Source organism: Lissotriton helveticus, chromosome 10 (genome assembly GCF_964261635.1).
Source record: "Lissotriton helveticus chromosome 10, aLisHel1.1, whole genome shotgun sequence".
NCBI classification, from domain to species: domain Eukaryota; kingdom Metazoa; phylum Chordata; class Amphibia; order Caudata; family Salamandridae; genus Lissotriton; species Lissotriton helveticus.
The window spans coordinates 485453002-485525090 of NC_136071.1; positions in this window are offsets into that span (position 1 = coordinate 485453002).

Sequence of the window (72089 nt, forward strand, 5' to 3'; positions counted from 1 at the left end):
GTTTTATTGCAGGACACAGTTTAGTGCCTGAGAGAGGGTAAACAGGGGAAATTCACAGACATTATTGCTATATCTGTAGGGGAGGATGCTGAAAAGTGGATTTTAGGTAGGGCGTACCTAATGGGGTGGAAGCACATGCACGAGGAAATTGACATTGACATTGGTCAGGGATACCCTAAAAAAGTACAGTTTAACAAAAGAAATCGGGCCCTTGAAAAGAGCAATACACAGGCAGGAAGCAGGGAAAAGAAAACCACAATTTAAACAAAAAATATCCTCCGTAGTAAATAATTAAAGCAAGATATCTCATCAATAATTTTAAAGTCGTCAAGTAATTTAGTACAGGCAAAAAACAAATCTCAAAGCTAATTTTTACACAAAAAAATAATCATTATATTTATTTGAAAAATTTAATATTTCTTATGACATATTCACATTAGTATATAAAATATCTTTTCAAATACCAATACAACTATTACAACACTATTAACATTATATATTCACCTGGAGAGACCCAAACTCAAACCCCTCAACAAGACAATCAGACTGTCAAACACACAGCATACCTACCATTCAAATCACATATATCAATCATCTATAAACATACATCAAAAGTTCAATTAAGTCAAAAAAGATTTTATATGTATGAAGCAACAATGACCAAAATCAAGATCCCTTCATCTGTATACGAATAGACACTTCTCAAATCCATGTTACACTGAAACCATGAATTCTAAATTACATGAAGGATAGCTAGATTCCTAAATGATTGTATTTAATGATTGTAATCAAATGTTCTTGTGTTCCAATCCAAGGTGGGCGTCTTGGATTGGAACACAAGAACCAGAACATTTGTAGTGTGATTGTGTTGGCTTTTGAAAAGATATTGAATATGCTTAACTTTTGTGAATATGCCATAAGAAATATTGAATATTTCATATAAATATGATGTTTATATTTGTGTGTAAAAAATTCCTTTCAGATTTGTTTTTTGTCTGTACTGAATTACTTGGATTGATTGCGACTTATTGCACTTTAACCTTATTGATGAGATATCTTGCTTTAGTTAATTTTCTAGGCAGGTAAATTTTTGTTTAAATTATGGTCCAGTACAGCATCACAGAGTTGGAAGGTGCGGAATACTGTTAAACAAAAGAAACATTCTCGAAATGTTTTCCAGGTGTCAATAGGAAAACAACACAGTAGGAGTGGGAAGCACTGCATATCTCTTAGCACTACATTCAGAGGGAATGCATTGAATTAAGGTCTATATCAAAGGTGATTTTACTGTTTTGGGAAAGGATTGCCAGGGCCTAGCAATGCTGGTGGAGATTTGCAATGTTATGTATCTGAAAGATGATGATACACAAGGGATCTAAGTGAGATTAAAAATGTCTGCAAGTTGTTGGGTACATGCAATGGACATAAATCATGACAGCACAACTCACAGTCGTAAGTTAATGTATCTGTCCTAGCCCTTTCTATATTTCCCCCCTTGAATTGTTTGCTCAAGCGGGAAGCAGCGTTACATTGCAACGACCGCATTGTTACAACACTAACCAATACAAAGCAAGTCATTTCTACGACTTGCTGTAGGAGGCGCTCTAAACTAAGGAATAGTATAATTTACTATTCCAACACCTTCCCTACTGTTGTGCACCCTAGAGCTGGAAGAGTAAATTATACTATTCCTAAGTCCAGTGCGCCCCTTACAGCAAGTCGTAGAAACTGCATGCAATGTAACATCGCATATTCGCTCAAGCATCTTATAAACATCATGTGGACCTGGTGCAGTCTCATGTCCACGCTACACCATGCCAGCTCCCACACCGTTTATTCCTGGAGTTGTGAGCAATCATCTTCTGCTACTGCATCTCCCCCTCTAGTCCTTCTGATCCCCATGCCATTTGCTGTGTATGCAGTAGATAAGGTTGCAGGCCTATGGTATTCACTACTCATTTGGTCATCAATCCACCCACAATGCATATTACAGCCTCAACCTCACCTTCTCCCACATCTCTAAGCATAGTACAAACAATTCCGTGTTACTCTACTGTTGTGATCATACCTTCAGTACGAAGGACACCTCCAGAGTTTGCAAGGGAATTACTGTCTAGTCTTTAATCTAGCAATGCCTCTAAAGCTCTTCTTAAAGTGCTACCAACCATAAAACTCTTTGAATGTGTTTTTTCTGACCATGTTTGGATTATGAAACTTTAGGATGGCAACAGCACTGGTCACAAGCGAAACTCAAGGTGTCACACCCACCTCTGTGGTTAGCAATAGACCCACTACCCAATAAGAGAGTTTCAACTCCTCACATCAGAGAATGCACCATGACCAAAAAGACCTCTGAGTCTACCATGAAGAGTAGACTACCTTTAAATCTATCCCACGCTGTTTCCATCTGACAACTTGTGATGGCCTAATGCCTTTCTTTCATGACAAGAGGAATATAATTCAAGCTAAGATCATGACCACTCACTCGTCACAGCTGAGGAGAACATGGCTGTTTACAACGTATGTAAATACATCGCATGCCATCACAACACAGTCATTACAATGACCGCGTCATTAGAACGAATAACATTACATAGCAAGTCATTACAATGACTTGCTGTATGGGGCGCGCTGGACTTAAAAATAGTAGTATTTACTATTCCTACTCCAGTTTGTGCAACGACAGGGAAGGTGTTGGATTTTAAATCCTATACCAGTACGCACCCTACAGCAAGTCATTGTAATGGCTTGCGATATAATGGTATGCATGGTAACAACGAGGTCGTTGTAAGGACCACATTATAATGGTACCACTTTTTGGAGAAAGCCTTGTAAATGCTGATTCCCAGCTGAGGACCTAGCGTAACAAAATCATTACTGCTTCAATGCCACTCTGTGTTGCTCTGTGTGGGTGAACTTTGAACAAGAGAGAAAGATCCCCCCAGTAGGCAGATGCAGTGAGTGACTGCACCTGCTTAGAGCGGGATGTCTGTCGAGTCCATTGTACGGGCTTCTAGAGGGCTGCCCACAGGAGGCACACTGGTAGTGTGCCACCTTTTTTGTGATGCCTGTCATCTCTTCTCCTAAGAGCATGTTTGCATCTGTCCTGTGTTCATAATACAGGGCAGGCAAAGAGTCAAAATGATTTCTTCATTTGTATGGGATCACACCCCCATACGAATGAGGGAACGCCATATGAAGTTAAAGTTGAGGCTGTATATGCACCACCAGTATCAGTTTTATAGAAAGAGCCACACAAGTACTAGGAATCTACTTGATTACTATCCAAATGTGCTAAGAACCTACCTCATTACTATCCATTAGGGAGTCGCAAATTGAGACTCACTTCATTTAGATGCCATCGCAGGTATGGTCGTCTGTTGGGGTCAGCAAAATGCCATGCCTTTGATCACATTTAAACAACGGATTTTTCTAACTGCATTCCATTCTTCTTGAAGAAAATGGGCCTGCATTAAAGAAAAAAAATATATATTTTTAAAAACTACAAAATAACCTTTTGTTTACATTCACAAAGTGAAAAGGGTCCTTAACAATGGACTGCTATCGAAATTGAAGTTGCAAACCATTAAGACATAGCATTTTAAATCCCAATTTGGAAAGGACGCTCTAAACGTGTCCCTTGCAACTTGCAATTAGGAATGCTTTTTTAAACCCATTTTGTGATTCTCTAACCACTTACTGAATTATAAAAATGGGTATAAAAATACTAAAAAGCTATTTAGCTATCAAAAATCATAGGATTTAGTGAATCTCTGGCATTGCAACCACTAAATGGGTTCGTACATTTGGTCGCTACTGAAAAAAACTGATGAAGACTTTTCTGACTGCTAGATGATCTTAGGCATCTTGTGCATAGCAACTACACTTGTAGTGTTCCTCAACTGAAATCTTTTCACAGAACAGGACAACCTCATTGACTTTCATTGAGACTCCATCCTTAGTGGGCAACCAAGTCCACACCCATGAACCTGGGACAATTGTTCACATTTTAAGGCTCTGCCCAAGCATGCTCTGATCCTCCTCAGTCTTCCAGAAGGTTCTGACACTATTGGTGGTGAAACAGCATGCAACTTTCACTCAACATCATGCAGAATTGAGGGAATTATCCTTGTGTATCTTATGTGTATGCAACAAGATGTACCATGTCAACTTGTTTTACTTTTTACTCGTCAACCACACTTAAAGCAACTGCACATTTTCTCAAGGGTTCACATTGTCATGGGCTCTCTTCAACAACGACATAATACCTCTTGCAAACAGCCTCAATGCCTACAACCTAACCTGGGCTTTTGTATGCATTCCAGTGATATCCATAGTCAAAACCTATTACCTAAAAAAACAGGGGAATGATCAGCTACCAATTGAATTAATTGCAGTTATAAACTCATTAAAACTAGCTCTGTCTCAAACATGAAGTTTCAGTTTCTGATTACAGGAGAGCTCATCAGTTGTCCTGACTACCCCTGTTCCATATGCCTTCCTCTGACTTCATCCCAAAAGGTACTCAATTTGGAAGTCACTTTCAGGATTAATCTCTGCCTCATTTCATCTCAATAATGTCACAAAACAACTTTCTTCCATCATTTTTCTTCAGTGCCATCTATTTTAATACTGCCGCAATGTATAGACCTAATCCTTCATACAATCTTCTCTTGCATTTACTACTGAAATGGCATCTACAGAAACCGCGCCTTGCCAAAATGCTAGTGAAACTCCACCCCGAAAACAAAATCACATTGCTTGCCTTATCATTGGTCGGAAATGCAAGTTTTAGATCTCTGCAGACCCTATATTGCTTTCCTCAACCATGGTCAGGCAAATAGTTAGTTTAAAAATCCTCCGTTTAGTATGCAAGTTCTTACATAGCGGAGTGTTATTATTATTATTATTATTATTATTATTATTATTGCAATTGTTACGCGCAACAGCTACCCACAAAGGGTTTCTCGGCGCGAGATTTGTAGAAATGTCTGAGTCAAAAGGATGAAGAGGGCCTAGATGTTAAATAGCCAGGTTTTTAAGATTTTGCGGAATTTGAAATAATTATCTTTGTTGCGTACTGAGAAAGGCAAGGAGTTCCATAGCACGGGCCCTTGATAGCAGAAACATTTGCCTCCCATACGTGCAGCTTTTCCTAGATTTTAGGAATAACAAACTGTCTTTGTGTGGAGAAGCGCAGGGATCGATATGGGCGATAAGGGAGGGCAAGCGACAGAAGGTATTTTGGGGCTTTAGCAGAGTTAATTTTATGCATAAAGCATAATGCTTTGAATTTGATTCGGTTTTCAACCTTCAACCAGTGAAGGTCCCGAAGATATTGGGTAGTAGGGGTGTATCTAGGAATGTTGCATATTAGCCTGGCTGCTGAATTTTGAATTACCTGTAGTTTACGGATGGTTGCTTTATTTGAGCCTAAATACAGGACATTCCCGTAGTCAATCCTTGAAGTGATCAAGGCATTGACCACGGTTTTCCGTGTTGGCTCAGGCAGCATCCAACATATCTTTTTCAACCATTTTAAAATGGCAAAGCACGTAATTACAGTTTTTTCAGCTTGTTTATGCATCTTAAGAGAGTCATCAATGATGACACCTAGATTATGCTCTTGTGGTACTGGGACAGGAAGCATGCCCATCTCAGTTGGCCAATGTTGAGGGCCCCACAGGTTTTTGTTTTTACCTAAAATGATGACTTCCGTTTTTCCCCGTTTAGTTGGAGAAAGTTGTCCTGCATCCAGCCTGCTATTTTCACTAAGCCGTGTTTGAGGGTGGACGGGGCATCCATATTCTCAGATGTAAGGGAGAAAATTAGCTGTCCCACTGCTGTTTCAATTTGATGGTACTTTGCAAGCTGACCAGCCACCTAAAGATGGCCACACTAAACAGAAATCCATCCACTCAGTACAATCCAATTATTTCGGGCAGAATTCTGCATATATAAAGATAAACACTGTATAACAATGTACAATTATATGTTTGCTACTCGTGAATACCTTTTGTGAATTCTGAAAATCGTAAAGTTAGACTTTCATCTCTGTTTACCTTTGTGAATCAGGCTCATAATTTGGCCAATGTGAAAGGAGCGCTGGGGCAATTCATAATTTTTTGTTATTGGGTATTCTGTAGTTTGGGTCAACCTTTGACACATAATCCTCATTGTCTATCAGATATTGGCTGTCAAAGTTCACAGTATGATCATACTTCCACTTGTGCAAGGTCAACTGTTAATATATTCCCATAAACAACAACAAATATGTGGAACTGTCAACGTGAAAGGCCAAGGCTGTATCCTAGGTTTATAGCCAGTGTGTAGCTTACTGTGAGTGTTGCTCTAAGTAAGGCTAGGGTGAGTTTTGGTCTGGCCTAGAGACAGCTTTATGTCTCTCACCAGCTTTATGTTATAGAAAATCATTAATAGAAATACATACACATACACCTATATAGAGGTGCTTTGGGTGAGCCCCCCTCATTCATTTGGCATTCACATTTTGAGTCCACTCACCGTATTGTACATAATGGAGCAATGGTCCAGCCTACTTTAGCCATTGGTTCACTTGCACTGTGAGCTGTTATATTTTACTTGATCGCATTTGCGTATTTACTTAAAAAGAGAGCACTTCAGTGCCAGCAGTATCTCTGGTCACATATACATAAACACCTAAAACCTAAAAGAGAGCTCTTCAGTGCCAGGACCAATGGGCCTATACTTTATTTTGCCAATGATTTTTCTTTCCCTTGTATTCTTGTTCTTCCTATACTAATGTTTATGTGATTAGAGCTCAGAGTATGATTTTGTGCCAATAACAATGATTATTATCTTAACCAACAAACGGTTTCCATACCTGTTCTAAGGATACCTTACTCAAGAAAGCACCCTTAGGGCCATATGTATCAAGCCTTATTCCCATTTACAAATGGGCAGATTCTCAGAATTGGCCCATTTGCGAATTGGAAAAAGTCTTTTGGGATGTATCATCCCAAAAGGCAATTGCAAAATAGAGAATTGCAAAATTTGCGATGATCTATTTTGCGAATGCAATTAAGGAATTGCAAATTGCGATTCCTTAAATGCAATTCTGGAAGCACCAGAAATTTGCTATTTGGCCTTAAGAAATTGGATATTACCACCAACTTCAAGTTGGTGATAATTTGTAATTTTCTTTAAAAAAACACTTTTTTGATTTTTTAAAAGTGCCGTATGTCGCACATACATTCCCTTAGGGAATGTATGTGCGCTAGGGAATGTATGTGCGCTAAATGTGCACACATGCATATTTCAGGGGTGCAACAGGGTATCCTTTTGGCACCCTTGCAACATTGAAATTGCATCCTCAATTTGCAATTCTCTAATTGGTAATGGCAAATTGAGAATGTCTTCCCATTCAATCCTATATGCCTCCTATCCCATAGGAATGAATGGGAAGCTTTCCTTAATTGTGAATCTCAATTTGCGATTCGCAAATAAGGAATATGTAGGATTCGCTAAATATTTAGCACATCCTACATACATTGCATTGTGCGATTCTCTAATTGCAATCTGCTAAAAATCGCAAATTGAGAATCGCAAAACTCTTTTTTTGATACATATGTTCTATTAACATTGCATGCAGTCATTTAATAAAAAAAAAATATATCTTGCAACCACACAGCTGCTACATGTGGTAGCATATTTTCTTCTTTTTATTTCTGTCTTATATTTTTCCACCAAAAGATATTGATTTTCACGATTTTACCAAGGGAGACCTATTGCTTTTGTCAACTCTCAGTTCTTTTACAGACACTATTGTTTAGCATACCGTCATCGTCTCAGTACTGAATTTAGCTATGCAAAGTGATTTTTAAGCAAATCTAGGACACCACATATAACTGAGTTATGGTCTTGACTTAAATATTCAAACAGATGGCTGTGATGTTCTCGGGCCATTAAAATGAGGTGATTTAAAAGGGGACATCTCTTTAATGAGCTTTAAAAAGTACCTTGGTTAAGGTCTAGGGAATTTAGTACAATTATTTCTTCTTTCTCTTTAGATATATTTTAGAAGGGTGAAAGGCTGTAGCACTAAAACTCTGAGTGGCATGGGTCCAATGTTCAGAGGCAGCCAAATCTAGTGAGCGGCAGCAGCACATGAGGGCCCTGACTAAGAGTCAGACGGAACAGATTTAAAGGTAGGAGCTGTGCTCTGCCTGATCACGGCTGGCCTAGAGTTCCAGCACTTGGTTTTCTCCATTATAGGAAAATCAGACCCTATTTTGCCAGTTGATAAAATTGTATGAGGCTTTGTCCGCAACAGCAGCCAAGTCCTCAGTCCCTGACAAATATTTTTTTTAGCAAGAGGGCAGTGGCGGCACTCTGCTAAGGCAGAGGAGTGTCGCCCCACTGCTCTGTGAGCATGTCAAAAGGTAAAATACAATTTTTATAACACAATGCTATTATCCTTTTCGTTTTTACTTCTTGGCTCAACTGGTTAACACTGGGGTGGGGCTGGGCTCCGACAGGGACAGGGGGAGGAGTGGTGAGCAGGCTCAATGCGCATGACGGTTTGGCCGGTAGTCTTGGGCTGGCCAAACATTCATGCACACTTTGAATGTTCTCCACTGGCTGTACTGCACAGCCTGGATGGAGAATATTCACAGCGAAGAATATTCACAGCCTCTCACTCTCTCTCCTCTGAGAGCGGGGCCACAATGCTCAGACCAGTCACAAAGCTGCTGTAACTCCTGTGTGTTTTCTGCTCCTGGAGTTGATCGAACAGTTGAAGAGGACCAAGAGGCTTCAGCTGGCCTGCAGGTACGTATTTTAATTTTAATTTTTGAATGTACCCCCCTTATCCACCCACTCTGCCACCCCCATTAAGTAGCGACCGCCACTAAAGAGGGGTCATGCAATGTTCCCCCTTCGAAAACATTTCGTCCCTTTCCCTCCCCTACCGTTCCAGCCCCATTTCACCCAGAGGGAATGAAACCACTTCCCCCAATTTCATCAGAGCAGGTGGGAAATGGAAGTGTTATACACCTCAGAAAAGGGAATAATACTGTGTGAAACTGAAATAAAAGTGTAGTGAAGAAGCGCACCAGTGATACCAAAACACATTAGATGAACACCACCAATACCAAAACTCTAGAAAGCAGAATGATTTGGTGTAAATGTTGACGTGATCAAAAGAATGTGTGTAGTAGAGGCACCTGTTATCTAAGCTATGCTAACGTTGAATATTTAGCCATTAAAGAGAGGTCCTGTTGCAAGTGAATAACCATGAGTAACAAGTAGGAAACAGCCCACTATCAGGGGGTGGAGGGAAGAAAATGTCAGCTGATTCGAAAAGCTCTCAGGATCACTTAGAGCATTGTTGGCTCCTGCAGTTCACAGGTCTCTATGGTAGCAGCATTCTTGTATGTGGTACTGGGTAGAGCACATGCCATCATGGAATTTGGGCATCTGGTGTTTTTCCCTCTCTTTCATACCCAGGCAGCTTTGCGATAAAATGGTTGCCACCATGTAAATGGTTTCATAACATCCTCATTAAGAAGGTTTCTTCTCATACTAATCTTGGGTTCCAGAGTAGCTTGCTGCGTGCCAAAAAAAAGCTCTTCAATGCCACATCAGCGGTCGTAAGCGCCACATAAATTTTTTTGCAAATACAATTTTGAGCTTATTGAGGAACCAAAACAAAATAAACATTGATGAAGTCCTTGTAATTAATTTGGTTTTTAGGTAAGGTTAGAACTCTAACTGCTCTGCTTGAACCTTCTGCCATACTCCTTCGTGGACAAGAGAGCTCCGGCTCTGGAACAAGACTCTGGATGCAAGGGCATTGTGTCCAACATGGCGCCAGATGCAGCTGCAAAGTGCTGTCATAGACCCGCATCAGGAAAGTTTGTGAGAAGAAGGGTGGTACCTGTTGATCTTTTTCTGGCGGATCTGAGCTTCATCAAATCAATGCTTCACCAATATTTCTCGAAACGTGCTGGTGAGTCTTTAGTCAGTGAGTTCAAAAGGATAATATACAGTCATTTAACTTTTAAAATGAAACTGAACTAGATTTGAATGACTTGCATAATTGCAGGGATGTTTGAAGACACCTGGGGCCGTATTACGCATGCAACGTATTTTCCTGGTTAGTGCCGGGTGCACCTTTCAAAAGGTGTGCCCAGCACAATCCAGAAAAATGCACCACATTATGGTGAACGTATTGCCCCCAGGGCAGCTGCGAACTGGCGCTGCCCTGGGGGCAGCATTTTCAAGTGAAAAGAGGAGCGGCTGCTTTGAAGCTGCTCCGTGTTTCACAGTGCACACAACAACCCGCTTGCATCTCGAAGGGGGATTAGAGATCCCCTTGCAGGCGGATGCAGTGAGTAACTGAACCTGCCTGTAAGAGGTTGTCTGGGGGGTCCATGGAACCCCTTTTCTCTTTCCAGGGGGCTACCATCAGAGTGCACACTGACTGTGCTATGTTTTAGGTGGAACACTGTTAGTGCGTCTCCAGACAGCTTATTTGGCTCTGCACCCATGTCTGTATAATGGCGCGGGTGCAGAGACAAAGGAATTCCCTCATTTGCATGGGGTAGAACTAAAGAAGCCCACAGTGCTTGCCCATTACTCCTCCTTAACGACCTTCAAAATCCAGCCCTTTCTAGGGCTACCCATAGGAGATTATAGTAGATTACTGCTAACTCGTTTTCGTCTAGGAACCATATATAGAACAATTTCATTCGCAGAACAGAATGATTGGTCCAGAGATCTGTGCAAATGTCCTTGTGATGGCCTATCTAATCAGTCGACCATCCACGTATTATTTTTCTGTAGATTTTACTTGCGGGAACGAAAGACTTGGATTCTGCCCCTTTTAGGAAAATTGGTCTAAGGCAATGGTTCCTGCTTTTCTAGTCTTACAATTATTGGAAGATGAAATTACTATCACACCTGTTTTACTGTTTTTAAAGAATGTTTTTAAATGTAGGAAATCAATCTTGTCGTAGACCATGATACGATTTACTGAAATATCTTTTTTTTTAAGAGTGACAGATATCATGTATGTTATGATTCTTTTATGAGTTTTTCTATTGTGCTTTTATGATTATCATGTGCTATAATCGAATAAAGCGAGTTTTGATTTGATTTGACCTGGAATCAGTATTGGCTTCCCTGCTTGTCAAAACTGTGTGGTTCTATGTAGATATTTTAGCTTACATGGACTCCTTTAACTTTATTATCACATATGAGTCCATTTACTTGAGTTCTGAATGTGTGCTGTACAACCCCCTCTTATATTTGATTTAATAGATTGTAATGTTGCTCCATTGATAGTCAGAATCTAGGCCACCTTAGCAGTTTACATAATTATGGACTTGCCTCATAGGTCACCAATGGTATTGTAATTTGTGGGTGAGGCATGATTGTTTCTAAAAACTATCACTTTCAATAAATGTCTGCCTGTGCATTGAAATTATCCGATATGCTAAAGTGAAACTCCACTGCATGTTAAAGAAATGCACTTTTTTGATTTTTAAGAGATTGTATCATATTTTTATAATATGTTTATTCCATAATGTATGTGCTAAACATTGTCATGGCTAGGCTCGCGCACAGACTTCTGCAGCCAAGACAAACCCATCGTTCTTTTCTGGCTCATCCTTTTAATTTGCCTGCATACCCTCCTATATTTGTGATTCGGGCTTAGTATATGGGCCCGTAGTCACCTGATAAAATGATGACTGTGGACTAGAAACACAGAGCCCTGCCCACCGGTACATGTTTGACAACTCACCATCAAAGCTTCTTTTAGCAGAGTCAAACAGAAGTGCTTGCAGAGAAAATACTTTAAAAAGCATTTTAAAGTGACAGGGACTCTATGCCTTTGTGTTGTATATATGTATGTATTGGCATACTTGTATAGCGCTATGTCTGTCACCCAACGGGCATCCTGGCGCTTAGACTATGATCATCCATACAAGATGTAATCCGCTACTGTCCCACTTACTCTACTCTGGGAAAGAGGTGAGTTTTTTTTTTGTGTTGAAATTGTTTATTAAGAAAATTTCAAATAAGTCACAAATGCAGACACATATGCATAGGAAGTAATGAATCACAGTATGAATGAGGAAATCATTCATAAAATATAACAAAGGAGGTATAAAACAACACATCCTCTAGTATTCATAAGGCGAAATTCAGGGTAAAAAAGAAAAGAAAAGAAAGAGAAGAGAAAGAAAGGAAAAAAGGAAAAAGAAAGAAAAAGAAAAAGAAAGAGAAAGGAAGCCCCAGAGTAACAAACTAGTTGTGAAAAGAGATGGAAACAAGAAAAACGATAGGAAGCGGAAAAGAGAGAAGGAAGAGAAAGTAAGCATGTTACAAGGAAGGTGAATTTAAGAAGGAAGAGTAGTCGTAGAAGAAGAAGAAGTAGAGACAGAGTTATCATCCACTGTGGTCTCCAGGAATGGGGACCACACTTGCAGAAAAATGGAAGCTTGGTCCTGTAGACTGTAAATTATACGTTCATAAGAGGCAGTTTGTATCATTGCCACCAACCATTCCTCCTGAGAAGGAGGTAAGGGAGATTTCCAGTGACGCAATATACAAATTTTTGCCGTGGCTAAAGCAGTATGGAGGAGACGGGTCTGTGGTTTAGTAAACTTGGAAAGGCCACGAAAGTCATGTAGAATTATGTTTGCAGAGGTAAAGGGTAAGAGCAATGACATAGAATGAGCCAAGGTGTTGCGTACAAAAAGCCAAAATGATCTGGTACGAGGGCACTCACATATAATGTGCGTTATGTCACAGCCGGAAGCAGAACACCTCCAACACAAAGAATGTGAAAGTAACTTAGCATGATGTAATTTGACCGGAGACCAGTGCCACTCATGAAGAATTTTAAAAATACAAAATTTAAGGCGAGCTTCACGAACACCCTTATGTAATCCTTCCAAAATGAGATCCCATTGAGTATCTGAGCATGCCACCGAGAGGCGTGTTTGCCATTTCAATTGAAGAGCTTTCGAAAGGGGATTCGAAAATAAAGGGTGCAAAAAAGTCTTATAGAGACCAGAAGTAACACCCTTAAAAGTTCCCCATGAATTCAAGTAAGATAAAATAGGAGAAGCGGACAATAGTGCAGGTGGGAAACTTAGATGTTTTGTGATAGCTTGCTGAAGATGAGAATATTTACAGGATTGAGTGGGCGGTAAATGAAATTCCTCAGTTAGTTGGGAAAAGGATTTAAAATCTTCACCATGGAACAGTTGTTCCAGGGAATGAATACCAGCGTCCTGCCATAAAGGCCAGGATACAGTTCGACCTCGAACTCGAATAGCCGAATTAGACCATATAGGAGCATGAAAGTGAAGCCGCGAATTAGATTTAAGGAGACGGTGACTTCTTTGCCAAGACTTAAACATGGCGGATAGGATAGGATTTTTGGGGTCAAGAGAACTGGAACCCTTGCCATATAAAAGGGATAAACCAGGGCCAGAAGCCAATAAATGGCGTTCAAGTGGCACCCATTGAGGGATGTCCTTAGACTTAGGTAAAAAGAAAGAAAGATGAGAAAGATGAAGGGCAAGGGAATAGTGCTCGATAGAGGGAAGACCCAAACATCCCTGCAATTGGTGGGATTTTAATTTTGCTAAGGTGAGACGCGGTTTAACTGTACCCCATATAAAAAATTAAATTTTGGAATCAATGGACCGAAGAGTAGCCAAAGGAATAGTCAAAGGAAGCATACCCAGAACATAAAGAAAACGCAGTAAGGTGACCATCTTAATCGCCTGGACCCGTCCCCAAAGGGATAAACCCAGGGCTTTCCATTTCTCGAAGTCCCTTTGCATTTGCGCAATCAAGGGAGTTAAATTGTCCGTGACAACGTTATCCAATCCCCTATTGAGGAGTATTCTTAAATACTTAAGCCGAGAAGGTTGCCAGTGAAATGGAAAACCAGAGATTGCATCTTTGGTAGTACCAAGGGACATAGGTAAGGCTTCGCTTTTGTCCCAGTTTATCTTATAGCCAGAAAAAGAAGAAAAATCATCAATGACACGGAGGAGAGCAGGGAGAGATCGCGGAAGATTAGTAAGTGTAAGAAGAATATCGTCCGCATATAAATAAATTTTCGAATAACCAATTGGAAGAGGAACACCCACCACATCAGCCGATTGACGAATTGCAGCAGCCAGAGGTTCCATAGCCAAAAGGAAAAGAAGAGGGGAGAGTGGACAACCTTGACGGGTACCCCGCCGAATAGGAAATGGAGTAGAGAGAAAACCTCCACAGTTAACTTGGGCAGATGGGCTATCGTAAAGTAGTCGTACTTTGGCTATGAACTGATCACCTAATCCAAATTTTTGCATTATGGTAAAGAGATATTCCCACTCAATACGATCAAATGCTTTTTCAGCATCTAAAGAAAGAAGGAGGGCATCATCTGCAAAATTTTTTGCGGACCATAGGGCATGGGAGAGAGTACGTAAATGATTGCGGGAGGAACGACCGGGAACAAAACCTACTTGGGAATTATCAATTAAGGAAGGCAAAACCCTGCGGAGTCGTGATGCTAGGATGCTGGCAAGAATCTTAACATCAGAATTTAAAAGGGATATAGGGCGATAACTACTACATAATAGAGGATCCTTGCCAGGTTTTGGTAAGACTGCTATGATGGCTTTATTAGAGATAGAACCAAGAGAAGACTCCTCCACGGCTTCCTCAAAGGCAGCATGAAGGGTATCAAGCATACCCTGACCAGTCCATTTAAAAAATTCAGGAGGGAAACCATCATCTCCCGGAGCTTTATGGTACGGTAAGGAAGATATGGCTGAAGAAATTTCCTCCTTCGTGATAGTTCCCTCAAGTAGAGCCCTGCCATCATCGGAGAGCCGTGGAAGATGAACGTCATCCAGAAATTTAGACATCACTATCCTATCTACCTGAGTGCCTGGGGAGTATAGAGACCTATAAAATGAGGCGAATTCCTCAACTATTTCTTGTGGTCGAGTAAGAATATCCCCACCACTTGATCTTATTGCTGGAATCGCCATAGCGGCCTCTCTCTGGCGCAACTGCGCAGCCAATAACCGACCAGCTTTTTCTCCTTGTTCATAATGACGGCCCTTCATTTTTTGTAAGGCGTATTCCGCCTTAGAGGTAAAAAGAGTATTGAGAGACATACGCGCTTGTTCTAATAACTTTCGGTTTTGTAGAGATGGTTGCGAAATATATAATTGAGAGAGTCGGCGAATATCGTTTTCTAGTTCAGTCTGCTTGGCAGCGTTCTTTTTATTATTAAGAGCAGCGTCCCGCATAACTTGGCCTCTAATGGTTGCCTTAGCAGCTGCCCAAACCGTTCGTTTAGAGGAAACCGAGTCTGCATTATTGAGAAGGTAATCACGTAAGTGGGATTGCAAAAGAAGTTTACCCGCTGGTGTTTTATTTTTGTTGATATTCAAACGCCACGATTTGCACCCCGGATTCATAAGACCCAAATCTAGAGACAAAAGGACAGGAGAATGATCAGAAATAGCTGCTTCTAAAATCTTAGAATCAGTAACCAGTCGGACTGAATCTTGCGAAAGAAGAAAGTAATCAAGACGCGAAAACGTACCGTGGGTAGAAGAAAAAAACGTATATTCTTTATCCTGTGGATGACTTAGTCTCCAGTGGTCAACAAGACCAGTGTCAGCAAGGATGTCCCCTAAAATGGCTCTGTCAGAAGCGTTGATAGTGTCAATGCAACCTGTTCTGTCAAGAGCAGGATCCAGTGCTAAATTCCAATCACCACCAATGAGAAATTGAGAAGCATTGATTTCCGTAAGAAGACGATTTAGTCGAAGGAAAAATTGTTTTTTGGAACCAAGCGGAGCGTATACAGAACCAAGACAGAGGAAGGAATTACCAAGTTTCAACTTAACAAAAACATACCGACCTTCCGGATCCGACCATGTCTTTAAAATTGTGAAAGGAAGTGACTTCCGAAAAAGAATGGCGACTCCGCATTTACGAATAGGGTTAGGATTGGTGGGATCAGGTTTAGAGACTGAACTATGGATGACTTTACCCACCCAATCTCTGCTGAGCTTACTAGACTCAATATCATCCAAATGAGTCTCCTGCAATAGAGCCACATCCACATGCTTAGAATGTAAATAGGAAAGAACTTTCTTACGTTTTATGTAGTGGGTGAGGCCGTGAACATTCCAAGAAACCACAGACAACGGATGGATAGAAGGCATAATGATAGGATTAAGTTAACAATAAATGAGGAAAAGTAGAGAGAAAAAGGAGAAATGGTACTCTGGGAGGGAAAAAGAAGAAGAAAAGAAGGAAAAAGAAAAGGAAAATTAAGTAAGAACAGTAGGAGAGGAGAGAAGAGCAACCTGGACTGTTAACTACGGGTCTGGGTACACTTAGAGCAACGCCGGGGGGAACCAGACCCCCTCCAAGGAAAGAAGAATGGGGACCTATAGGATAAATTGTAACATGAAATACATAAAGCAGAAGAACGTCTCCACAGGAGTCTGTCACGGAATGTAATAAGAAGGATAACCAACACTTCAAAACCCCCAGGGTCCTAAAAATGACATGGGAAGGACATGAAAAGAGTGAAAAGAAGCAAGAAGGACAAAGCAAAGGGGAGATAAGATACAAACAGGAATGAGGGACATACCAACATTGTCATTAAAAAAGAGGGAAAGAGATAGAAAGTAGAGGAAAAGGAGGGAAAAACCCCCGGAAAGTCATACAACAGAGAAGAAACAAAGAAAAATGATCAAACACAATTTTAAACCAAGAAAACAGTAAAACAAAGAACATCAACCGAAATAATGAATACATGAAACAAATGATGAGAGGCGTAGCAAGAATAACAACACCATAGCTAGGGGAGTGAACAGGAGGAGAAAGATCTCTTGTGGGATGGGGAACAGTCTTATAGTATATAATAAGCAAAACCTGAAATAATTAAATCACATATTATTAGTAAATATAGAAGAACAATAAGGTACAGAATACCATATAGGACACTAAGGAGAGTGAATCTAATATACCATGCAGAAAGATCTGTAGCGAGTAGAAAATAACAATAGAGCATGAAGCAACATATAAGAACAACAACACCGTGCAGTAAAATCTCAGTGAGCTAAGCGAGCAACAAAAGCATTATGAACAATAAACACTGCTATAAACTTTTAAAAGAAGAAAAAGTAATAAAGCATTCCAACATTAAAAGAATTCAGTCAGCATCAAATGGCGTCTTAAGAGGCGATCTAGACCCATCATGCAGTGTTAGGGAGTGTCAGTGGACAAAGCATGAAGCAGAATAATATCAACAACATGGGCGGCCATCAACTCACGAAAAAAGAAAATCAGTAGAACACAAAAAGGAATTCAGTCGGCCTCAGAGGGATTTTTAAGAGTAAACCACATAGTAGTAGTAAATATAGAAGAACAATAGAGCACAGAGTACTATAAAGAATACTAAAGAGAATAAATCTTATTATACCATGCGTTAAAAGCTGGTTGAGCTAAATGAACAGTGAAAGCATTATGAATAATAAACAATGCTATAGACTTATAGGGTAAGAAAAAGCAATTAAACATTAAAGCATTGAGAAGAGTTCAGTCAGCATCAGAGGGTGTCTTAAGAGGCGATCTGGACTTGTCCCTTTGCTGTGTATTGGTGTGAGAAGAGACAGAACGTAGAGCTGAATCCTTGCCATCCTGAGAGCGAGACAGACGAGTGAAATCTCTGCCACGTTGTCTAGATTCAGAAGAGGTGTGTGATTGAGACGATAAAGGATTCAGAGATGAGGAGTTGGACTGAGAGGGTTGAGCATAAGAAGAAGACTGCGTTTCCATATCTTCGGACCTGATGTCATTCAGAAACTGTTGTAGAAGTGCAGGATCATAAAAGTCTTTGGATTCTCCATTCCTAGTAATACGAAAACGCGCAGGCTCAAATAAACCATATTTGATGTCCATTTGACGCAATTGGGGTCGCATGGAAAGAAATGCCTTTCTTCGTTCATTCGTTTCTTTAGAGAAATCAGCAGCCATATGGATGGTATGACCCTGAAACAGGAAGGAACCATGAGTACGAGCCAATGATAGAATCTGTCTGGTTTGTTCATGTCTAAGGAAGCAAGCAATGATAGGTCTAGGTCTTGCAGAAGAGCCAGAACGTGGCGGACCCAATCTGTGAGCACGTTGGAGCTCAAGAGGAGGAGTAAAAGAAAGTCCAGTCAGAGTGGGAAGGGCATCACAAAGAAAGGACTTCATGTCTTGCTTCTCAACATTTTCAGGAAACCCAAAAAAACGGATATTGTCCCTACGACTGCGATCTTCCAAATCGATGATCTTGCTGTGTAGGAAAAGTAAGTCTTGTTCTGAACCCTGAACAGAATCCAGACGACCCTCTATGTCCATTATTTTAGAGTCAATGACATCAATCCTGGAATGAAAAGTAGAAAGTTCTGCCCTGATAGACTTAGTTTCTGCTGTCAATGAAGTCATGGCAATATCCAGACCCTCTAATCGCCGATTGACCCCAGAAAGTTCTTGCAAAATACGTTGCATAGTGTCAGATAAGGATTTGTCACTCTGAGGCAATGCAGCTTGCGATGAAGGAGATGACGCAGAACCATTACCTTTAACTGCCACAGGAGAGGGTTGTTTTATCACATCAGTGAAAAGTGGTTGTTTAGGTCCACGACTACCATTTCTATTGTTAGACATGACCGTTGACCTTTTCAATGGGGGTCTGCAGTAGCGAATGGAGGAGATATTGGAATATGAGGCAATGATGAAGCCGGGAATATAGCAAATAACGATGAGGTAATAAGGTGTACGTAGCAATAAAATAACCAATACTAACAGCAGACAGGTAACTCCTGAAATCGGAAAATTATGACAACATTGCCATAGAAAGGCGAATAATATGTCACAAAATCAATGAAATATCAGAGTAACCAATTTTTGCGTACGTAAACTACCTCATAAGCAGAGCATGTAAAGACAGTAAATGGTTGCAAAGAAAAACAAAGCGCACAATAGAAAATAGTAACTGTAAATGTGAGTTCAGTCGTTAATATTTTCCTCCGTCTGCTTCTCTTTGGAGTAGTGTAATTGGTAAGGTACCATTTTAGGAGATTAAGGCAGAGAATAAAAGTAGTCAAACGGAGAAGGTCAAGTCAATCTGACCCAAAGGACACTTGTGGTCTAGAGAGCAGTTAAACAAAAGGTGGAAAACCAACTGGTGAGGGGACGAAATGGATCAGTACTACTGCATGTAAATCTGACAGTAGTATTATGTCTGCCCCTTCAAATAATAGTAATTGCTGGTTTCCATATGTAATGACAAATATTAAAAGTAATTAAATAGACATGTTGTCATGAAAGAACCAGCGTGCCAGACTTTTAGGTTCTTGTCATTTCTGTCGAGGTGTCTTTTCCCCATGGAAAAAGCATTAATTGCAGCTGCTGAGGAATGGTAATATGAAAGGAACCTGAGGAGGGCGCTGTTGACTGCTCACATTGGCAATAGAGTGGTGAAGAAGCAGCTTGCAGCGTTTCTGAAGCGTCTGAGGAGGCGCGGCCCTGATATGAAGGAGGCGCGGCCCTGTGGTAGTTCAGGCGCCGCCTCAGCTGAAGAGAGGCGCGGCCACAAAAGCGCGCGAATGCCGAGGCGTACGCTGTGGGAGCCGGCCGCCTCACCGTCACTTCGCTATCATGGGAATAGGAGCCGCTCCCCAGAGAAGAAGAACACCGCTGGAATCCTCACGAGTCCCGGAACACTGCCATGAGGGAAAGGACGTCCCGCTCCAGCAGGCAAGTCATAGAAGCTCGTCGGGGGTCCGTCCCTCGGCGGAGCTCACTTAGCAGGCGGCCATCTTCCTACGTGGCCAGACCACGCCCCCAAGAGGTGAGTTTTTAAAGCTTTCTTAAAGGAAGTGATATCTCCTGTGGTTCTCAACCCCAAGCGGTAAGGAGATCCACAGTCTTGCTGCAGTATATCTAAAGGATCGGCCTCCCTTCCGGGATCTCAGAATCTTGGGAACTGATATCAAGCAGGCTGAGGCCGAGCGGAGAGATCTGGAAGGGGTATACCAGGAGAACAAATCTCGCAATGGTGCCGGTCCCTGGCCATGGAGGGCCCTAAACAGTATGTAACTGTAGTCATGAGTTTGCCAGGGAAGAACTACTAGGCCCTGGTGAGGCAGCAGGGGCGAAGCTTCAGCAGGGGTGTTTGTGGTGTCAGATCCCTCAAATGCATTCTTGGTTTGGTAGTTGCATCTAGGGGTCCTGAGTCAGGCCTGCTATGTATCTATGCTGGTTTTTCTCATTGTTCTAATTTTACCAAGAGGTTTTAACATTCATTTTTTTGTTCAGGATCTTAAATATATATGGTGACTGGTTTAAAAAAAGTAGTAAATTTGCTCCCATAGAATTACTTTTTGAATAGGTGTAAATGTATTACTTTTTGAGATTCGTAAACATTGCTGGTTGTAGGCTAGGAAAGCTGCGCAAGTCTCAGGTTTCCAGGCATACTAATAACAATCAAACACCCAAACGTTATTGTAATGAATACTTGCAAATAGCCTAATCAATGTCAATCGTTGTAGTACCATTCCAATCCATTGTTTTTCACCCACTGTGGCACCCTAGATGGAGGCACACTTAATGCAATCATAGTGACCCAGTTCCTCGTAGAAACAGTCCATCCCGGGCCTTTGTCATCTCAACCCTCTTTCTTCCCTGCAGGCCAATGCTTTTTTAGTCGAGAATTTTGATATTCACACCCAGCACATATCTCTGACTAAACTGCACCCTCGGGATTGAATCGCAATCGGTCAGCTCTATTCCATATTATGTAGGCATAAAAGTGGTCTAATGCATTTTCTCTGTTTCTTCCGAGTACAGTGTGTATGTGATATGTACGCTGTAAACGTGTGTAGAGGAGAGAGAGACGGACTGATATGGTGAACTAGACCGCAATTTCCGGTGGGAAAATAATCAATAAAAAGCTTGTTGCTCTACACAAAATTAATTTGAAGAGAATAACACACACCTGCTAGCTTTGAGCGCAAAGTTTAGGTTTTTTGAGATTTATGCATGGAAATAGCTTAGAGAATCAAGTGATAAAGTGCTTGTCTATATAAATTCTTCCTTCTGTTTGGGTGAATTTATTTATGCAGTATTATATCTGGCACAAACTTGGCCCAAGGGCATTGGAGCGCTGTACATGTGCACCAGTTGCAAGTGATATGCTCAGAATCACAGGATGTTGAGTTGACGCCGGGATTCGAATTTGGTTTCCCAGTTCCACAATTGCCAGTTCTGGTATTATGCCACAGAAAAGGGGCCCTTTTTTCCACAGTGCATGCTATTTAGTTATTTGGACAGCATTGAGCACATTTAATGTATACTACGAATGTTAAACAAATACTTAGGTTATTACTCAGATTGTAGCGCTAGAACCACATATAATGTAATGTCTGACCTATTGAATGGAGGCGAAACCCATTCAAACAAATAGACCTAGACATTAATAAGTGTACCCAGGGATTACTGTTACTACCCCTGGCCTTTGGGGTTAGAATTACAGCAGTGGAAACACAAAGGAGGTTGGCTACAGAGTCATAATCAACACAGTAATTCACCTTTCTTCCACTTCACATAAACCCTTATCAGCAAATATAAGGTTGTTGAGGAGCTTAAGCTGCGAAAAGGGTCCCACCTCATGATGTCATTTTATACTAATTCTTGCACTTTGGTTAAGAAGCACCTAAGCAGTACAAAGCCTTTCACTGCCATAGTGTTTGCGTGTCTCTGTACTGTAGCTTTAAAACAAATATTTAAAAATCAGCGTAAAATTGTTCACATACATCTCTTCAGTCTCTTTGTGCACCATGTGAGCTATGTTTTAGCACTTTCGTTTCGAATGTGTTGTTCACACTCTGCATCAATATTTCTTTGTAGACTGAGAGAGCTTCATTTTTTTTTACAAATGTGCTCGATGTTTCGTCTGCATACTAAATTATGAAATATTAGTGCACATCATGAAATTGTGAACGGATCACTACTTATAGTGCACTGATCATTTGATGACAGATGTCAAATGAAGGACTAAAATATATCTATCAAATTAGGTATGCAACATCACAATAGGAAACACATCAAACAATGCAGCACCACAAGCTTAGAGCAATCTATCCTCAGATATGGAATACAGCTCCTTGGGGTCCTGCGAAGGGGGTAGGGGGCAATCAAGAGCAAGGGCGAAAAGATGCAGAGGCAGTTAGAGGGGGCACTACAGAAATGGGGAGGCAACGACCCACAATTACTTCAAAGAGACCAACATTAAATAATCTCTAGATATCATGAATAAATGTGGTTAAAAATTCAACTCTTTAATGTTCTATCCAATTTCCTTGATAAAATACAGCCAGATAGCCACATGTTTTCACCCTTACACCAAGTACTTCTTCATTATTGTAATTCACAAAATTACATAATATCAAAATGCAAAATGATTTACTCATTGAAACTAAAGTAGGAATAATCTACCACAATAATCAAATCTGAACTCGAATCAAAGAGTATGTATCAAATTTTAACTTGCAGATTGAAACAATAAACAATTAATTTAAGTTGTACAGAGAAGAGAATACATTGACAAGTTATTTACTGTCTACTAACCAGTTTGTGCCTAAAGCTCAGTAGTTGCAGACACAATTCACTCTAATAATGCACAAAAAGTAACAGTCAATCTAATTGTAAACTCAAAGTAAGACAATTTAAATAATGTATTTCAGAAATGTCACAGGATGCATACTAATGCAATATAGTCATGTAAGGCACCATAATCTTCTACAACCCCTTGTTGTTCATTGTTATGACCCTAACAAATATTTTCCCCAAGACCGTGCCCACATACTGATTAAACTTAACATATTTTATAAAGGGCCCAGAGAAGGTGAGAGGCAGCTGTCGCAGTAGTTTGGACACGCAATAGACAACTGCTGGTACTTCAGCGCTGACTTGTGTCGTAGTGGAATTCCTCCTGAAGGGGGGGGGGGGGGGTGATTTGATGGTCCATGTGTGAAGCAGTTGATCTAGGGATGCCTTTGGTGATCCAGGTCTCCCAGTGAATTGTCTCTTCACAAATTGGAAGTGCGTTGTTGTCCCATATGTGAGCCTTCTAGTGCAACTAGCGACGTTGTTTACGGGTTATGTCCCACGCCTGGACTGTCATCTATATTAGAGGCTTTGAGGCACATTTGACTAGAGCTAAGGCCCTGTTCAGAAAATGAGGGTTCATTGGCCATCGTATACAGAAGATCAGGGCCAATCCAGCCTTCCCTGTTCTATCAGTGCCCAGTCTGAGGTGTCTAGGTCTCTTGCAAAGAAATAGGCATGGTGGGATAATTGATGGGTTTTACAGTACAGGGTCGTGTCTGGCAGGCATCGGCCTCCTGATGCTGTAACAGCTTCTAGTTTGGAAAATCAAAGGAGACGTTTCTGCCTGTCCCAGACATAAGCCTTAGTCATCTTGGTCAATTTCAACAATAGGCATCACAGGATCCTCACTGGGATTATGCAGAATATGTAGTTGAATCACAGCACTGTGACCACCTTGGCATCTGGATGCGGCCCAATAGGGAGAAGCATAGGTCAGACCATTTCTGAAAGTCCAGGGCAGGCCTCCATCAGTCTAGACAGACACAGACCATCGAAAAAAGTGTGTTTAGCTTGGAAGACTTCCCCCTTCATGAAGACTGTATAGAGATCCTTACAAAAGGTGAGAGATTCTTACGAGATATGATGAGGTGTGTGAAGAGGCCCTGATGGCTGGAATAGGCCTTAATGAATCCTCCTGTTTAAACTGGTGCACCTGCAGTTGCCCGGATTTCTCTCCAAATTTGTATTGTATTGTTTGTGTTTGATTCGCCCTAGTGCTTTTTCTGCAATGGAAGCATACATGGAGTTCAAATCTAGCTTAGCCTGTGCCAATTGTTGGAAGAGTCCCTGTTTTGGGCATGCCCAGTAGGATGAATGTCGAGAAACTGTTAGCCTGCAGCCTTGGGGTGTACTTACCCCAAACTTTTTGTCATACTCCTCCATTTTTGCTGATCTTGTTTTTGTTGGCCTTAGAATTCTGTGCACTTTACTACCGTTGATCAGTGCTAAAGTGGTTGTGCTAACTCCATAAGACATGATAGTATTTGGCTTACACCCACTTATCACATTTAATTTACTTGTAAGTCCCTCGTAAAGTGGCACTACCTGTACCCAGGTTTTGTCAAGTTAAATGCTACTAGTGGCCCTGCAGCATTTATTGTGCCACCCATTGAAGTACCCTTTTAGATATGTCTCAGGCTTGCCATTGCAGCTAGTGGGTGCAGATTTTAAACTACCGTTTTCAACCTGGCAAAATACACTTTTTGCCAGACCTAAACATTTCCTTTTAATACATATAAGTAACCCCTAAGGTACAACCTAATGTGGAGTGTATTTAAAGAGTTGGACTTGTACTTTTAACTTTTGCATGTCCTGGTAGTAAAAAACGCTTAAATTTGTTTTTCACTCCACCAAGCCCTGCCTCTCCCATATTATAATATTGGGTTACCTTATTTCATTTAATAGGTGTTAACTTTCAATTGGGAGAAGGAAGGAATATCAAGTTTGGTGTCTTAAGAACTGTAATTCAAAACCCTCTTTAATGGTAATGTCAGATTTTAAATCACAGTTCTGAAAATGCCACTTTTAGAAGGTAGGCATTTTATTGTCCCAACCATTTGGTGCCTGCAGTCTGTATCCTGTTTCACATGACTAACTGTAGTTAGCAGTTGGTCGTTGTGTATTACCACCAGACAGGAAGACAAAGGGGAAATTTGTGTTGTCAGGATGGGTAATCTCTGACTTGATGAGAGGGGAGAAGCTGTCATATACCACTTGCACATCACAAATCCTCTGCTTCAGCACACTCACAAAGGGTTTAAAATTAGTTGTTTGTGTTCCCAGACAAGCTTGGACCAGGGCAGGGTGAGGAGAAGCTCCAAACACCTCTGAGGGTGGAAAGCTCCATATCCTTCTCCTGCTTCAAATGGCACCAGGTATAAATATTGAACCCTCTGATCCAACTCCTCAGTACATCTCTGGAACTGTGGATAACTCTGAAGAAGAACTGTTGAGCTGCTTTGCTGCAAGAAGAATTGCTATGCTACTGTCCTGCTTCTCTGCTGACCGGCTGCCTGAGCGAGAAGGATTGACCTGCATCTTAAACCCAGGACCACCAGAGTGGCTCTAAAGGATGGTCGGCTGGCCTCCAGATCAGAACCTCATGGGCAGAAAAGGCTACAACCAGCTTTAACCCTGAACCTGGATTCTGCCTTCTGTGATTCCTCCCCAATGGTGCCATCCTAGTCCTGGACCCTTGGAGGTGGGTCCCAAGGTGCCCTGCCAGTCCATCTGTGGTTCGCTGGGCAGACATGACCCAGTGTGACACATCTCCTTGTAGCTCAGCATTGGACTTACCACATCACAATGAATCCCTGATGCAGAACCCCACAGCTCTTTGCAACTGCCACTGCGCACTGCATCCTCAATGCAGGACTTCCGATCGCAGGCCTGCACCTCCTCGGTACCTCCGCTGCACAAAGCATTCTCGGCACAGGACTTTGCATCACCACTCACAGCTAATCCGAACTGCTGCGGTGAATCACATCCTCAACTTTGGATCTTGCATTAGTCCCCAGCTAAGATTTAAGGTAATTTGTAAAGCATGTCCAACTTGGTCCCTATATCTGGCCAGCGCTCCATTGCAGTCCAGTGCTCTATCGCAGTCGACCGTACGGTGCAAACAGATGACATAATTAGTGCTTTGTGAGTGTTAGCACTATTTTTACTAATATCTTTACAATTGCGGATCTCCGGTTCTACGAATTGGATTTTTGTCATTTTGGTCTCCCATAATTTCTTAAAATTTACTCTGTTTTCTAAATTGGTATGGGATTTTTCTTGTGTTGTATTTTCACTTAATAACTGTTTGAAGTATTGCAAAAATACTTTACACATTGCCTAAATTAAGCCGGACTGCTTTTTGCCAAGCTATCAGAGGGTTAAAATCAACATATCACACAATTTCACTCGCACTGGGCTTCTTATTTATCGACCCCCAGGGCCGGCAGGAGCCTTCCAGGAAGCCTTGGCTCACACCACATCCACGCTTGCCCTAGAGACAGACAACTTTAGCATTATAGGAAATCTCAATTTACAGCTGGAATGTCTTGACTCCCAGGAGATTACCAACTTTCTGGGAGACATGGATGCCTGTCAACTAACTCAGCTATTGGAAGGCCCATCACTATTCGCAGGCCACCTATTGGACCCAGTATTTTCCAATATTCGGTCATTTTAAGTTCATGCTCCCCTTCCACTAACCTGGACGGATCATTTCCTTATTCATATGTGTCTTGGTCTAGTCGGTGCCCCCCGGCAGAATCCTCTCCCACCCTCGTTGAAACGCCCGTGGCACAAAATGGATGCACCTAGCTTTGGGTCCAGCCTAAAATGATCTTGTCCATACTGGCCCACTGACCTAGAAGAAGCGGATAGAGCCTACAGGGGGTGGATTCACAACTCACTCGACCATTGTATCCCTAAGAGTTTGACCTGGGCCAAGCACGTGCATTCGCACACTTGGTATAATGAGATCTTAGCATTGGAAAAAGAACACTGTAAAACTCTGGAATGCTCCTGGAGGCGCACCTACGACCCTATAGCTAAAAAGACCTACATGCAGGCTATTAAAGCCTACCACAAACTTGTACAAAACTCGAAAGCCGCATTCTACACTAATTTGATTACATCAAGTCCTAACCCTTCCAAAACCATTTTCTCTCTTATAAGTGACATGACAAAATCTGCGGCAGGAACTAACAACACAATATCTTCCAACCTGCAATGCGAATCTCTGGCACGCTATTTTATCAACAAATTTGAGTGTATCTGCAACACACTCGACGTCAGAAGGGACGCTTTTAAACCATGGCCGCCTAACTGCTCACTTGATCTTCCCTACTCTCGACAAGCCCTTCCATCTATGTCCTTTAAAGACCTGGAAACCCTGGCTGCGAAGGTGAAGTCAGGCTCCCCTGATGACCCTGTAAAACTGGACACCTTTAGCAAATTCCAGGACTGTATTTTCCTTGAGGGCTGCGAATTGATCAATAGATCGCTCCAGTCATCAGTAATTCCTAAATCTTGGAAACATGCCAAGGTTTTTCCTTTACTGAAAAACAGCATTGGATGCATCTCTGCCGGACAACTCCGGCCTATTTCTCTACTTCCTTACTTGGCCAAGGTAATGGAATCCCATGTTAATATTATATTGACCAAGTATCTGGAAGTCAATGAGATTTTGGACAGGTCACAAAACGGATTCCGGCCTAAGCATTGTACGGAATCCTCCCTGCTGGCAGTCACAGAGAAACTGAGGGCATCGCAGGACATGGGCAACACCTCAGAATTGATTTTGCTCGATCTGAGTGCAGCCTTTGACATGGTCTTCCATGAGATTTTGCTCAATTGACTCGGGGACGTCGGGGTCAATGGTGGGGCCTTGGCCCGGTTTGCGTCTTTACTATCTGATCGCTTTTGTCAGAACCACGCACCTCCATATTTGTCCGGCACTCACCCCCTAAATTGTGGTGTCTCCCAAGGCTCTGCTCTGAGCCCCACGTTGTTCAACATGTACGTCCGCCCCTTTGACCTTTTGGCCAAAGACCAGAAGATTAATATGATATCATACACGGACAACATGCAATTGATTTTCACTTTCACTAATAACTCAGCGCATGACCAACTAAAATTTCGTGAAGATGTCCTGGCCATCTCAGATTGGATGACTGACAACTACCTTCAACCTAATTCCTCAAAAACTGAAGTGTTCTTGGTTGGTCGTGATTCCCATAAATGGGACTATCAGTGGTGGCCAGCGGCACTGGGCCCTCCTCCCCAACCGAAAGGGGTAGTTAAGAATCTGGGGGTGCTGATGGACAAAGCCCGGGCAAAGGGCGGGCCGTCTGAGGCCGTCCGAGGTCGGCCAAGGTTGGGTTGGGCCAGGGATTCTGCCCTTTCTACCAAACGCCCTTCATTGGATAGAGTACAACAGGCCGCTGAATACCAGGTAATCATACATCTCATTCCTCTTTCGATCTATAACATTTTGCTTCAAGTGTACTTTTGCCTGAGCAAATGCCTGCTAAAAAGCTAACCTCTGTCGCAAACACATTGGAGAACTATCTTGTTCAAGTTGTGACGAAAATTAACACAGATAGAAGGACTTCTTTGGGATTAGAATCCCCTATACAATCACCACTGGTAGATATTGAGACTGAGGATTCATTCGCTCTGCTAAACAACAGCCTCTTGGGTGAGGCACACGACTCCCTCCAGGATATAAATAGTATTCAGCCCAGTGTCATAGTAGCCAGCACTGAAGACAACAGTGACATTGACGCTTTGACTGTGCTCTCTACAAACAGGGAGTCTATTATCTCCACTGTTCCCCCTATCCCCGCACCGAGGGTCTCAGGGGGTAAAAGAAAAGCCATTCAAAAGCGTGGTGGCCTAAGATCAGCCAAAAATAAAGCTGCTACGCCACCAAGGAAAACTACCGACGAAGACGAGGAAGATTTGACTGGGGAAACTTACGTGACTCTTTCCGATGATCTACTTCAGAAACTTTGTTGTCTGATGGACACAAAAATCAAAGGGATGGTAAAACCCCTGATCAGCAAAATAGATAAATTAACTGCTGAGGTAAGCAAACTGGAAGGTCTATTAGGGAAAACTCTGGGGGAAGTGAGAAAACTTCCAGAAGTTATTACAACAAGTGTCCAGCCTTTGATGAGTGAAATCCAATCTGGCAAATTTAACGGACCGACTCCTGCTGTTGCACCAAACCCCCCGTTGACTTTACTGACAAACTTATCTGATAGGCCCTCCGGAGATGCACCAACTGCTTCACTTTATGGGGAACCTAACTCCTTGAAAGGATCATCTGAGCTTGTTGTGGAGGCTTCACCATTAGTCCTTGTTCTTGCAAATGTACCCCCATTAGCCCCAGGTGATGTCGAATCAACCTCATCATTGTTAAACAAATCATTATCATGGCTAACCAACAACATGGCCATAACTTCCTGGGGCAAAGAGCAACTAGCCGAAGAACTGGTGAATGCAAGAAGGGTTGAGTGGATCGGGAACAGGGTAAAAAAATTCAAGGGGGACTGTGTCGTGCTTAACTTTTCTGACCCCGAGGTTTTGCCAAATATCCTGCCCAATCTTCACCCACCACAGAAAAGATCTACCCCAATTGTCCCATTGAGGCCCTAATTGCAGTACACTAAGAACAAAATGGAATGTTGTAACAAAGAGGGGCAGCAAGAACCCTGATTTTGCTGAGTGGGGTCTAGGATTGGAAAATAGATTTTCTACTCTTTCCAACCTAGACGCATGTGATTGACTACCATCCAACCCCATTACCTTGCTGCAAAGTCCTATGGCTGCATGTTCAATAGAGGTGTCTAGTTGTTCAACAGTTTTACAAAATGTGACAGACATCATCGTAACTAGAGCTGGATTAACTGCAGTAAATATAAATGTAATTGGTATTGTCGATTCAACGCCAACTGGGTCAGTTCACAGTAATTATCCAACAATGGTAAATGCTACCGGGAATTTATTGTCTTGGAACATTGCCGGGCTTTGTTCCAAAATGGATTGTGGAGAATGGTTTGGGTTTGTCAGCCTGTATGATGTTTGTATTTTTCAAGAGACCTGGGCCTGTGACCCTGTATTTGCATTAGGCTACTTGAACTTTTATCTTCCGGCCATCAAGGGCCCAAAAGGGCGACCGATGGGGGGACTCACTATATGGGTGCGCCAGTCTCTTAAGATTGATGTGAGTAACATCGAGCTCCACCAAAAAGACATCCAGCTCATTCGACTAAAGGGTAACCCATCTACCTCCATAGATATTTATAATGTATATGCTAGAGGGGGTAGTGTAGGAAAATCTGAGGTCCTTTTGTCTTTGTATAAATTGTTAGAAACTCACTCATCTGGGAAAAACGTACTAATAGCTGGCGACTTAAATCGCACTTTTGAACCACTAGACATTGGCGACGCACATTTGGGCACGGAGGAAGATATGTTATGGGATATTCCCGCTCTTAATACAACCCCAATAACACGCTGGACTGAGGATATTCTTGGCCTAAACGCTATGTGCTTTGAACATGGGTTAAGGGCCTTGAACGGTTGGACAAAGTCTGACAGAGTACCAGCTATGACATTTAATAACGGGAGAAATAAGAGCCGTATTGACTACGTCATATGTAGCATGCCCCTATGGCCAACTGTCACTGATATGGTTGTTTTGGAAAGGCTCGAGAGTGACCATAACCCTTTATGCGTTCTCCATAAATGGTGGCTGTCTGATGCTGTTTCAAGTACCCGTGTTGAATCTCTTCCACCGTTGACAGTACCCACCAATGATTTGCGCCGGCTGAGGTGGACAAGTGTTAGAACAGACCCGCTGGTTCTAGAAAAAATAAGAATGGCAACTGATAAGGCTATACTGGCCCTTGAGGGAGAGGCTGGGCATTCTCCCACCCAAAACAATGTCACCAAGGTCCACGATGACCTTTTCAAAGAAATAAAACGCCATTTCTTAAAACCGGCAAATAAAAAGAAGCCTGGGGTCTATAGGCCCGCTAAATGGTACAATCAGGACTGTAAGGGGGCTAGGGCCCGCTTGGGTGTCGCAATTAAGAAAAAAAATATGGAGGCTACTAGGATAGCTAGGAATCAAAATAAACGTTCCATAGCCAAAGCGAAAAAAGACTGGGACGAAGCCCATTGGAATATGCTAAAGAGTGCTAGTGACCAAAATCATTCCAGGTTATTTTGGCATATAGTCAAATGGGGTCATGACAGGCTCGAAGATGCCATTACAAACAATGTCCCCCAGGACGCCTGGGTAAAATTCTTTAGCGTACAATACGCTTCTAGTGACCAGTCTGTTGATAGTGTATGCCCACCCTCTCCTTTGGCAGAAGACGACATTTTTATGCAGTGTGAAATACTGACTGCACTTAAAACCGTACAAAGTGGTCGTGCCCCTGGCATTGACGGAGTTCCTGCAGACGTTTTTTTAAACGACACTGTAAGATGGTGCAAATATATTCACCTGTTAACAAATCACATTGCCAGAGGTGCAGATATTCCAGTAACATGGCGGGGTGCTGTTATCATCCGGGTATATAAGAAAGGAGACCGCTCTCAGCCTAGTAATTACCGCCCAATTAGTTTGATCGACACTATCCAAAAAATAGTGGGGCGAGTAATCGTTAACAGGTTGCTTGATTGGGCTGAGGATAACAACATTTTATCCCCCTATCAGGCTGGTTTTCGTAGGGCAACCAGCACTGTGGACCAAGTCTTCCGTCTCCAACTGATTCAGTGGAGGACCGTGGTATTAGGCGGAGGCAGCCTGTATGCAGCATTTGTTGATCTGCGGGCTGCCTTCGACCTGGTACCAAGGGCAAAATTGTGGGAAGTTCTTGTGACTCTTGGGGTCCCGGGGGAACTGTTGTCCTTAATTATGCGTTTACATGAGGGCAATTACGCTAAAATTCGCTGGGGTGGGTACGGTAATGATACCGCCGAATTTCCTGTTGAGCGTGGGGTTCGGTAGGGTTGTTCAATGGCCCCTACTCTGTTCACCCTTTTTATTAACGGTGTGGTTTCTTGCATGCAATCTCAGGCAGTGGATGCTCCCTCTCTTGCAGGTGAAAAAGTTCCAATTTTAATGTTTGCCGATGATACCTTAATTTTATCTAAAACACCAGCTGGGTTGCAAAAAGCATTGGCAATATTTGATGATTTCTGTGTAGAGCACGGTTTGGAGGTGAATGGGTCTAAGACAAAACTCATGGCTTTCAATCCCCACAGAAATTTTAAATCCAAAATTTCCCTGAGTGGTCGTACCCTGGAGGTTGTAAAATCCTTTACTTACCTAGGGATCCATATTTCAAAAGACAATAGGTGGCAGCTACATCTTAATATTGCTACTTTAAGGCATAAGCAATTAGCTGGCACAATCATTAAGGAGCAAAGGAAATCGCTCACTAAGCCCATTAAACCACCATTGATAATCTATGAGGCAAAAGCAATAGGGTCTGCCTTGTATGGTGCGGAGTTATGGGGGCACGAAAATCTTCAGGAACTCCAAACCTCAGAGAATAAATTTTATAGGACACTGATAGGTGCCCCCCAGAGCAGCCCGCTATTGCCCCTAAGATACGAACTAGGTAGGAGAGCGATCTCTGATAAAGCCAAACTGCGCCCGATCTTATACTGGCGCAGGCTTTGGACCACGCCGGAGCTCTCTCACTACGCGAATGGGTTTAAAGATGTTGTCAAAGCCGACTGCTATAATAAAATCAAATGGTTTAAATCACTAAAGATTGCTTTGTTCGAATTAGGACTTTATGCTCTATGGACTGATCCAGCTGGGGCTTTATTTCCTTCCAAGTCCACCCTAAAAAACATTTACTGGGAACATGTTGTTAATAAGAGCACGCTTAGTACAAATAGTGGGTCTATGACCACTAGCTACTTAGAGATCAAGTTGTGCCCAATTTATGAAATGTATTGGGATTACATATTAAACCCCATGGACAGGAAACTGCTTTTCCAATTGAGGGTAGGTTCCCTCCCCCTCTATAATTTAACATCTAAATGGAAAGCAGGGGGTGTATCAATCTGTCCAGTCTGTGGGGTAGGAAATGAGACTCTTGGTCACTTTTTGTTCTCTTGTCCAATGTACTCTGCACCAAGGCGAGCTTGGTTGGCTCCCATGTGCAGGAACCTAGGTACAAAAAGCAGTATGGTAGCACTGCGGATTGTAAGATCTACTTCTGTCAATTGGATTATAATTGCCACCGCAAAGTACCTGGGGTGGGCCTGGATTATAAGACAGAGATTGTTGGCAGGATAATTACTTATCGTATAGTCGACAGTATTTGTTAGACACATGTCTATTCTCTGTAACAAATCACTGTAATCCAGAGACTGCTAGACTATTGTTTATTCTCTGTAATTGTTGATTAGTTGGTCAGAGACTGCTAGACTAGTGTCTATTCTATTCTTTTAATGTAACATACTCATTTAAACGTATCATCGGTATGAAATTTTATGATATGAATTCTTTTATAATTGCCTTTTGTGATTATCACTCAGGCATTTTTATTTATAATGAACTGCACCTGCCATTTTATATGTGTATTGTTTTTTAAATATCATCTACGTGCTTATGTCTAATTGACTATGTAAATTTAATCGTTTTTTATTACATGTATGTATGTCTGCTTTTATGAGTAATACTCGAATAAAGCACTTTTTGAATTGATTGATGGACAAAGCACCTGCTTTGGCCACGTACGCAGACTCAAACCCATTCTGAAGTTCTTCGAGGCTTCCACCGACAAGTGATTATTCAATCAGTAATTTTGTCACATCTTGACTACTTTAAGGGCCTGCTAGTGGGCATCAATAAAACTGTCATGAAGAGACACCAAAGGGCACAGAATGCAGCTGCCCGCATTCTTTTTGCCCTCCCTAAATACTGTCACGCCACCCATCTTCTGCACCGCCTACACTGACTGCCTATCAAACAAAGAATTCAGTTTAAAACTCTCTGTACTACCCATAAGATCCTACACAGCCAGGGCCCCCAGATACTGCAGGGACTCTGTACTTTTTCTCTCCCAACAAGAGCATTGCGCTTCGCAGACCTGCATTTGGCGTGCATCCCCAGGGTGCGTAGGAGCAGAGTGGGAGGCCACTCCTATAGGTCTTTGGCCCCTACCCTATGGAATTCTATTCCACTCAGGGCACCCAGCACACAAGATCACTGGGCTTTTCGAAAACAGATTAAAACCTGGCTGTTTGCATCCATCTAGCTTAGGTGTTTGCGCTTGCCGTGCTCCTGAAAGTGACTATACCTGTCTGTTCTTTTTCTGCCCTGACTCACCTTTCCTGGTTTTGTCCGCGAGTGCTGGGACGCCCCGTTGCTGGGGCAGCCATGCGTTATACAAGCATGCTTAAAATAACATAACATAACATACCATTAAGCACAGGTTAATTTGGGCTTTGTTTGTGAATTCACCCAGACGAGAATTGTGGTTCCTGCTTGAGTAGGAGTTCTCCTCCCCTTAACCAGTAACTCAATTGCCTACAGAAAATATGTTCTGTTCAAGTTGTTGCTTTCTGGTGGCAGACTCCCGCTTGATTTGGTCACACAAGGGTTCTAGGAGCCTGCAATAGATTAAGTGGGTGCAGTGCATTTCAGAAATTTGGAAAGCTGCAAGCAAAATGTACCCGTTTTTGGGCCACAGATATGACCTAGTATGGAAACATACCACAATCATACATAGCTAAAACCTCCCCATCCTAAAGTTTTGATCATTGGCTGTCACTCCTTCCTCATTCTGACTGGCAGGCAGCAAGATTGCATTGAACAAGTCATTTGTCAGATGTTTAGCAATATTTTCCTAAAACATGGTATCCCCTCCAATGTCTCTCACATAGAATCATATTCTTGCCAAGGCTTCATCCAAAACTTTGCTTCCCTTGGTCTCATGAGCATTCAGATTCAACACATGTACGGGTTTTCTGTCTGTATAGGGTGACGACAGGCAATAAACTGGGTGCACTGCATTTTGGAAAGTTGGAAGGCAAGATAAATTCCTGTTTATGGTATCTATCATTTTGTCAAAGAGATCACCCTTCAGCTGTATGGAAACATGCCACAACAGTAATTGTGTAACATCTACACATCCTAAGACTAGCTTTGCTGGGTAACAAATCATCCTCCAGGTTAAGGTCCTTGTCTTTTGGTTACAAGCCGCAATGAAACGGGTTATTGGTCAAAGGAAGAAAACCCCACTCAGGCAACAACTCCAGTGTGAACCACAAAAGTCACTAAATTAACCAGTGCTTAACCTTCTGGTAATTGGCACAAAAGTAGTCAGGCTAAATTTTGAGGCAAAGTGTAAAGAATGTTTGCATCACACAACCAGTAATAAAGTGAAAACAAAAAACAAGAAAAATCCCAAACTAATCTAGAAAAATACAGTAAATTTTAATAAATAAAATGATACAGAAACAGCAAAAATCTAATGAGTAGAACATGTAATATTCAATTTTAATGTTTTCAGTGAAAATAGTATCTAAAAGGGCAAAGTGCCACTAGTGGTCACCTGGTTGCACTCGATCGTGGAAAGTCACACGTTAAGGCTGACCACAATGGAGCATGGGTTAAATACAGGGACCAGGGGGCATATTATCAAGGACCGGTGTTAAAATTATCGCCGTTTTATCGGCAGGAAACTGCCGATAAAACGGCGATAATGGGCTTGATAATACGCCCTTGGTAATTCCCATAGAAGCCCATGTTAACATCAGAACATGGGCTTCTATGGGAATTAACAAGGGCGTATTATGAAGTACATTGTCGCCGTTTTATCGGCAGTTTCCTGCCGATAAAATGGCGATAATTTTAACACCGGTCCTTGATAATATACCCCATGGTTAATCCCACTGAAAAGTTACCTTTTCACTTCTGGTGCTAAGATTTCCATTCATGTTGTTGGAGGCGGCCACAATAAGGAGTCTGAACATCACAGATGGTTGTCGCTGTGGAGCGAAGGCCATGTTAGACATTGCGGATGGTCATTGTTGTCACTTGGCGGTCATCGCGGGCTGTCGTTGCTTTAGCTCTAAGTGCAGCTCTCACGTTGCCGGTCACCATGGACAGTTGTTCTTGGATCCTTGCTGGTACACAGGAATGTGTGTGCCTCTTCGAAAGCAAGGAGTGAGGCATGGTTTGGATTTTTTTAAATCTAAGAAATAAATTCAAACATCGTTCAGGCTTCTCTCTGGTGCATGGACTTGTGAGTTTCTGTGCCCCATGAAAACACCAGGTGCTGTTTGACTTTTTCCTGAGGCTTATGAAAAACAAACAGCTTCTGGACTCTTCACTGGCAAGTAGATGAATATGTGTTTACCCCAGCAGGTGCAGTTTGGATTTTTTTTTAAATCATAAAAAAAGTAGACAACATCTGGTTCCCTTCTGTGGCAAAAAATGCCTTTGTGCCCCACGAACGAGTCCTACTGCTTTGAAATTTTTGCCTAGGCTAAAGAAAATTCTCCTTACTGGAGCACAGACCCAATGTGCCTTTCTCTCCCAATGCCTCTCTTGGACTGAGAGGCACTGGGGGATGAAGAAGCTGTCTGAAACTGAATGAGGAAGTGGGTATTATAAGTGCAGAGACTAGGAATAATCTTAATCCATACCCTTCAAATCTCCACTTCCTGGTTCGTTTCTACTGAGTGAGACATGGTTGGTAATAGTGGAATATAGGGTAGGATTAGCTGGGCTGCTCCTTCTGCCCTCCCTTCCACCACCCGAAAAACGGCCTCTAGATTGTGGGATGGCTAAGGAGGACACGAGGGTATTGCTGCCCTTTTCCTGCCCCTAGCCCTGTCCACCAGGTCGATCCGTGGACAGATCAAGGAGGGACTTTTGGATCCCTCCAAGCACATCTGATATATGTGATGTCTCTAGTGATGTTACATGCATATTAATGAGGTGACTAGAAGTGAGCACTGGGTCGCTTCATTAGAGAGTTTGCCAATGTCCAGAAAAGTCAAGGCACTGGCAAACTCCTTGCCCAACACTAAGCCATGAAGTAATTTGTGCCCCATCCGGAATATAAAGGAGTTTGAAAATGGCTACCGTTAGCAGGGGTGCCCATGGCAGCCTTTGACGCATATATACGAAGTAAGGGCATCCTTAAGGAGCCTACTAACCCATATTACATGTAAGTAACATATTCCCTGTTGGAATCGGCACAAACAATGTGTATCCATGCAAACTGCTCATGGGGTTAACCAATGCTACAACTAAGTAATGTTCTTCATTGCAGCAACATTGGGAAAGGCAACCAGCACAAGATGGCTAAGAGTTAGCACTGCAGCTGCATCCATGTATATATGATGTAGAGCCAGCTTTTAACAATCTGTCAACCAGAAGGTTACATTCACATATTTCTATATAGTGCTACTTGCTAAACTACATATTTCTATAAAACCACAGATATCTTAGGACATGAATTCATTGGCAATCACTTAATTGTTTTGCTAGGCATATGTCTGTGAACGGAGTAACTGCAACAAGCACAGAACACATTAATATGCAATTTATTTATATAGGCAGCTATATCATTTATAAATAGTTTACCTTTAGCTTTGCCATTGTGAATAACTTGCTCAAAGGACATTAGGTTGTTCATGCAAAATAGATTTAGGAATCACTTGTTAATGATATTGTGAAACTTTGTCTTGCCATTTATATATTATGGCCCTTATATATCTACGCAACCACCCATAGACACAGAATAGGTAAATCCCTTTGATTTGATGCACGAGGCCCAATAGGTTCAGTCCGGCCGGACCATCTAGCATAAAATCGGAAACCAGATACAACATGCTTTAATATTATTCTTTCTAAAGGCTTCATACCACACCATGTAGTCATTGCATTGTATTGCGTTGCAATTGCATTTATAGAGTAAATTCTAGACCAGGTACTGAAGCGCTATTTACTCGGAGGACAGCATGCCACTCTGTAGGCTGTACTTGCTTAAAAGTGTGTAGGTTTGTAAGGTGGCCTATGTGGGAAGTGTTTTGGTGTCATTCGTTGATGTTCTTTTTTTGTCACATATAGCTGCCTGAAGAGGGAAGAGGAGTGAAAGGCAGCACATTTGAGCTTGGTTATGCCTTGGGATCTTATTTTGTACCATGAGGAAGCTCAAAGGGATTAATCGAAATGTTGGTTCTCTACCCCAAACAGATAAAGAATACTACTGCAGGCACATCGTTGTCCATTGATGTGTATATCGCCCAATGCACTTAGCGCACTGCAAGCAGTCTACTTTTAGTTGGTGGGCTCAGTTAAATCAGATCAATCAGTCATGCATTGTGAAGGGTTCAGTAGATAACAATGCAAATGTGATGTAGGTAGGAATTCACATTCATTTGTACTGAAAATCAGATTCAGGCATCTACTTGATAAAGAGGTGACTCTAATTTCTTACTTCAGTTGAGTGATCAATGAATGTCTTTCTGATGAGGGTGGAATAGAGATTGCCAGTTATTGCTTAATTTAACCTTAGCCCTCCAACTGAAAATTGATTTTTAGTTGTGGCCGGTGCTTAATTTGTGCCGGTGGTTTCCGGTGCTCAGCACCTGCACTTAATCATCAACACCAGCGGTTTCCATGAGCATCAGTTTAGGACACATTCATTTACGCAGAGATTAAGTGATTTGCCCAGAAATGCAGGATGTTGAACTAATGATAATATAATGATAATATGTCCTCTAATGACTCGGTGGAAACTTGCAACAACATTGCTAAGTACTTTTCCGGGAAAATCACGGACATCTATGCCAACTTCTCTGACAATCTGACTGCTAACCCTGATCTTGGTAAAAGCAGAGAGGCCTGTTCGATGGAATCAGATCTGCCCAGCTTTCTGGTTCCTTCTTCTGAAATATTGGTCAATGTTTGTAAAAGTGTCAAATCAGGCTCCCCCCGTGATCCGGCCCCTCCAAAAGTACTTAATGCCAGCTTAGAAGTACTGGAGCCCTATTTTAGACACATTATCCAACTTTCCTTCTCTTCGGCCTCCCTTCCGGGAGATTGGAAAAAAGCAATAGTCTTGCCTATAAAAAAGAAACCTAATGTAAGCCAGGACATATTGGAGAACCTCCGACCAATTTCCCTCTTACCTTACCTTGCGAAAGTAATCGAAAAACTTGCAAACACACAACTTATGGATCATTTAGAGTCTAATAATGTATTTCATAGCTCTCAGTCTGGTTTCCGAAAGAACTATTCGACTGAGACTGCCCTTCTGAGAGCGACTGAAACTCTGCGGATTGGAGCAGATGAAGGTAACACAATGGCACTTATTATGCTGGACCTCAGCGCTGCGTTTGACACTGTGGCACATTCCATCTTGCTACAGTGTCTGAGCAGTGCTGGGGTCACCAAGGCGGCACTGGGATGGCTCAAAGCCTTCCTCTCTGACCGTAGTTTTCAGGTTCAGAGAGGCATGTTTCTCTCAAACAGCATAGCCTTAGAACAGGGGGTGCCTCAGGGCTCTGCCCTGAGTCCCACCCTGTTCAACCTTTATATGGCTCCGTTGGCAGATGTGGTCCAGTCTTACGGCATAGAATTAGTATCTTATGCTGATGACACGCAGCTGCTCATCTCCCTGTCACAGACACCCACGTTAGCAGCGGCCAACTTTAAAACCTGCATGCAGGAGCTTGCAGGCTGGATGAACCAACATTGCCTGAAGCTCAATGGCTCTAAAACTGAGGTTCTAGTGATAGGGGGTAATGGTGCGAGCTGGACTCGGGAATGGTGGCCCCCTTGTCTAGGCCCTCTGCCTATCCCTTGCAAGGAGGCTAAGAACCTGGGGGTCTGGGTTGATCCCAAACTCTCTTTTGAGAGTCACGTTGACAAACTAGTAGGGAAATGCTTTGGGGTAATGAAGACCCTAAACCGCACACTGGACCTTCTGCCTCTAGAGGCTAGACGCATCATGACCCAAGCGTTAGTTACATCCCGCATTGACTACGCTAACGTGTTGTTACTAGGGACAACTGAGAAGAACATAAGAAGGCTCCAGGTGCTTCAAAACACGGCAGCACGGTTAGTTCTTAGACTCCCCAAAAGAACGGCATGCAAGCCCACTTTGGCTGCCCTCCACTGGCTTCCTATAAAAAAAAGGATCCTATTTAAAGCACTTTTAATTTGCTATAGGATAACATCTACGAAAGCCCCTGAATACTTGAAGGATCTAGCCATCCCTTATCAGCCCCACAGAGCACTTCGCTCTATGGGTATGGGGCTTCTTAAAGTTCCTCGTATAAAAAAGGCCAGAATGGGAGGTCGCTCCTTTCGTGTGTTGGCAGCCAACCAATGGAACACCCTCCCAATTGAAATTAGGTTAGCCAGGTCTGAAACAATTCTTCAGGAAACTCTTAAAAACACATTTGTTTACCCTTTAGGTCGGCTGCTCCTGTTTTCTGCTACTCTCTCCACAGCGCGGGGACACGCCGGGATGGCGTCACCAGGCGCTTTACAAACCCCTTTATTATATTATTATTAATATTAATGCCGAGACTCAAATCTGGTTCCCCAGCTCCCAAGTCTGCAGTTCGGGCCATTATGTCTCAACCTCTCCCCATTTTCATGGTTAGTAGTTGGTTCTGTTTTAGGCAGCACTAACAGGAGAAATGGGCTGGTGCAAGCTGCCTCCTGACGAAAGCCCTGACACTTTTTTTTTTACAAATTAACCACTGAGTGTGGCTTGAGGCACCTTTACCTGCCTTCCGCAGCTTTTGTAAACACAAAGATAAAACACAGAAAGTAATTAAAAAACAGAATATGTAGAGAGGGGAGTCTGACAAGCCTCTTTATCTATTTCATCTCTGAGGGAAGCTCTTGGTTTGTTTTGTGAGACTGAGCAGTTTTCATCCACTGGCACTATGTGCCTCATACAAGTACACCTGGGCTGCTATTTTTGGGCAGAGCAGAAAGGCTGGTTTCATAAACAGGGTCCGTGAACATGAGGTGACAGCAGCACAGGTATGGCGCTTAGCAATGGAGCAACATTGAATACACTCTTTGGCACTGAACGGCACTCTGTTGGTACTCATGACAACCCCTCACTTCACAGCTCAATAAAGGAATTTGTCTCTGGTATTGGTGTGCAACACATTGCTGCTCCCTAGATGTAGCTTACCATTACATTTTGCAGTGTCTGGCATTATGAGTTTATATTATGATATCATAATAATTTGGTAGCAAACAAGAAAAATATTTATCAAGTATTTGTGTACCTGGGGATATACAGTTGCTCAGAAAGTGTATCCCAGGCTACATGGCGGCAGAGTGCCTCCAGGTCAGCACTTGGCTTTCTCCAGGACCACACTGGGGTGAAAATATTGACAAACGTATGGATTCCAAGGAGGCGCTGCTTGTCCTACAGGAGATGAGGGCCATTTTACCCCGCTCTCTTCTGTGTGATGCAGTGACCATGACAGAATGCCTGAGGGTCCTTATAACACATGTCAGTAAACCCAAGCATTTAGGGGGCTACTACAAAAAGTGGCTTGGATGCATCATGCAATGTGTACATGCTTGTAAGGTGAGAACCAATGTTAGACCTGTCAACTTCGCAGTGGTCTACCCCCTAATGTTTTGCTTTACTCCTCTTGTTTTTGCTGAACTCATTTTTATTGGCTTTAGGACTCTGCACACTTTGCTACTGCCAACCAATTCTAAGGTGCTTCTGCTCTCTCCTTTAAAGATGGTGAAACTTGCTTACACAGAGCCAGAGTGATAATGTGGCAAGTAGTGGTAAATAAAAGGGATGAATGAGCAGAGAGGATGCGAAGAAAAAGTTTCCTTGTCATGGATGCAAAAAGCTTGGACATTGGAAGAACGAATAACGAATAATAATAGCCCAAATCAAAACTTAAATCCACAGACGCAGAATGAGGGATTTCTGAATCAACCGCAGCAGGTAGTTAATCAGAAATATCAGTTGCCACCTGCCCCTATGCCAAATTGTGTGGGTCAGGCACAGGACAGTGCGGACGCCGGATTTCCAGGAAGTGGTAAGAAAAATTCTGTGGTTTCACAATATTTTTTGTAGGATAAAAATGAAGAAAATATTTTGATGCAATGACGGTGCCTGATTGGGAAGGAAGAGGAATGCGTACTTGGCGCATCCTTACTGGTAGATCAGTCACGTCCATTTCTTGATGGTAAAGTGGAAGGTAATTACATCACGTTTCTATTGGATACTGGTGCTACCCGTTCTACTGTTAGAACAGCACACATCCCAAACCTGCCCCTCTAGGGAAACTCAAACCAAGTGATTGGAGTTACCAACCAACAGATCATCAGACCCCAATTACAAAGCCTATGGAGGTACAAATCGGAACCTTCAAAGATATGCATAAATTTGTATTCTGTGATTCAAGTCCAGTGAATTTGTTAGGCAGAGACCTTTCATGTAAAATTAATTTCACGATTTATTGCACACTGGATGGTGTTGCTTTTCAAACCCCAGATGAAGACATGGTTTATAAAATAATGCTAGCCAAGCTAGGTACCGAAGTAGACAGTAAATCCAGAAGTATGGGATTTCACTGGAACAGAAATAGGTCTAATGGAAAATGTAGACCCAGTAAAAATGACTGTGAAAGAAGGTGCAGTCTATCCAAACACCTCACAATACAAAATGAGTCCAGAAGTTAAAGCAGGAGGAGCTTCTGAAATTGATTGAATGATTAAGCAAGGCAGTCTAAAAGAAATAATGTGCAGTACTTGTAATTCACCTATAATTCACCTATAATAGGTCTCAAAAAGCCTAGAAGGGAAGTACAGGATACTACAAGATTTAAGGATGTATAGGATACTACAAGATTTAAGGAAAATCAATAAAATTGTAGTACCATGTTGACCAGTGGTGCCAAATCCAACAGTGATTTTGTATCAGATACCTTGGAATGCTGGCTGATTTACTGTAATTGATGTGTGTCAAGATTTTTTCTAGATTCCTGTTCATCCTGATAGCCAGTATCTTTTTTCCTTTAAAGTTGAAGATCATATTTGGCATGGAATCAAGTTCCTCAAGGGTATACAGAAAGTCCCTCTATTTATAATCAGATTTTGAAAAAGTGTCTAGAAAAGTTAGTTATTCCCTGAAATTCAGTCTTAGTACAGTATATTGATGACCTACTTGTGGCATCAAAGTGCAGAGATGATTTTGTCAATTGCACTATTAAATTGTTTGGCTGACAAAGAACACAAGTTATCTCCAGAAAAATTACAATTTTGTAAAACAGGAATGAAATATTTGGGACATCAAACAGAAAGAGGAGTGAGGAAACTCACTACAGAAATAACAGAATAATAAGACAAATGCAATTACCTCAAACTCAGAGAGTGATCAGAATGTTTCTAGAAGTAGTGGGATACTGTAGACAGAGAATTATTGGATTCTCTTTACTGGCGAGCATAAGATCTAATAGTTTGGGATGATGAAAGTGTAGAAGCCTTTGTGAAATTACAAAGCTGTTAATGTGAGGCCCCAGCCTTAGGAATGCCTGACTATACAAAAGAGTTTGCACTGTTCTATTGTGAGAGAGAAGGTTGTGCACTCTCAGTCTTAACACAGAGACATGGATTAGGCCAATGTCCAGTAGCCTATTTTTCAGCTACTTTGGATCCTGTGGCTTCAGCATTACCTGGCTGCTTAAAGGCAGTTGCTGCTGCATGTATAAGCATAGAACAGAGTGAGTCAATTGTGATGGGACATCCAGTGAAAGTATATGTTCCACATTCAGTCGAGATTTTATTTACAAGAACCCGAACACAGCATCTTACCCCTAGTCGAATGACTAAGTACAAAAGAATAATTTTAGCAGCAGAACAAGTGACAGTAATCAGATGTACTATGATGAATCCAGCCACACTATTACCAGATACGAGATGTGAAGAAGTGAGAGATGAGGTAGAACATGACTGCTTAGATGTTACTGAAATATGCACTAAGCCACGTCCTGACATACAAGAAGAACCATTGTAAAAACCAGACCACCATTTCTTTGTTTTTGGTTCTTGTTTAAGACTTGAGGAAGGTGGACTGGCTGCAGCCTATACTGTATGCAAATTTACTGGTGTTGTTAAAGCATCCTGTTTACCTAGAGTAAAATCTGCACTAGTAGCCAAATTGATAGCTTTAATTAAAGCTTGTAAAAATGCGAAAAATTGGAGAGTGACCATATTTCCTGATAGCCAATATGGTTACGGGGTTGTGTATGATTTTGGCCGGTTGTGGTCACAAAGTGGATATATAACCTCTTCAGGATCCCCTATTAAAAATGGAAACTTTGTGAAAGAGCTGTTGGAAGCAATACAATTGCCAAAAGAACTAGCAGTGGTCAAGTGTGCTGCTCACTAGTCAGGAAATGACAAAGTGACAGCTGGTAACCGTTACGCTGACCAAGTTGCTCAGTATTGTGCTAGAAACAACATGTCAAAAATGGAAACAAGAGGAATCAGCTGCCAACTTATGTCATTTTCAGTTTTTGAGACATGGGAAGATGTGAGACAGTTGCAGAAGGAAGTGGAAGAAAGTGAAAATGAAAATTGGATAAAGCAGGGTTGTGAACAAAGGGAAACAGATAGTGTGCAGGGATACAGTGATGGCAGACCAGCTATGCCAGATTGTTTGCTCTCACAAATAGCAAGAATGTACCAGGGAGACACACATGTAGGCAGGGATGCAATGATAAGATTATTCAGACAAGATTGGTACAATCCAAGATTTAGGGAAGTCGCAGAAAGTCTTTGCCAGAGTTTTTTACCCTGCCAGCAAATAAACCCAGGAAGAAAGACAGTGGTCAGTTGGGGTAAAATTGGGAACGCGGAGGGACCATTTGGGAAGCTACAGCTAGACTTCATAGCACTACCCTCATGCAAGGGATTGAAGTACATCCTTGTGATTGTTTGTCTGTTTTCACGGTGGGTGGAGGCATACCCCACAAGAAGAAATGACAGCATAACTGTTGCCAGATTATTGATGAGGGAACTCATTCCACGGTTTTGTTTTCCAGTAACTTTGGAATCAGATAGAGGAACTCACTTTAACAATAAAATAATTCGAACAATCTGTGAAGCATTTAAGATTGAACAAAAACTGTACTGTGCATACTGCCCAGAGGCTTCTGGAGTGGTAGAACAATTGAATGGCACAATAAAGTTAAGATTGGCAAAGGTGTGTGCATCGACTTAAATGGGTTGGCCAGATGCGTTGCGTCTTGCTCTGATGGGACTCAGAAGTATTCCTGACAGGAACACAGGATTAAGTCCCCATGAAATTATCATGGGAAGAGCAATGAGACAGGCATTTATACCAGACCATTGATTGCTGAATATAACTGATGATCTGGTATTGGATTATTGCAAAAGATTGGCTGACCTAGTACGTTCTATCTCTCACCAGGTTGGAGAAGACGCAGTGACCAGGCAGCTGGATCAAGCTCATGATTTGAGTCTTGGAGATCGGGTGGTAGTAAAGAACCACACCAGAGAGTCGTGCCTAGCACCAAGCTGGGATGAGCAACGACAAGTCATATTGGTTACTACCACAGCAGTGAATTGTGCAGGCCTGCCATACTGGGTACATGCCAGTCATACAAAAAGGGCCCCTGATGAGGAAAGACTTCAACTGACGCAAACAGTTGAAGCTGCTGATGGTTGTACAATATAAGATCCTGGAGTAACGGACTCTAGAGAGTTTGACAACTAACAACCGAGCACAAGTCAGGAGGATTGGGTACCAATAGTTGACATACCTGAAGTTTTCATCAAAACATGGTTGTAGAGCAAAATTAAAAGAACAGGAGAATAGTGAGGATCAGACACGTACTCAGGAAGAATTGAACAAAGAAACAGAAGATTCTGAGCAGGACCAGACAGGGACAAAAGAGCATACTCAGGCAAATAGATCAATTGAAAGACCTGAGCAGGGACAGATAGGTATAGAAGAACACATTCAGGCTGCCAAAGACAAAGGTGTGGTAAGGCCAGAACAGGACCAGTTAGGGATAGAAGAACAAGTTCGGGAATAAGAAGAAAAATAACTATCTAAAAGAGTGCCCGAACAGGAACAGGTAGAAACAGAAGATCAAGTTCAGACTGAAAAGCAACACAGACAAGTCCTGAACAAGGACAGGTAGAAAGGAACTCAGAAGACAAAGAAAATCAAGTTGTGCCACACGTAACAAGAGACCAAGAAGGTGAAAGTGCAGTGCAAGTCAAAAGGGTAAAAAAGGTGACAATTGGCCAGGTGGGATCAAAAGGTTAAAATATAATTTAAAAACAATAAATTGAGATCCAGAACAAGTAAACAAAATTATAAGTCAAACTCAGGCTGAACAGTCAATTGCTAAAAGCATTCGTAGAAGTTCAAAATTGAAAGTATTAAACAATAAGTTCAAAGGACCTGAGTGGACCTATGTGATCCTTGAAGAGTTTGAGAATCTAGATATAAATGAAGACTCTGAAGAAGAAGTAAACTTAGAACAGATTGACGAAGGGGAAGTGAGGCCTCCTTGAAGTACTTAAAAGATTCTGATTCCAAAATAAAATAAAATAAAGACGAGAAATCTTCTTGAATCAAAATGGCTGAGACCAGAGTTGCAGAAAGACCAAAACGAGATTGTATAAAAAGATGTTGTAGGGTTTGTATATGTAGTTTGTTATTAGTGATACTAGTTTGGCTATTTTTAATGATAGCAGTTTCTTATCTTATGATAACAGATAAAAAAGAATGACACTAATCTTAATGAAAAGACAGCTAACATGAAAGGAGATAGAGTAGAATTAGAAGCATCAGATGAGATAGATTTACATCACACAGTAACTGACAACAGTACCTGTTTGTATGAAGTTACCTACTTCAGTAGCTGAAGGAGTGGCATATCATCATTTACCTCTAACATATGGTCTTTCTTTTAGTGTACTGTCAAGCTTATTTTATAATATGTGAACAACAAGGACCCCCTGGTACAGATGCATATCCTGGGACAAGCTTATTTTATAAAACAGGGAAATTACAATATTATTATTCTAATATAGATGTAGTGTTTACAGAAATTCCTGTTCGAAAGAATATGAATCCAGTGAAAACTAGTTTAGATGCACAGTTTATGGGAGAATTTTTCCTAACAATGAAGTCATTAGATATAGAAAAGGCACATAAAGATAACTTAACATGTTAATTACGTGAAAAAGTGTTTGTGAATTTAGTTGAGGAAAGGAGGCAGGATTTCCAAAGAAAAGCTGCTGAACAGAAATATCATATTCCATCATGGGCAGAAAAAGAAGGAATTTATACAGCTGGCAAAAAACATGCTGCAATGGCCCTAGATTTTGTGAAGAAAGGGAAAACATGCCTCCATAGATTAAAGACAGATTATAATAATGAATGTATTGGTTCCACTGAATGTGAACTTAACTTCCTAATTTTAGGAGGCTGGGGACTAAAAGGGGGAACTGATCCAGTATTTCCTGGAATATGCTGCATGGGTGGGAATAAAGCTTATTATAAGTTACCTGCCAGGTGGTATGGGTGTTGCTATTTCGGAATAGTTTTTCGGAAGATATATCATGTAAAAAGAATCACTGGAAGCAATGAAAATACTAATGAACTAATATGTAGAAAGAGAGCTAGTTTTTCAGAAATAATACATGACATATTCAGTGCATTGATACCTTCAGTGGGAGTGGTACTAAATTCACATAGAATCTGTCAATTGTCAACAGTATTTGATCATCTTTCGACTGATACTGCTGGAGGCTTCTTAATGATTAATACAGAAATGGTTGAAATTAGGTCTATGGTTTTGCAAAATCGACTTGCGCTTGATGTACTCTTAGCTAAAGAGGGCAGAGTCTGTAAAATGTTGAAGGAGCAACATTGTTGCACCTATATTTCAGATAAAAGTACAGATTTAAATGATATATAAAGAATATTACAAAAATGCAAGAAGAATTGAAACCACTGGAAGTTGATAATGTATGGAAAAGACTAACAAAAAGAATTTCTTCAGTAGGAAATTGGTTTTCTAATATAGGGAAAGTTTTCCTCGGACAAGTAGTATTTCCTTTCGTAGGTATAGCAATAATAGTCTTATCAATAATAATATGGTGTAATTGTTTTACTAATAAACTGAGAAGAAGAAGATATGAAATAAATGGAAAGAGAAACAAAAGAAATTATGTAGAGATTCAGTTGGAAGAAATGAAAGGCAAGTTATATGAGCAAATGAAAGGATTAAAGAATAAAAATGAGAATAAAAGTGGGAAAAAGAAAGAACTTGAGAAATGTTAAAGTTGCATCTGATGAGGGATGGGAAATTTTGTGATGGCTTTAAAATGCCATCAGGGAGAGGATTGATGGAGCTAGGACTCATGAAAAAGAGACTTGCTTGGAAGCAATCTTCTCATGTAACCACTAACCCTGTACTAAATTTGTATTGTGGAAATAACTTGCATTACACAACATTTATGAATAAGAATGAAGCTTGCCTATGTTTCTTATTAACCAGTAACTTGAGTGTTATTCTAAGATGGCTGCTAACCGGAAATCTTTAGTGCGCATGCGTCTACTGCATCTACGTAGTATGACGTATCTTTTGCTTGGAGGGAATTTTCTGCATCTGCGCAGTAGCTAACAAAATGGCCGCTTGAAACTCACATGCTTGTCACCTGCTTGCTCAAAAACGAAACCCAGCTATTCTACTAATGCTAATGCGAGAAGAGTAAACATAAGTAAATGGGATTAGAGTGGAGATAGGTGGTATACAATGAAACCATTTATATTTGATTTTAACATTTGTCTGTTTGACTCTTTCAATGGTGCATATTATGGGCCAGGAAACACGAACCACAGTCTATTCCCTCTTTTTCTACTGCACATGCGTAGTGCAACCAAGCTGGAAGACGAGATGTCAACTTGAACATCGTCCAAGGTTTCCGATAGATACTTTCTTGAGAACCGGAATGACAGTCCACTGAAATGCATAAAGAATTAAGGTGGTGGGTTTTTTAACAAAGGCCTAACTGAAAAGAGTAATATGTAAGTATGGTGTGATGATCACCTCCCCTTGCCTGTCCAATCAGAGTTAGTATTTTCATAAGTTTGGAACATTAAGGGGTGGTACTGGCATACATAAATGTCTAATTGAGGTAGCTTTAGTTGGTTAGAGAGAGATTGAGACCGGAATGCTGTCTGAGAGCAGAGCAGTGAGAAGTTCCATACGGAGATACTGAAGCACGGAGACTGGGATGCTGTCGGAGTAATGAGAGATGCTGGAGAAGAATTGAATTGCTGAACCAATTACCTTAAGCAAATAAATTTAGAAAAAGATTGCGGAAGAATCTCGAGGAGGAAGGGAGTGTCAGAGAGGGGTGCTACGCAAGTGTAGGTGATGTTGAGGTCATCTGCCCTGTGCTGATTCTTGTCCTGAAGCCTTTGTTCGCTAGACCTTTCCTGGGGCAACCTTTCCAATTCCTCGGCCTGGGAATTGGTCTTCATACCATTCTTTTTAATTATAAGTACATCTGTGTTTTGCGCATATGTGCTTTTCTCTCTATCCTCTGCCTTTCATGCAGTGTCATTGCAAAGTATAAATGAATGCATTTGATTGATTATTTGAATCTTCCTTTCTGTGAGAAACTGAGTTTGTTCTGTACTGTGTAAGCGGTTCAAATTAATTAATTGGAGATACAACTATAAAATTCATCAGGACTCTGTGATAATTTCCAATGTGTAAGTATTTTGAAATCTTATGTAATTTCACCATCAAATAGTTCAACTAAGGGTCCATTGACCAGAGGAAAGAACTTTGATCAGTGAAAGATTAGTTAGGGACTAGAGATAACTAATCTAGAGAATTACAAAACATGACCCCAGCAGTTATTACCAGTGTGTTGTGAATTAGTTTATGGGCACAGGTGAGTATGTGGTATTAGATTACCTGTTGCTGATAACCCGCTGGATCAGCACATTTAATTAACTTGTAAGCCCCCAGGGCCTTGATGGGGATTTTCACCTGAGTGGGGTTCTTCAAAGAAGTGGTGTCTGACAGAGGCACCAACTTCATGTCATCAAACATGAAGTCCATGTGAGATGACTGTGAAATAACCTACAAGTTCTCTGCACCCTGTCATCCCAAACACATGGGCTTATTGGGCGGTTCAACAAGACACTCAAAGGCCTGAATATGAGCCTGCCTGAGCCAATGAGATGGAAGTAGGACATCCTCTTACCATGCCTGCTATTTGCCTACAGGGAGGTACTGCAGGAGTGGGTTGTTTAACCCATTTGATTTCCTCTATGGTCACCCAGTTAGGGGACCTCTCAGCCTAGTGAGAGAGGGGTGGGAGCAAGCTCCCAAGAAGCACCCTCGCCATGTAGTTAGCTACGTGCTGGGTGTCTGCAACCAGATGCAGTCCTTCTGGAAGAAGGCTCAGGAGAATATTGAGGGCAGTCAAGAGGTAATTAATCTCAGGCATGACCAAAAGGCCACTCTGATAGAGTTTCAGCCTGTCCAAAAGGAGTGGGTCATGGAGCTGGTGGAGGAGAGAGCCTTCTAAGATTGTTAGATCAGCCCCTATGAAGTGAAGGAACAAAAGGAGGAGACCACCTCCTGGTGGATCTCAAAACCCCTAGAGGTTCCCTAGGGTTGCTCTCCATCAATTGCCTCAAGCCACACTTTGAGAGGTCTCTGGTCACCATCTTCCTGGTAATAAGATTAGAAAGAAGAGGAGAGCAAAGGTCTCCCTGATCGCTTATCCTCCAAGGAGCATGATGTGTCAGTAGACGGTTTCAACCTCCCCAATACTCCAACTTCAGAACATTAGAGTGAATGCCACCAACTGTTGGGCCAGTTTGACTCACTGTTATTTTTTTTTTTTTTGGGGTTATAAACTTTTATTCGGTGTCAGTACATACACACAGCTCTACGCCTACAACCCTGAGGCCGGCAGCAATGTAAAGGAACATCTACACCATCACAGTAAGACCAGAAGATCAAACAGAATAGCGGCCCCCCAGGGGTAAGTAGACGCAGTCCCTCTTCCCTACTACCTAACTCACGTTCCCAAGATGTCATGGCCTCCCTGTACCGACCTCGCCTCCCTCTATTGGTGCATACTCAACAGCACTGTGTGGTCAGATGTATTGGTGTGGTATTCCTGTCCGACCCCTAAACCCAGTTCTATAACCGCTCTTACAACTACCCCTCCCAAACCCCTCCCCTCCCCCTTAACTACCCCTGTGATCGCCTCTGCCTCACTCCCACAACCATAGCTCCTCCTCTCCCCGCCCTCCCAGACCGCAACCCACTCTCCACCCGCCCCACTCCTCGGTGATCCCCTCACCCTGTGTCGACCCGCTCTGCAAGTGGCCCACTGTTAAGTGTTCTCTAGTGACACGTATCCACTAGACCCTCAAGACCCTTGAAGACTCGCCCAGCAACGCACTCAGGCCCTCACGAGTCACTCATTCCGATTACATTTAACCTCAAACCTCAGTGCCCTCGTCCCCATTCTGTCTCTCCTCCGTCCCCTCCTGTTCCGAATCCGTGTCATCCTTATTGGTAGCATACGTCAGGTACAGGTCCCAGAAATTTTTCGGTCTACTGACAGGTGGTAGAAGCTCGCTATAGAGCTGTGACTGGGTGCACCCATACAACATATCTCTGGTCCAACCACCTTTAGTCGGGAGAGGTCCCCACATCCAGCACCGTGCCACCAGACGCCGGGCTATAATTAGTCCTAAATCTGTCAGGCGACGCATCGCCGGGGGGAGAATTCTGGAATAACCCAGTAATGCCAACGCTGGGTCAACTGGCAACTCGGTCTCCAGTATGCGACCTAGCTCCTCAAAAACGTCTGCCCAGAATTTGTTGATGCCCGGGCAGGACCACGCTAGATGCATGAAGTCCGCCACTTGGGTGTGGCAGCGTTCGCACTCCGCCGATTGTCGGAGGCCGTACCTATGTAAGCGTTCAGGAGTATAATATACTCTTTGTAAAAATTTAAAATGGATGAGTCTATGTCGAGCGTTAATGGACACCCTCTTAGTATTGCGGCAGCAGTACTCCCACATGGAATCGCCTATATCCGCCTGCAGATCTCGTTGCCACGCTGATCGGGCTTTGGAGATAGTCTGTTTCCCGCTGAGCTGGCCCGCCCTATACATCCGGGAGATAAGGTAGCTTGAGGATGGGGTTTTAATAACGTACGTTAGTTCCGGAGTTTCAGGAGGCTCCAGCATGGCCGAACCCAACAAGGCCCGTAACGCCGCTCGTACCCTGTGATAGTGGAAACGCTGCATTAGCGTGGCTGGTGGCCGGGAATGGACCAATTGTGTCCAGGTAATTGCCGCCCCGTCCTGGAATAGATCTCCCAGCTTGAGTATGCCTAATTGTCGAAGCGCGCACGTGACCCCCTTCTCTCGTAGCGGTGAGAGCCAGACTGCCCATTCTATAGGGACGAGCGGGGAATACAGTAATTCGTGTCCATGTCCCCGGGCCAACGAATGCCACGCATGGTTCGTCGCGGTGATGGAGTCCAACGTACCAATCCGACGTGGAGCCGGTTCAAACACTGTAGCCGGCGGAGGGAGAGGGGCAGTGAAGAGGGTTTCAAGTATCACATGCGGGATATTGCGATCCCCGTGCGTCCAAGTATGCAAATGTGTAGCTTGTGCGACCCTATAGTATCTCTCCAGGTCAGGAGCCCCTAAACCTCCTTGTTCATATGGGAGCGTTAGAACTTGCCACTGTACTCTCGGTTGCTTGCCTCCCCAAGGCAGCCTTGTGAGTGCCTGTGTCAGTGTCTTGAAGAAGACCTTTGGTAATGTCACCGGGATGTTATTGAACAGAAAAAGGAACCGTGGGAGGACGATCATTTTCATCAGGGCAATGCGACCCGACAGAGATAACGGTAACCTGCACCATCTGTCCACATCATCGGTCAATCTAGAAAATGCCACTCCATAATTTTCCCTCACCAGAATATCTGGGTCTGGGTGTAATTGTATACCCAGGTAGCGAACCGGGTCATCCGATCACTGTAGTGGATAATCCATCCCAAACTTGCTCGTCGCCGGGGTCAGCGGAAATGCAACAGATTTATTCCAGTTCACTCTCAGTCTTGATAACGCTCCAAACTGCACTACTTCACGTAACACAGAGGATAGGTTGAGCTCCGGGTCTCTGACGTATAAAAGGGTATCGTCTGCATACGTGGATATGCAGATCTTGTATGTAGGGAAGCTGATTCCCTCGTGACTATGATATTCTCGCAGAGCACACGCCAGGGGTTCCGCAACAAGTGTATATAGCAGCGGAGAGAGAGGGCAGCCTTGTCTGGTGCCCCTACGTATTGCAAAGGCGTCCGTTACTCTGTTGCCCAGTCGGATTCTGGCTGATGGTTCATAGTACAATGCTCCTATCATTTGTAAGAAGGGTTCACCCAATCCCAGCTTCCGAAGTACCCTCGACATGAATGGCCACTCGACGGAGTCGAACGCCTTCTCCATGTCTAAAAATACTGCCAGCGCCTTACACTCTGGCTTAACGTGTTGCATTGTTCCCAGCACCGTGCGTATGTTATATGTGAGATTCCTAGTAGGGATGAAGCCGGCTTGTTCTGGAGCAACCAGTTCCGGGGCCAAGAGAGCGAGACGTGTCGCCAGGACCTTGGCATACAGTTTAGCATCGACGTTTATCAAAGAGAGTGGCCTATACGAACTCCGTTCATTCGGAGGTTTCCCTGGTTTAAGGAGAGTGATGATGAGTGCCTCACGCATGGTTGGGGGCATACTACCCTCCTGACATATGTCGTCAAACAGTGTCGAGAGATAGGGTATCAACTGGTCCTTGAAGGCCTTGTAGAAGCCAACAGTCAGCCCGTCGGCCCCCGGGGCACTGCCAGATCTCATGCTGTCTAGTGCTTCCACTATTTCTTCCCTCTGAATAGGCATCATGAGGAATTCTCTCTGTGCGTTCGACAGTTGTGGCATTTTGATAAAACCTAAGTACTCGTCTATCGCCCCCTCCATACCGGTAGATTTGGCTTCATAAAGAGTGGTGTAGTATTGTCGGAACTCGTCAAGTATTTGCTCGTCGTCTGTCAGGATCTCTCCCGTGCTCGATACTAATTCGCCAACTACAAGCTGACGTCTTTCGCTGCGGACCAGGTTGGCCAGTAGGGAGCTAGGCCTCTCGCCCTCACCATAAGTGCGTGCAGTGGCGTATTTACCCATGTGTTGGACCTCCCTGTCTGCTTCCGCATTATATTCTGACACCAGCTGTTTAATCTGATCCAGTGCGTCCCCGCCAGGGTCTGCCTGCAATGTCCGTTCAAGTTCCGTCAGCTGTGTTTCCAGGTGCTTGAGCCTCTGTCTAATGGATTTAAGGACGCTGGAGTGTTTTGCCATCGCCACACCGCGTACATACACCTTGAATGTCTCCCATAGCGTTTGGAAGTCTTCCACGGAGCCCACGTTAATATCAAAGAAGTTTTGGATCTCATCTGCGAGTTCACCCCTGAACACGTCATCTAGTAAGGAATATGGGGGGAAGCGCCATGTGAAGGGGGGGAGCCTAGGCGTCGGTAGTTCGAGGATCAGGAGGAGAGGAGAATGATCTGACAGCGTGCGCGGCAGAATCCGACAATCCCTCACCCTATTAGCCAGAAGTTGTGTCGTAAACCAGTAATCTATTCTTGTGTGGATCTCATGGTAGGCGGAGTAGTGCGTGTATCCCCCTCTGGTATTGTGTCTGCTGCGCCAAACGTCCATTAGATCCAGGCGCACCATTTCAGTCTGTAGCACCGTGGCGGCTGCCGACGGGCTCCTGTGAGGTCCCGCTGATCTATCCAGCATCGGGTCAAGCACCAGATTGAAATCCCCACCCCAGATCATCCCAGAACATTCATACAGCCTGCATTTCTGAGCCAGCGTTGCGTAGAACTCCGGGGAGTCAAAATTTGGGCCATACACATTCACCACCATGCAATCCAGCCCCCTGCCCTTGCATCTGCAGAGTACATATCTACCCTCAGTGTCGGTCTCCAAGGGTGTTAACTTGAGTTTGGAGCCAGGGTTAACCCAAGTGAGAGTCCCCCTGGAGTGTGTTGTGAAGCCCGAAGCTACACTACAATCCGCCAGACCCTTGTGAGTGAGCATTTTGCTGGTCAAAGGTAAGTGTGTTTCCTGTAAGAGGGCGAGATCTATGTGATGTCTGCGCAAATAACGAAGGACTTTACGTAGCTTTCTGAAGTCATTTAAGCCCCTCACATTCCAAGTCAGAACTCTTAAGTGAGTAGGTTCCGGCCCCCTCAATGATGTGAGCGCATCAGTATCATTCCTATCCACCATGATAGATTGTAATAGGATTGTGTGATAGATTCAAGTAAACTGCAATAGCACACTCAAGTAAGTGATTCGGAGGGGGAGAAGCAGCAGCATACACAGTGGGAGGTCCCCGCAAAGCTCGGCAAAGCACATTTTCAATCATCAACAAAAACAGCACGAATTCAAAAACAAACCCCAACATTCCACCCCCCTCCCACAGCTGACCCACCCCAACTCGGCCATGCAGGTCCCCATCCCACCCGCCCCTCCCCAACCACCAGTTCAAATGCCCCATTAGCCAACAGCTCGTGGGCAAAGGTAGCCAGCCAACTCAGTTTCAACTAGTAATTCTCAACTCTGGTGCCCAGTGCCCCCACCCCCCGGCGCGCACCACCAATAATGTGTCATCACATCAACCTTAGAAACAACATCTGCATGTTCCCCAGCCATGTCAGGAATGACTCCCCCCCCCACCCCAAATGCGGCCATCATAGCCCACCCAACATTAATAGTCCAGTGGAATGTAACAGTTACTGTGGGTGTAGACTAACGCAATAATTGTACAATAACTGTGCCATCGCCCCATCCCCTCTTATCTGTAACATCACGTCTGTGTAGAGCTTCTCCAGATCTAGGTCTCTCGAGACACTCACGACCTCTGAACGAAGAGTTAGCAATCACTGTACCACAGAGCCTATGTCGCCGAGTCACTCCTGGTCGTTCATATGTTGCTGATCAGCTTCTTCCTGGCTATCTGCTTGCTCTTCCGGCTTGTCTCGGGCCCACTTCTTCATAGCTTTTTGCAACTCCGCAGGGTCCGTGAAGATGTGCGAGTGGCCCTTCCTGTTGACAGGCAGCTTGGCCGGGTACAGCATTGCGTAATCGAGCCCCATGTCCCTGAGTCGTTTCTTGTGTGGCGCAAAGTGTTTGCACGCCTCCTGTACCCGAGCCGTGAAGTCTGGGAAGATGGAAATCACTGATCCCTCGAAGTGCAGATCACCCTTGGACCGCGCTAGCCGAAGCGCAGTGTCCCTGTCCCTGTAGTTCAGCAACTTCGCTATTATCGGCCGTGGGGGGAGACCCGGATTAGGTCGTGGGCCCAGCGACCGATGTGCGCGTTCAACCACGAACATTGCCGAGAACACTCCTTCTCCCAGCAGTTTAGTGAGCAGGTTTTCCACAAATAGCTCCATTCGTCCGGTCTGGGTGGTCTCCGGCAGGCCAAGTATGCGGAGGTTACAGCGACGCGACCTTGCTTCCAAATCCTCCGTTTTGTCTTGCAGAGTCCTGATAAGCGTCTCTGCCCGGCGTCTCGCTGTGTCCAAGTCCGATTGAGCCTCCTCCACCTCCGTTATGCGTCGTTCCGCCATGTCGTGCCTCTCCGTGTGTTTATCGAGACGTTCCGCCATGCGGTCCATTCTGTAGGACATGGCGTCCATCTTGGTCCCCAGCGCCGTGATATTCGTTTGGATATTTAGTTCCATGGACCTAAGCATTGACTTTATATCCGAGTTTTCCTCCGGCTGTTCCCCTGCTGTCTGTACCTCATCTTGGTGTATCTGGGGACTCGGCACCTGCACTCTTCGCTGTGAGAATGGGAGCTTGCTCTGGGTCCTGTCTCCCTTCCCCATGTCTCCCTGGGTCCTGCAATGCCCGCGCTTCTGCTTGAATAAGGATCAGTCCACAAAGCACACTGCCGGTGCCGCTGTCTAACCACTAAGGTGGCACGCCTGGCACACTATTAGGATTGTCCGCCACCAGGCAGGGGTCGCAGGGTCTTTCGCGTCTCAGCGTAGCTGGGGGAGCTGCAGGTCCGCCCCCGCCAGAGCAACTCGGCAAGGCCCGGGCCACGTGTAGAGCGAGGAGCGGGAGAGCGGGGGAGCCGGGCAGTCCCGTGTGTGCCTGTGCACCGGCCTCCAGAGATGGACAGACCCCAAGCCGGGCGTTCAGCCTATGACTCTCAGTAGGGGTAGGAGAGGGGGGGCCACAAGTCCTTCCGCGCCTCTCACCCACTGCCCAGCGATGCGCACACCTTGTGCGTGTCGATCTGTGTGCCCTCGGCTCCCCGGGTCCGGTGTAGTCCTCGCGTGCTCCCCACACTCACCCCGCAGCCCCACCGGCCGGTAGTGCGAGGTCCGGGTCCGCGGTGCAGGCACAGGCAGCCGCACTCACCGTGGCGTCTTCTCCGGCCCGGCGCCGACCCCAGCAGGAGTTCCGACCACTTCCGGCGTGTCCGCCCAGTCGTTGCCGCACGTCGCCTCACGCAACGCGGACTCGTTGCTACCCGAGGTCGCGGACCACGGGCCTTCCCAGCGCCTCAGCGAGTCGGCTCGCCAACTTCGTCGGATCAGGGGGGATGTCTCCCAGAACGGGTCCGCCAGGTCTCCACACGATCCGCTATGCGCTGGGGTGTAGGGGGAGTCACAAAAGGTAGGTCGATGCAGGATAAAGAAGGATATTTAAATGGTGCCGACGGAGCACAGGGACTATGCGGCCATTTTCCGCGGCCGCTAGCTCCGCCCCCCTTGACTCACTGTTATTCCTCATCCATTGGCTTTCACACTTGTGTATGCATGATATATAGATACTGGAGACAGTATAACTGTTAAAAACAAAATCTACAGGTTGTCGGACAAGGTGAGAGATAGTATGAAGGAGGAAGTTTCCAAGATGTTAGGACTAGGGGTGATTGACCCCTCCAACAGGACTGATACCCAATGTTTTGCCACCAGGCACCACATAAACATTTTAGTTCTGTGTGGACTACAAAGGACTTAGTTCCATCATTAAGGCTGATGTTCACTCGTACCCCAAGCTGATAGCTCATCGACAGACTGAGCACTGCTAAATTCCTCAGTACTTTTTATTTCACATCAGGGTACTGCCAGATTATCCTGAGTGAGGGGGCCAAAGAGAGGTCAGCATTTGACCACCCCCGCCCCTGCATCCTAGCTGCACGTCCCTCCCCCTCCCCTACTTAATGGCGGCCACTGCGGGGGAGCGCGAGCCAGACCTCTGACCCTCGGTCTGAGATCTGCTCTTACATCACAGCTCTGCACATCACAATGTGCTCTGCCTCCGATCCCTCCCAGGCAGGGTTTGAGACCGCATTGTGCCTCGTGCACCTTGCTGGTGCCCGCTACTGCGCTTCTCTATTGCTGTACTGGTATTATTTTTCCCATTCCTTCTCCTCGCTTGTGTACGTTCTCGTTGTACTGATAAGTGTTTTCCCATATCTTTTTTCCTCGCTTGTGCCCATTTTCGTTGTACTGATAAGTGTTTTCCCATATCTTTTCTCCTCACTTGTGACTGTTTTCGTTGTACTGATAAGTGTTTTCCCATATCTTTTCTCCTTGCTTGTGCCCGTGGTTGTACTGGTAATTATTTTCATTCCCTCGTCCCTGCTGACACCTCTGTCCCCATGACGCCTCCCCCTGACCACTCCTGCTCCCACCCCCCAGCTGCACGTCCCTCCCCTCCCCTACTTAATGGCAGCCGCTGCGTGGTCATGCAGCTTGCACACCTCTGGCGCGCCTAAGGCAAGCCTGTCTCTACCCGTCTGTGACCCGACCGTGACCAGCACCAGGAACCCTGGTTCTCCGATCATCCACCGCTATGACACCACCACCCTCCTCCCACTCAACCCCAGAAGACCCAGAGACTTCCAGCAGGCCTTGCGGAACACAACCCAAGGTCAGTTTTCCTGTCTCCACTGCCACCAGACTTTCACCACCACCTAAGCCTCTAACACCACCGAAGCCAGCACCAGCGACACCCTAAGATACCTCCTCCTCAATCTGCGCTCCGTACACAAACACAGCAATGAAATCTGGAACCTACTCAACTCTCTCTCACCCGACATCACCTTCCTCACGTAGACCTGGACCAATGCCACCTCCGCCCTGACATCAACAACACCATCCCGGATGGATACAAGATCCAGAGGAAAGACCGCCCAAAACACCCGGGAGGGGGTCTTGCCATCGCCCACAAGAGCACCCTCTGCCTCACCACCTCCGGCGAAACCTTCCTCACCGCCGAACACCTGCACTTCCAGATCCAGACCAGCCCTAGCGTCACACTCTGAGGGACCCTCGTCTACAGGCCCTCCGGCCCCTGGACACCCTTCGCCACCACCATCACCTACGTTGTTGCACCCCACACCATCACCTCAATAAACTACATACTAATTGGAGACCTGAACTTCCACCTTGACAACTCCAGTGACCACCACTCCACCAGCCTCCAGGAAAACCTCACCGACATCAGACTTAAACAACTCATCACCACACCAACCCACAGAGCAAGACCCACCCTCGACCCCATCTTTGCTGCATGAAACAGCGTTCACCACAGCCTCACAACGCAACTGCCATGGACCAACTACCACTGTGTACACTTCACCGTCGACAAACCCAAGGCACCAAAACCAGTCCCACACCCACCACAAAGAAACTGGAGCAAGGTTACTGATGACCAACTTAACTCTACCCTCATCCAAGACATCCATACCTGGGCAACCGATGCAAACAACGCAGCCAGAGGACTCCACAATTGGATCTCCAACTGCACAGACAAGCTCGCCCCCACAACGCAACCCCAAAAAGCAGCACCCCAGGAAAGCCGCATGGTTCCCTACGGATCTCCAAGAAGCCAGGTGCACCTGCAGACGCCTGGAGAAGATCTGGAGAAACACCAAGACAACCAAAAACTACTCCACCTACAAGGACGCCATGACGGACTACCACAACCAAATCAGAACCACCAAGAGGAATTTTATCCACAACAAAATCCTTGCCAACTCCACCAACTCCAAGGAGCTTTTCAGTGTCATTCGGGAATTCACCAAATCAAGCAGCGCAACCACAGACAACACCCCATTCCACGTCCTCTGCAACAAACTTGGAACCTACTTCTACCTCAAGATCAAAAGCCTCTAAGACAACTTTGCCGACCATCCACCAGATGCCACAGCCGAACCCCTGCCCCCAGAGATGCCAGCCATCCCACCATCTCTACCTGGACACCGATCACCACCGAAGACACCGCCTTGACCATGAAAAGTACCCATTCAGGGCCCCCTCGACCCCTGCCCCCCTCACATCTACCACAGAGCCACAGCTGCCATCACACCCGAACTACAATGCACAATCAACACCAACTTCAGAACAGGCAAATTCCCAGGTGACTAAAAATGTGCAGAAGTCAGGTCCCTGTTCAAAAAGCCCACAGCGGACCCCACCGATCTCAAGAAGTACTGGCTCATCTCGCTCTTCCCCTTTGCAGCCAAAGTTGCAGAGAAAAATTTCAACAGAGAATTGACACGATTCATCGAAGATAACGCCATCCTCGACCCGTCCAATCCGAATTCCGAAGGAACCACATCACAGAGACCGCCTTACTCGCAACCACAGACGACATCTGCACCCGCCTGGACCAAGGCCACTCCACAGCCCTCATCTTACTCAACCTATCGGCGTCCTTTGACACTGTTTCCCAACACACACTAATTGCCAGACTACACAACACCGGCATACAAGGAATATCCGTGGACTGGATCCAATCATTCCTCACCAGAAGAAGCCAAAGGATACGACTGCCACCCTCCCTCTCAAATCCCACAAAAATCAATTGCAGAGTCCCACAAGGATCATCACTGAGCCCGACCCTCTTCAACATCTACAATGCCCCCTTGCTGCCATTTTCCAACAACACGGCCTCAACATTGTATCCTATGCTGACGACACCCAGCTCATTCTCTCCCTCACCAAACACCCCACCAATGTCAAACTCAACTTCCAGAAAGGAATGCAAGATGTCACAGTCTGGATAGCCAACAGCTGCCTGAAGCTCAATGCAGAGAAGACAGAAGTCCTCGTCCTTGGACCAACCCCCTCAGCATGGGACAACTCCTAATGGCCGATGGCCTCAGAAGCCCACCTTCCCCCTCAGACCTCGCCAAAAACATCAGCATCCTACTCGGCTCATCACTCACCATGAACTGACAGGTCAATGCAGTCACCTAGCTGCTTCAACACACTCCTCATCCCCCGCAAGACTTTCAAATGGATCTCCCTGAATCAAGGAAGACAGTCACCCACGCACCCATCACCAGCAGACTGGACTATGGAAATGCACTCTACGCCAGCATCAACAAGTCCCTACTCTGTAAACTCCAGACAATACAGAACACTGTTGCCAGACTCGTCGTAGGTATCCCATGGCATGAACACATCAAGCCAACACCTACAAAGACTCCACTGGCTCCCTGTGGAGAAAAGAGTCACCTTCAAAATACTCACTAATTCCTATAAATGCCTACACAACCACAGACCCAAATACCTCAACAACAGAATCAACTTCGACGTACCCAAAATAAATCTCCGAATTGCTAACCTCGCATTCGTAGAGCCAGAGCAGGCGGAAGATCCTTCTCTCACATCCAAGCCCTGGAACAAGCTACAGGCAGACATCAGATGCACCCCCTCCCTGAACACCTGGTTCCTCAGCTAAACAGATCTGTGGATACCCCCACTGTCTGCGCCTCCAAGCCCTCACGGGTGAGTAACACGCTTACAATCCTCCTGATTGATTGATTGAGCAGAAGTAATTCAACCATCCAAGTTGAATGTTTTATGGGCAAGGATATTTCAGTATTTGTTCGAAGTACAAGAGGCAAGAAAGCTCCTTTCTCAGTTGGAGGGAGGTTCAGGCTAGTTGGTGTTCTTTTTCTTCATTCAGGGTTTAAAAAGGGTCTCAGATGCCAAAGCTCCCCAGGTGCCTATCCAGTGCATCAACTATATGGAGGGAAAAGGAGGACTTAGCTTTCAGGGGCCAGGTATTTTGAGGAGTTGGGGTAGTTTGGGATGGTTGGGGGAGGAGATGGTAGGGTTGGGTGGTGGGGCTAACCACTTATTACAGATGGGGAGGGGCACTGGGCAATACTCCCAGTACAAAGTAATAATTGCAAGGTTAAATTTGCTTCTTATTATGGCCCGGTGACGTTCAATCTGAAGCATCTATGCAAGCTGGGGGGGAAATAAGGCTATTTGAGGCTTTCATTAGGGTGATTTTAATTGTGTACAGGATTTGAGTCTGTATTCCTTAAACCCCTGCATCGTTCAGAGGAAAAGGGCACACTGAAAAGATGTTTAAAGAAATTTCTCTCCGTTCAGAGGTGGTGGACATGTGGCGAGGAAATAACGCAGGAATCATATTATATACTTAATATTTGAAAAGGTTTAACACTATCTCTCAGATTTATATTGTTTTGGGGCCTCCCTTTTTTTCTTATTGCTGTTGTCTTGCACTGTACTACTGGCTTGTCAGCTCATCAGGCTGTAGTTCTGAAACGGGCAGTTCTGTTCCAAGTAGTGTTAAGAGGTGGGTGATGGATAAGACTTTTATTTTGGAAAAGGATTTGATAGATTTGATTACTTTAGAAAATATCTGCTTTTTCAAGACTAATGAGGCATCAGCAGATAGGTCAACTATTTGGGAAGCTTTTAAATGCACCATCGGAGGGTCCTTCTATCTATATAAAGATTTTGAGTGAAGAGAAGGAGGGAAGCACTAAAGCTTTTCAGGCTCTAGGGCCACCGTGATTTTACAAAAGGCATTAGTAAAAAATCAGACATTTCAGCAACAAGTCTATGCGTATAGGACTATATAAACCATTTTGTAGCCTGGCGGACAAAAACTCAAAACACCCAAATCCGTTTCAGTCGACCGCACCAGTGTTGACTGTCATCGGTGTCAGAAGCCTTGTAAACAGCACTTTTGGTTCCGGCCGACCATGTCGGTGCAGGCAGGTCGCGGCAACTGTCGCGGTTGTGGTGGGAAGTGGAGTGGTGCGGCGTGCAGTGCCCTCAGGTTGCGGTGCAGGTAGCAGCTTGGTGACGGTCATCCAGCGGTGTCACTGAGAGCAGGGAGGCGATGCAAAGTGAGGTGGTACTGGTTGCGGTGCTGACAGGTCACAGTGCAGTCAGCTGTGCCGGTCCATGGAAGCTGGTGTTGGTGGGCCCAGACTGCGGTGTGGGACGTGGCGATGCTTCATATGACGAACGAACCGTGCCTCCAAACCAAAGCGCAGGCAGTGGCGGCGATGTCAGCTTGAAGTGGTGTCATCCGTGAGACCAGGGCGGTGGAGTAAACTGAGGAGGTGTGAAGTGCTGTGCCAATAGGTTGCGGTGTAAGCAGCAGATCGATGCCGGCAGTCTTCATCATCGGAGAGAAAGGAGTTGCGGCGCGAAGTGCAGCGGTGCCCTCTACGGTGTGTTCAGATCACAGAGCCGGCAGAAGTGTAAGTGACGGCGTCGGACTGCGGTTTGTATCTGTGGCAAATGGAACGCACAGTCCCAGAGGTGGTACCCAGAAGTCTTTGCTGTTCCTGAGACTTGCTGAACAGGGGGCAAGCTCTACTTCAAGACCTTGGAGACAAAAGTTACAGAAAGTTTAGTCCAGTCCTTTCTCTGCCCAAGACAGAAACAGCTACTGCAGGTCAACTCAGCAAAGCCCACAGCAAAATTATATCTCTCCTCACAGCTTCCCCGGCTCTTAGCAGGTTCCTTGATTCAAGGAATTTCTAAAGTCCTGGGGTCTGGGCCTTTTCCCTTTGTTCTCTCATGGCATAGAGTGTCTTTGCTTAATCTAAACCAGTTCTGTCCTCTCTGGCTCAGCTTCCTGGCAGGAGGCGGAGAGAGTATTGGCCAAGGCAGACCAGGCCTTTTCAGGTGCAAGGAATTGTCCTCCAACTACTTTAAATACAGTCTAGGTCCATTCAGCCCAGCCCTGACTCATCCAGGAAAGGCAGGACACACCTCGACCCCCCTAGTGGGCCCTGAAAAACTGGGTCAGGAGTCTCTTCTGAGCAGTAGTACCTACCTTTGCGCAGCCGTAGAGATGAGACACTCGATCACGTGACTGAAGCCGGGGCCGCTGAAGCTGAGGCTGCCGCCGGTAACTTCGCTCAGAACTGGGCATCTTCGCCGGAGCTGCCAGGAGCTGTCAGGAAGGCAGGCAGTTGTTGGCGCGGCCGTTGTTGGCGGCTGTTGTTGGCTTGGCCGGAGCCGCCGGGTGTCTTTCCGGTGCAGAGCGGCCGGAGGCTGTCCCGCTTCTCGGCACCTCTTCTTGGCGCGGCCAGAGCCGCCAGCTGTCCTTCCGGTGTAGGGCGGCCGGAGTCTGCCCCGCTAGCTGTCCCCTTGTTGGCTGGACCATTTCAGCCCGCATTCAGCCATTCCTACTGCCAGCTTTCTCCCGCTTGGTCTAGCCTCGCGCTGGACAGGCGGCAGCGGCGGGTGGCTAGAGACATCCAGCGGGAGCCCGGGGAAGCAGTTGTCATTGGCGGCAAGCATCAGGAAAGCCAGGTAGCAGCGCAAAAGTATCCCGCGCCGCCCGCACCGCCCTCAAGCCTGGGGGTCAACCAGGAGTCCACATCGGTGCATCGCAAGGTGCAAGGTGTGGAGAGAAGCTGGCATTGAGAGACCACGAGAGTGCGCTAGAGACCTGCAAGTGACGCCAAAGAGAACGCCAGAACGCCATTCTGCCCGGACACCAGATCAGATCAGGCTGCTGCTACTGCTCTTGTGGGCTGCTGCGGCCCGCCACACTACAATACACTACGGGCGGATAGCGGGCTACCTGTGGTGTTCAGAAAATCCTCTCAATTTACAATTTTCGACTTTCATCGCGGCGAGGACATTTCCGCCGCTGAGGTAGCTGAGGCGGTTTTAACTACCTGGAGACTGCATCGAGGCTGCATTGAGATCGCATTGAGGCATTGAGGCTGACAGGACCGCCTTCACCATCGCTACACGCACCTGCGGGGCCAGGAGGCCAGTGAGTCCGGTGGATCCGGCTCTAGGCGTGGGCCTCGCTAAGCTAAGCTCGGCAAAGAGGCGGAGCAGGGCGGGGAGCAGCGGTGGTGCCGACTTGCCGGGGGTGAGGGTTTGCGGTTGGAAAACCTGAAAGCCGTACCTTGTGGCACCCTGAGGCATCACTGTCCAGGACCCTTCGTGTGGCTACCTACCTCCTGTTTCCTGTTTCCTGTGTGCAGCCACTTCTGGGGGCGGCGCGGGACTGTGGGAGGCTGCGGGACCAAGGTGGTGGTATTGGTGGTGCTCCCGACCCCTGGCAGTGGCTCCTGGTTGTTCCCGCTGGGCTCCCGCTGAGTTCCTGTGACCCAGAGTTCCAGCCTCCTGCCTCCTGTGTGCAGCCACTGCTCTATCCCCTTCGCGGGCACAGGCACGAGGAGTTCCTGTGACCCGGAGTTCCAACCGCCTGCCTCCTGTGTGCAGCCACTGCTCTATCCCCTTCACGAGTTCAGGCACGAGGAGGTTAACCACCGGGCATTGAAATGGTATGGTAAGCACAAAACAATTGTAACGTTGTTTATTACAACTAATACAAAAACCATAAGCTGCATGTTCCTGAGTTTTCCTGAAAAGCACTTACAGTAAGTTGCGCTGAGACTGTAGATAACAGGCGCAAAAAGCTAACCTTGAGTGGGACAACCTACATCATTGCCTCTGCCTATACTGCAATCCCGCAATCATCGTAACGTTCCTCCCTGACGGCAGCTGCTCCAGATTCTCTGTGTGTTGTGCATGTGTAGGAAGTGGTTTTACACGGCAGCGAAAAGAGGGAGCAGACAGGTTTGGGAGGGCGTGCGGATCGTGAGGACTTGTGCCACCAGGTTGAGTAGGGAAAAACTAGGTGTGTCTCAGATTGACTTTCACGAAACTAAATTAAATTACACTCAAACACAAGGAATCTAGAAAATATAAACACAGTCTATATCATAGTCATTAATATGAGATCAGGAAGGGGAAAGGTCTGCAGGCACAACAACAAAACGCGTAAAAAGAATGCAGCAATCTAAGGTATCAAAAAAGGTAAAAAACGTACCTGGGCAGACCCAGTCTCTTATATCCCCGATTGCACGGATGTTTGAGAAGTCAGGTAAAATCCCAGATAAATTCCAATTCATGAAGGACCCAACAGGAGCTCTGATGTCAATGAAATTGGAAGCAAATAAGGACAAACTTCAGACCCCCATGAAACCTTCGAGTAGCGAAATCCATAACATGTCACAAAACAGCAACCAATTGGAGCAAACGGAACAAAATTTTGATAAAAAACACCATGTAGACTTAGATATACTGATTGGAGACCAACTGCAATGGATAACTCAGCAAGAACCCGCAAAAGAGTTACAAAATTGCAATGTAAAGATGGAGACAGATGGAAAGGGAAATGCAAAGGCAAATGAAGACGACTCTACTACAAATAAACCGCATTCGCAAGCTCCGGAAACAATCCAACAACATTATGGAGATAGGACGGAGCAGGTAGCCCCAAGTTGCCCAATTGAAGTTAATGTTGAAATCAACAAACGGTTGTGTGTGCCCCTGAGCAAGTTAAAACATACTTAATTCAACATTGGGCAGAACACGGGTGTGTTAACAGGATTGATATGCTCAATGAAGTAACAACAAAAGAAACCAAGATGTTGGGGGAAGATTCTGAAGGACCTCAGGAAAATAATGACTTAGCTTCAATTATTACTTCAACTAATACTGATAAAAAATATGGCGGAACATAAAAACCCCTGGAGTAGCAAACAATCTAAGTGTGAAACGGTCCACAACCCAGAAACAGGTATAAAACACCAAGAAGCTGCGATACCCTGGGATATCTTTTACCAAACATCGACCCTCACGCTAGAAGCTCTCCAGTACCAATCAAATAAAATGGACATACAAATCGACCTCTTAAAAAATGATGGCAAATAATGTGGCGGGAATCGACAACAAACTTGCCCAACTAAATGATCTGATACTCAGAGCGCAAACAGAAAATGAAAAAACGACTTCTGATTGTATCTATGTACCTATTATGGATAAACTAGGAGTACTACCGGCAGTTTTAGCTAGCATAATAGAAGATACCAAAAGAAACATCAAAATCACCCAGGAGAAAGTTATGATGGATAATACTGCTACTAAGGAAAATAATAAAAACAAAACTGGGAATGGCCTCGATAGCTCTAAAGGCACAGAACTAAAACAGTCAACAAAACATCATGGTGAAATAGTTGGTCTACCAGTTCATCAGATCATGGCACTACCGGGGAACGAAACTATGTGTAAAGTTAACCACGAGGATCAAATCGACAGTCATACTGAAACAGATGGTTTCACTATAATGACAAAACGACAAAGCAAGAAAAAATGGTAAATCGAAATTGACTGCCACATTAAAGTTAGAAAATGATCCGATATCAGCAGTCACGGAGGATACACCGAAAGGTAGAAACACCTACTTTCCTATCTTTGAGAAAAAAACAATAATTGATCCAATACAAACAACATGCCACCGAGTAAATGATACACAAATGCCTACAAGAGACGACAATGGAGTACTGGAAGGGCAAATGGGCAATGGGATCCTTGATAACCCGCAACAGGTAACCAAACTGGATACAAAACGAAAAGAAGAAGAAAGAGCGCCAAACAATTGTAACTCTAACAAAACGAATGGAAGTAGCCCAAATAAATCAACCCAAATAATGATTCCTCACCAAAACCACGGCACTGATGAGAGAATAAAAAAAGACTGGGCCCTTACAGTGTGGCAGGTAGGGAATGGACCTACAAATACATCAGAATGGGACCATTTACAGATCAAAATCAGGGAAGGGCAAAAAAACAATCAGCTAAATACCCAAGCAATTTGAGAAAAACAATGTCCCTACACACCAATTCAGTGAAAAACTTATATTTACACCGGAATTTCAGTCCAGAGGCAGGCATGACATAATTAATAGGGGGAACTTACTCAGACTATTCAAATCAATACCAAGCACTGAATAACATCGCAAGTGAGGACATTATCTCTGTCGAGTTTTTGGAGGGGAAACATAATATCCAGACTCCGACGTTAATAACATTAATATCACCAACAATAGCTGAACAGATCATGAATGAGCAAACGACATTTAAAACCTGGGGCATAGTACTAACCAAACAAATCCCAGAGGTTTACCCCACTCCCTTTATTGGGGAGGAAACAACACTAAAACACAAAAAGGTAGACACACAGACCATTTCAGTCCTACAAAATGCACTTGGTAGATCTCCCACAAAAAGCGTATGTGTACAGAACAAGTAGGAGTTAAAAGCAACGACAGTGAAATAGTAGGATTATGCTCATGGAATATAAATGGATTGAGAGGTAAGATCCAAAATGCTCAGATAGACTCCATAGTGGGAAAACCCCAGATTATAGCATTACAAGAAACATGGGAAACCGATCCATTTATGCTACATGGATACGCCGGCTACTATGAACACGCAAAAAAAGAGCGAATGTTCGGGCGAGCTAGTGGGGGTCAGGCAATATTTATTTCTAATACGCTTCAGGTACAGCATGAGCAAGTGAAAGTAGATAGCACGAGTATCCTGATAGTTAAACTAAACTATAAAATAACCAACCAAAACTTTAAAACATTATATCTGATCACTGTATATATATTACCTACAAACCGGAGCAGGGAGGCAACCTGTGGAACTCTGAACAATGTTCTTATTGATATAATGATGGAGGATCCTCTAGCAGATTTTCTGATTACCAGGGATTTTAATCTCAATCTCATGTCATCCCACATAAGAGACGATACAACGCTATTGCAAAACCATCAGTGGCTAATTCCCGAACAGGATCTAGGGATAGATAACCACGCCAATGAGAATAGACTGGTAAAAAACTTGTAAAGGACATGGAAGCAATGGGACTTCAAATTCTCAATGGTAGAATAAAAACGGATGTTCCTCCAGAATACAGTTACTTTGGGTATAACGTACACTCCAGGATTGATTACACCATGATCTCGTTACATATGTTTCACAATATTACCTCGTACCAATTAAAGCAAGTAAATGAACGTGATCATGCCCAGCAGACAATTATAATGAACATCGGAATAAATAGAAATAAGGCGTATCAGTCTGTCCAAGGACATATTTGTACAACTAATTATAAAAAACTGTTTTGGAATATTGAAAACGAAACGACGAACGAACAAGTGGAAAGGATCATGGTAGCATGCTTTACAGACACGGTAACAAAAACAGTGATAGAGCAGTTGGAATACCTCACTGGGATGCTGATCAGAACGCAAAGTAAAACACATACTAATAAGAATCAAAAGCATAAAGAGCCAATCAGGGATAAGGAATACCACTTAAACTTGCCACATACAATAATGAAATTGAAGAAAGAACGGAATAGGACTATCAGGCTAATAAAGAAGCCAGGGATAAAAGCAGAAAATCTGGGAAACTTGAAGCTACTAAATCAAAATCTGAAGAAGCTAATATGGGGTGAAAAAAATCAAGCAAAACAGGCAACTTGGGCAAAAGTATTGCACGCCAGTAAACAGAAGAATCCAAGAGACTTCTGGAAGATTATCAACGGACTTGCTAGCTCTAACAAGCAGGGTGTCTCATCACCACTAACCGAACAGGAATGGGAGATTTTCTTGAGGAGACATCTAAATCAGGACACTATACAGTCAAGTTCACCGGAAATGCGACATGGGTGCAAAAACGATAACGACCCGGAATCTTCCTTTAAGGACAAGGATTTGGATACGCCAATAATCATAGAAAAAGAAGAAATAATCAAATTTATAAAAAAACAGAAGAACGGTGCTCCCGGACCAAATGGGATACCATTTGCTCTCTATAAAGAAAACCCAGAACTATGAGCGACCATTTTCGAAAAATTATACATAGAAGTCATTTTAACAGGAACTGTCCCTAAGTCATGGCGAGGATCCTTAATAACCCCAATCTTTAAAAAAGGAGACTGGGCACTTGCCGAAAACTACAGACTGATCACTTTACAAGACACGGATGCCAAGCTGTTTGCAAGGATTTTATTGACTAAACTATCCGAATGGGTGAGGGAAACAAAACAACTGCCCTTAAACCAAACAGGCTTTATACAAGGCCTCGGAACAACAACAAATACACTGGTTTTCACCCTATTAATGGATAAATCAATCAGATTGAACCAACCCCTGTATCTATGTTTTATAGACTTTAAATCAGCATTTGATTGTGTCAAAAGAAACTTACTTTGGAACAAACTTGAGAAAATGAAAATTCCAGCTCCCCTCCTTAAGCTGCTTCGCCTCTTATATACAGAGACATGGGTAAGTGTGAGAATGGGGGATGGCCGAACGCTATCTAAGGAGATTCCAGCAAAGGAAGGCCTGAAACAAGGCTGTATTTTAGCCCCCTTCTTTTTAATTTGTTTCTTGCTGACCTAACTGGAATACTGGATGATGAGAATGCGCACCCCCCAAAATTAGCCGATAAGCGTCTCACGAATTTGATGTATGCGGATGACGTCATATTATTGAGCCATACAAAAGTGGGACTTCAGCGCCTAATTAGGCGGACTCATACGTACTCGAAGGAGAACGGGATGGTCATAAATGAGACAAAAACTAAGATCATGGTAGTGACCAAAAATAATAAGAGAAGATACAAAAGTAAATGGTTCATGGACACAACCGAGCTGGAGCAAGTAGAGGTATATAAATACCTGGGTGTATTATTTGATGCGAAGGGCAGCTATTGATTACAAAAAATGACATTCAGCATTAGCTGGCCTAGAGATCAACTTCTTCAGCTGAGACCCGGCATGTGTAGGCCGGCATCTCGCTGCTGCCCTTCTCATTTAGAAGACTCCCTCTTTGAATGCCCTCACTGTGATTTCAGACTGCCCCCTTGGAGAAAACGTTTCTCTCAATATTCCAATGTGGACAAACGTTACATACACCCGTTGACGCTAAAAGCGGCCCTGGTCAATTGTCGATCTCTCCCTCGCCATGCATGTGAGATCTGGTCGTCCCTTGTCTCTGATGCCTGGGATATCCTGTTTCTCACCGAGACATGGCTGAGAGACACCTCGAACCCTGACATACATTTAGCCACCCCCCAGGATACCTCCTGAAGGGAATTAACCGTGAAGGCAGAAAAACTGGTGGGGGTCTTGCTATCGTGCTAAAAACACATCTTAATCTGACCATCAGCAAACTCACGAACATTGGAAGAATTGAAGCAATGTATTTTACTATTGCTGACTCGGCTGCTGTAATTCTTGCTGGTATTATAGTATATAACCCACCCAATGCATTGGCCCCCTCTTTAACGTTATTAGTTCATTTGATTGCAGATCTGTCCCTCAAACACCCACACTTTATTGTGCTTGGCGATTTTAATTTGCATGTGGATAACCCGCTATGTCTGCAGGCTACTCAGCTGTTGGATACTATGCAGGGTCTGAATTTGCATCAACTAGTGCAGGGCCCAATTCATGTAGCGGGCCATACTCTTGATCTAATCTTCTCTAATCACTCGGACATCATGCTACATCCTCCCCTCCCCCTTACTTGGTCAGACCATTACCTTCTCCCTTTTGACCTTACCCTTTCCTTGGTACCTAGACCAACTGCACTCGGCAAGGAGTATGGGAGAAAATGGCATAAAGTTACCTGTACCACCTTGGATCCCGTATTTTCTTATCAACCAGACCCCCTGTCTAATAATATTGACGAAAGTGTGTCTAAACTTAACTCCTCCCTGCTGCTTGCTATTGACTCTATTGCGCCACTACAACCTATTACCTCCGCTAGATCTCGTCCTTCTGCTCCGTGGTTTTCTTCGACTCTACGTGAGGAAAAGAGCCGATGTAAAAAATTAGCACGTACATGGCGGCAAAATTATGACCCAGAGGCCAAAACTTTTTACAAATCTGCTCTAAAAAATTTCCTGAAACTTAAACGATCAACGATGAGAGACTTTTTCTCTCTACAAATCAAGAATGCTGAGAATTCCTCTAAAACCCTTTTAAATATTGTCA